The 60948-nt window shown below is 42.2% G+C and overlaps 1 protein-coding gene and 1 long non-coding RNA gene across 4 annotated transcripts; one reads left to right on the top strand and one right to left on the bottom strand.

Moving 5' to 3' along the window:
- Positions 1-1121: 1121 nt before the first annotated feature.
- On the bottom strand, positions 1122-38027 carry MAPKAPK5 (MAPK activated protein kinase 5). Of its 3 annotated transcripts, XM_013056546.2 has the most exons (15): positions 37896-37993; positions 31737-31874; positions 24670-24743; positions 23891-23966; positions 23231-23328; positions 21620-21728; positions 19758-19847; positions 18906-19001; positions 12033-12113; positions 8947-9134; positions 7037-7157; positions 3404-3534; positions 3018-3139; positions 1922-2026; positions 1122-1582 (listed from the first exon to the last, which is right to left on the bottom strand). In XM_013056546.2, the coding sequence occupies exons 5-15, from the start codon at positions 23314-23316 to the stop codon at positions 1488-1490; spliced, it is 1224 nt and encodes a 407-aa protein (XP_012912000.1). In that variant the 5' UTR covers positions 23317-23328; positions 23891-23966; positions 24670-24743; positions 31737-31874; positions 37896-37993; the 3' UTR covers positions 1122-1487. The 3 variants fall into 3 exon arrangements, with proteins under 3 accessions (XP_012912000.1, XP_004753320.1, XP_004753321.1); XM_004753263.3 differs by lacking the exon at positions 31737-31874 and having other exon boundaries at positions 37896-38027; XM_004753264.3 differs by lacking the exon at positions 31737-31874 and having other exon boundaries at positions 3024-3139; positions 37896-38027.
- Positions 38028-38670: 643 nt separating this feature from the next.
- Positions 38671-40383, top strand: LOC106005849. Its single transcript, XR_001179539.2, has 2 exons — positions 38671-38852; positions 39011-40383. It is a non-coding gene; the product is annotated as an uncharacterized LOC106005849 (long non-coding RNA).
- The last annotated feature ends 20565 nt before the right edge of the window (positions 40384-60948 follow it).

The raw sequence follows: 60948 nt of genomic DNA, 5'->3' as shown, positions 1-60948 counted from the left end.
CCTTCCCTCTGCTCATGCTCCCCACACCCTCAAGTAAATAAATAAAATTGTAAAAAAAAAAATACTGAATTCTCCTTACATGGTATCCATTCACAACAGTTATTCATCACCTAAGATTAGGGAGCCTTACCTCAAAAAATATCTATTACCCAATGTAGTAAGGTAATTCTTACAAAATACTTTGTGTTTTTATCCTACATTTCCGGTCAATCACATACATATGGGGCAAACGAACCAAAGGTCATCCTGAAGACATACTTAGCCGAGTGGAAGAGTTGCAAAAGTAAGTGAGCTCTGTGAGATCAATTTTGGTCGAAGAGAATGTGATGGGATGAAAGCGAAGAACTTGCCTACAGATCGTCTTCCTCTGCCCTAAAATGCAATCTGCCTGCTAGACCTTCTATTTACCAACACAGGCACCCACCAAAAACTGCTACAATAAACAAATAAATAAATAAAACAATAAAAGCATCCGGCCTTGCTTTCTGTTCAAACAGCTGATCTCTGAGCCAGAACTCCCCTTCCTGAAACTGAAAGTATGGAACAAATAAATATAGCCCGGGCGTGCCCACATGAAGCACAGGCCAAAGCTTTCGACAGTAAAATGGCACGTTTGAGAGAAAAAACCTGGTCTTAGCACTGGGGTATGGGGAGTAGACAGAAGCAGGTTTTTCTTCTCTTCTTAGTTCAGTTTAAATGGTATGTAACTTTCTCAGAAAAATCATCCAATAAAAAGAGCCAAGAGACCAGAGAAAAGGAAGAAAAAGCAACAGAGCTCGGTGAGGCCCGTGAGGAAGGGGAGACAACTGAGCGGGATCTCAGATGAACAGAAGGAAGCTCTGGTTCTGCGTGAAAAGAATAAACTCAAAATCCCGTTAAGATTTAAGAAGTACACCGATACCTTTTGAAAGATATAATAAAAAAGAAATGTTACCACTTTTCTTGAAATAATGAGGGACAAGAAAAATAAGGACTCTGCTTCCTGCCGCTTCCGTCATGGGAGTTGGTATCCTGTGGGTTCCAGCAGGCTGTCTACAGTATGAATCCATAAAAATTTTTCGGCACCAGAGATAATCTACCAATAGTGCAGAAAGCAAATACACAGGGCAAGTGAAACCAGATTCCATGGTACTTGATTCAGCTGTTTACTAAAAAGACAGGTCAGTATAGTCAGTCCTTTGTCTACCACCGGCAAATGGTTTTTGTACACTTTATTACAAATAAAATAATCTTGTTTGACGATACCACCTGTCATCTTACAAACATATGAGAAGCAGTCCTAGGGTAAGAGTATATCTCTAGGAACTGAACTTTTCTTAAAAACAAACAAATGAACTATACTATGAATAAGTCCTGTATCTAAATTTATACAGCGTCTTTAGATAATGTGGAAATGAAATTACGATTTATTAATTTACATAAAAATTACTTTATACATTAAAGAAGAATTTTTCAAATTGTTAAAAAAACAAAGTCTGAAGCTGTCATTATTGGGATTCGTGGGACATGGTTTGCTCTTCTATCACTTGCTTCACAATTTCTGCCAGTTTTAGTCGGTCTACTTTATCTGTGAATCCACGACCTGAAATGTAAAAAAGAAAAAAGTCAGTCTCCACATGTGTGGAGCTGAGATTCTTGACAGGGACCCAATAAGGTACCAATGTGATGCACGACAGGGGCTCTGCAGGGCTGAATCTGCAGCACACTGTTTATCTGAATTCTGTAAAACAAGTGAAAGGGCCAAACATCTAGATATGCCTATGCAGTTAATGTAGGACTAACCCCCATCCCACAATACCCCTCTCACTCTCTAGTCTCACTTCACCTCAAATCAGCCCCAGCTCAGCCCCCAAAGATCCTTGATGTTCTACACATAGTCACTTCTCTGCATCAATGAAGAAAGGAAGAAGGATTTTCCTACCATTCCAGCTGAAGCTTTGCAGAGTATCTCTTAGAAGTTTGCATTCCCGGTTATACTTCCAAGCCTCCTGCATTACTTCATTCAACTTTTCGTCTTCATTCTCTCCTATTGATAAAGATGAAGAAGTAGTTGTGTTTTCCAGTGGCATCATGGGATTTTAAGTGTCAGAGATGGAAGGACACAATCTACAACTTGTTGAGAAGTGATGACTAAAGGCGCAAACTTTTGACACTGTTGTTACTACCAGTCCCTACATTACATGTAGGCCACTTCTGGGCTTTGCATTCTTCTACTCTGACAGCCTCACACAAATCTTCTGATGTTCCCAGGGTCTTAGCACTAGGGTATGCGGAGTAGGCAGAATCAGACTCTGCTGCTGAGCAAAAACACATGGTTAATCTAAGAAACCAGGAGAAGAAGGGAGAACAAGGCTGAGTGGACCACCTTCTTTCTCCTAAGCTCTTTTCTTCCTTTGGAAGCTATCTAAGTACACTATGTGAATTCTCTGAAAACCCAAGGAATTTAGATAGTTTTCTGGGTGCCTACTTGAGGAATCTCATTCATCTGCCAAGAAGAGCCCATTATACCCCACTGAATGGAGAGACTACACTAAAAGAAAGCTCTCACTCAAAAGGAGGCATGTGCAAGTCACACCTGGCCACGATACAAGTAGCAGCAAGGGGCACTTTTGAACGGGAGGCACTCTCTTTATATTCATGAGTTAATGACAGCCTAGCCCTCTAAAGGCTCTAGAAATGTTTCCTGACCTTCACAAGCTGATCCAGACCCTGTCCACATTTTCTGTTCTTCATCTTCTGTCCTGTGCCCTCATTAACAAACCAAGAAAACACAAAACTGCATACTGCACCAGACACTGGTAATTAAACCTCAACTAGCAGTTTCACAGAAAACCAAAGGAGGGGCAGAACTTACCACCTTTCTGAGTTCCCACTGCCGTCTCTTTTTAGTGGACACGGAATAATTTATATAATGTACTTATTCTCTTAGAACACAAAGATGAGGAAGACAACCTCAAATTAACTGCTCCTTCTAGCATGCGCACCCACGTACGCGGAACATTCATAAATGGCGTGACCTTTACCAGCCTGGGGGAGAATACACTGAGCAATCACGTCTCGGAGCTTTTCCAAGGCAACGTTTGAATCCTCGGCTCCGTTCTCACGGTCGTGGATATAAACACCATCCTTTGGCTTGGTGCTTTAAAAGTTTGGAAGAGAGGGAATAACAAGGTGAAATGTCAAAAAACAACTCTCTAGGTTTGGTTAACTCTAAACATAAGGCAGCACATTTTTCGGATAAATAATTAACTACAGAGTGTCTCCAACTTCTGATGCTATTTAAAGGGCTTATCCTTTCCACCCTCATAAGAGGTAGCAAAAGGGCAAACCCCTGGCTGACCTTCCAGAACCCTGCACTCAGTCACACCAGCCATGAAGGAGAATCCACGGAATAATCAGTTACCCGAGTAATTTCCTCTTCCTCAGAATGGGGTTGTTCACAGAGTGAAGGGGTTTGAGGCTGACTTTCAGATCCTGGATTCTCATGTTGGCCAACTGTTCTGCGTGAGCCTGCTGGATTCCTGCAACCACCGCCTGAATGTAAACACTGTCATCAGTTTTCACGCTCACTTCAGGGCACCTAAAAAGCTAATCTAAGAAACTGTGAAGGAGAAGCTCTGAGAACTAAAAAGGCAATTTCACTGCTATGCTGGCAGTATACACATTTTGATAAGCCAGAGTTCTTCTCCATGGACTAGCAAGCCCAGGGAATACCAGGCAAACCAAGGGTCATACAACAGCTAGCCCTTCCTCCCGCCACCGGGACATTAATGCAAGTTAAGAAACAGTAACAGACTCCTGTTCACAGTCATTGGCAAGAGCAAGTGTAAAGAGCGGCATTCATGTACATCAGGGAAAGGGTGGTAAGCTGTGCCCAAGAAGCCTCCCACAGTAGCATTTACTCACTGCCCCCACAGTGTGGACAGTCACTTTAGCCCCGATGGCTCAGAACCCCAACCGCTTCATAAGATAAGCAAGTAGATCCTCAGGAACTCATCTACAAGTCAGTCAATTAATTTACAATGAGAGATAACTGTCATGGAGTCTAGAACTTTTGAAGCCTGTGTCTTTATGACCAGTTCAGGCTCTTACTATGAGCATACCAATTAAGGAAGGTAAATAATCAGCAGAAAGCTTTTTAAGAACAAGATGATTCCACGTTTATATTTTTTAAAAGGACAAATTGAGTAGATGTGTGTCTCCCCAGAAAAAGGTGAGGAAGGATACATTAAGCCAGAGATGACCTCATCTCTGAGGGATGAGATTGAGGCAGAGGAATGAAAAGGAATTTATGCTTTTTAAAAAGATACACCTCTGTATTACTTTAATTTCAACAATAAAATTTGACAATTTTAAAAAGTAGTTAGTTCCCTCTTAAGCATGCAATTAGAGCAGGTAGAGTTTGAACTCCTTTAAAGGAACTATCATAGCTGGCTCTGGCTATACTCTACTGGATCCTCACATCACCCCTATCAGCAATGGCCCAACTGAGAGATGAGAATAGCTCCGGTTTGTGAGCTAAGGCTCCATCTCCTAGGCAGGCTTAGATGGACACTATTTAACATCTGCATACGTGGCCATTTTTCTACATTTCACATTTAGTTTTCTACACTTCAACTCACATCAGGACCCCATAATCTTTTACAAATGGGAATATACTGTCATCTTGCAGATCCACTTTATAGGCCTAGGGGCCACTCTTGAAAGATTCTGCACATCCACATTTGGCTTCATTATATACTAATTCTACAGTAACTCCAGAAAGCAATCTTATTTCTTCAACTTCAGGATTTTGAGGAAAGCCACACTGTAACCCCCACGTGCTGAGCCAAGCAATCCCTTAGGATTTTGGATTGATCAAACCAATTCTGGGCTACTAGGCTTATTTATTTATTTATTTATTTACTTACTTACTTACCTTACTTATTTTATTTATTTATTTGACAGACAGAGATCACAAGTAGGCAGAGAGGCAGGCAGAGAGAGAGGGGGAAGCAGGCTCCCTGCTGAGCAGACAGCCCGATGCTCGATCCCAAGACCCTGAGATCATGACCTGAGCTGAAGGCAGAGGCTTAACCCATTAAGCCACCCAGGCGCCCTACTAGGCATATTTAAACCAGAAAGACAACCATACACAAATCAGAGATTGCACAGAACTCTGCCCTTTCCAGTTCTTTCTTTCCCATACTACAGCAAAACTAAGGGGGGTCTTAGGATTCTTTTTTCCTGGGCGTTTGGGTGGCTCAGTTGGTTAAGCGTCTGACTTTGGCTTAGATCATAATCTTAGGGTCCTAGGATTGAAACCCACGGCGGGCTCCCCACTCAGTGGGGAGTCTACTTGTCCTTCTCCCTCTCCCTCTGTCCCTCCCTGCCCCTTGGCTCCTGCTCTCTCTCTCAAATAAATAAATAAAATCTTTAGGAAAAAAATAATTCTTTTTTCCTATCCCCTTACTCTTTCTCATACTTCAATCCCCCTCCCTTCTAAGTGGGTAAGACATAGGCCTGTTTCTCTGCCTTTACCTCTCAACCACACTATGGTCCCACACAACACATGTCATTCATCCGTGTGTCCATCTAAGCAATATATAAAACCTGAAAGGGGCACCTGGGTGGCTCAGTGGGTAAAGCCTCTGCCTTTGGCTCAGGTCATGAGCCCAGGGTCCTGGGATCAAGCTCCATATCCGGCTCTCTGCTCAGCAGAGAGCCTGCTTCCTCCTCTCTCTCTGCCTACTTGTGATCTCTGTCATATAAATAAATAAAATCTTTAATAATAAATAAATAAATAAAGTCAAGAGACTTCCCTTGACTTAAATGAGCCTCGATCCTGATTTCCCTCTATTTTTCAATGAGATCACTAGATACCCATTATCCCCTTATTATCTAGTAAGTCACCCCAAATTGTAGAAATTTGTCTTCAAAAACACTGAGCCTATTCTCTTGTCTCTACTTCTCTGCTCCCAGAGCTGTCCCAGGCTTGCTGACTACTGCAGAAGTCTTGGGTCGGCAAATCTGCAAGTCTGGCTGACCATCCCTAAATACCTTCCCTGTGGCAAATCTCTTCCCCAAAACTGACAGTGGCCTCTCAGTTATGTGCTATTAAGACTTAAGTCCCGGGGCGCCTGGGTGGCTCTGTGGGTTAAGCCGCTGCCTTCGGCTCAGGTCATGATCTCAAGGTCCTGGGATCGAGTCCCACATCAGGCTCTCTGCTCAGCAGGGGGCCTGCTTCCCTTCCTCTCTCTCTGCCTGCTTCTCTGTCTACTTGTAATCTCTGTCTGTCAAATAAATAAATAAAATCTTAAAAAAAAAAAAAAAAAAAGACTTAAGTCCCTCTGTGTACTTTCAAAGCCTGGCCCTGCCACATAGATTTCACTGACTTCCCATTAATGAAGCCAGGTGGTTTGCCCCACAGATGCACTTCGGTCTGTACTTGTTTGCTTCTTCCAGAGCTCACTGTGGCTCCACGTGCTCCTGTGGCTCATCTGGCCACGTATGTTCTCTACTCAAATTTTTAAAGGCAGCTCATGCCTAAACTAATGTGAATAGGTTAAAAACTGCCATGCAGTAATTAATAAATATGAGGGGTTTTGCCTTCTCTTTAGGAACCCTTCCCTAATTCCAGCCCTTCAAAGATATTCTCTTCTTCTGAATTCTCAGAGCATTTGTAGAAAATGTAGCATGCAAACCTCTGATATCTGAAATGTTCCCTCCTTATTTCACATAAATTGGTCTTTCCAGTCTTGTTTAAGCCCGTTGGGGGAGAGGAGGTTGTCTCATAGAACTCTGTGCCCCCGCCAACCCCAAAGCACAAATATGGAGGATTTGAGTTTTCACTTAGTGTATATTTACCGGGCCTTGATCTGGTCTTTTACGCAAAGAAGCTTTTATTTCAGATCCTGATTTTCAGGAAAGCAGGGATGTCTCTCTGGGAAAGACTGAGCTCTCTGCATTGCTCTGCCTTTGACCCCGCCCTGAGCCTTGTCCCAGCATTCCTTCTCAACACAGCCTTTTTGGTGAACAAAGTAAGCACATTCGAAACCTTATCCATCATCAGTTGAGCAGACGGTAGCACATTATCCAAGGCCTCCGTCGAGTTGAGCCACGGGTGGTCCAATACTCCCTCAATGGTGAGTCTTTCCTCTGGTTTGACCTTCAAGAGCCTGTGGAGAAAAGGCCAACAGAGTTACTTTCAGAAGGCTAGGAAGTTCCTGGGTCTGGTTCTAACCAGTTCCAACTTTTGCCTTTCTACCAACTCCTACAAGCTTAGGGTTTCCATCTGTTGGCAGGGGTGGGGATCTAGTACCTGACCCCTAGTGGTGAAGGCACTGTGTCCTTTGGTAAGTCCTTTCTACACTAGGCAGAGTGAGATAAAAACTGTAGGGTAAGCTTAATCCAGTGATACTGCACACTGAGTTCTAGGTTTAATAAGCCTACATACAGCTTATACTTCCTGAGACTTGAATCTTCCACATCTATGTTTTTAGGACAGTGGGTTCCAGTTTCCTAAAGGGACTCAAAGTGCTCTTTTAGCTACAAAATTAGTTGAGGGGTCATGTGGTTGTGAAAGTCCAGGTTGCAACTTGTGATAAAACTGTTAGATGTCACCAAATGGCAGGACATGAACACTTTATTCCAGAAATATTCAAAAGCCAAAAATCTAAAGTCTCTGACAAGGGGATGGCATTTCCTTCTAAGCTGAATGTATTGCTCTGTACCATCTGCTTTTTGATCCTACTTCTTCACATCTTGTCCATTCATGCTGATGCAATTCTTGGCCCACCTCAGCATGTTCCCTGGGGTTTTTAGCCCCTCCTTCCAACTACACATCCTCACACAGTAAATGTCAGTCAGGACAACATGTATACTTGCTCTTTCAGGTTCTCTGCAACCTTCTAGATCATTCTGAACAAAGAGCTTCAGATTCTGAAGAAACAATTATTTAGAAAAGAATCCCAAAGCTGAAAGAAGATAATACTGCTCTAAGTACAGGAAATATATTCTATAGAACTGACAAAGAACCACTTTGAGGATATTGATGTTTTGGTTAAGTAGCTGAGAATACAGTGTGGAAACTGCATGGGAAGACAAGTGATGCTTTAAACATTGCTCCACCGTCCTAAAAACTTTTCCTTGTATATTTTAGAAACTAGTCTGTCTTTATATACACAGATTTTCAACCCATAGGACAAGCTCTCTATTGAAAGGGAGTAATCTCCATAGAGAAATGGTTATACTGTCAGGAGAAACCTCCCAGGCATTCCCCCTTTAATGCTTTTCTTTATCGTATTTCAAATGAAGAAAATGAAACCAAAAGAGGAAAAATTACTCAGTGAACACCCAGCAGTAGGAATACAAGAAGAATACCAAATCCCAGGCAGCTGAGCCTCCCACACAGGTGGGCAGGAAAAGAAAATATACATCAAATTTAGGTCTTACTTCTTACCTAGTCCTTCAGCTACAAAAGTACTCTGTCAACTCTCCCTTAACCACTCACTAGGACTGAATTTTCTAAATTTATCTTAGCAGTGGGGAGGCTAGAGGCCCACACAATCAGCCACCTCCTCCCCACAGCAGCTAAGGAATGAAAAGACAAAATGTCATTGTCATCTTAGCCCGAGTTCAGTTCCTGACGCCATGTCTGTTCCACATAACTGGCTAACATTCAGGAAGGGCACACCATGGGGCTTACCCTTTAAGATCCTAAATTAAAGCTCCAAGGGATCTGGATTCACAGCCTGGGGACAAATTCTAAGAATGCAACAAGAGGGAGCAAAGCTCCCATTTTCACCAAGGTGTGGACATGAAGAGCTCTCATCTCAGGCTCCAGGGATAAGATTTCTATGATGCACCCAGGGGAAGGAGCATGCCTGGGAAACCAATGACTTTTCCCTTGCGATCCACCACTTTGAGGCCTCCTTGGCCTCCCTACCCCTCAGCCTGGGTACTCACTTCCTCACAACATCTTTGGCCATCTCTGAAATCTGGCTCCACTCTTCTTCTGGGAACTCAAAACTGCCTGTCATGATCTTTCTCCGCATATCCTTTGGGATAGTCCGGCTGTGGTGTTTGGAGTAAAAAGGAGGGTATCCGCACAACATCACGTAGATAATCACCCCTAGGGACCACAAGTCACAGCTCTGAAAAGAAAATTAAAATAGTCACTTACAGCAGAGGCACAGCCCCAAAATAAAGGACCAGCCCAGAAACAGCCCCTTACACAGGCTGCTATCTCCAAAAATCAATTAACAACGAATAGAAAAGTTTCAAGTCTTAAGGGAACCAACCTTTCTCTCTACCATAGATACTCTAACCCATGTTTTTGCCTAATACTAATGGATATTTGTAGATGACGCAACCCATGCTACAGAATATAATTACAAAATTATAGAGGTGAGGTGCCTGGGTGGCTCAGCTGGTTAAGTGTCTGCCTTCGGTTCAGGTCATGATCCCAGGGTCCTGCTCAGCAGGGAGTCTGCTTATCTCTCTGTGCCCTCACCCAGCTCATGCTCCTTCTCAAGTAAATAAATGAAATCTTAAAAAATTATAAAGGTGAGGGCGCCTGGGTGGCTCAGTGGGTTAAGCTGCTGCCTTCGGCTCGGGTCATGATCTCAGGGTCCTGGGATCGAGTCCCGCGTCGGGCTCTCTGCTCAGCGGGGAGCCTGCTTCCTCCTCTCTCTCTCTCTGCCTGCCTCTCTGCCTACTTATGATCTGTCTCTGTCAAATAAATAAATAAAATCTTTAAAAAAAAAATTATAAAGGTGAAAGGAATCTTAAAAATAGTTCAAACTAGGGCAACTAGGTGGCTCAGTCAATTAAGAATCTGTCTTTGGTTCTGGTTATGAGCCCAGAGTCCTGGGATTGAGCCCTACATCAGGCTTCTTGCTCAGTGGGGAGCCTGTTTCTCCCTTTCCCTCTCCCTGTTGCTCTACTTACTTATGCTTGCTCACTCTCTAATAAATAAATAAATAAAATCTTTAAAAAAATAGTTCAAATCCCTCACTTTCCACATGAAGAAACTGATACTACTTTTTTTAAAATTAAGATTGATATAGTTATTTAATTTCTAAAAATTTAATTACATCCAATTACATATTTGTTAAAAAATTATTTGCAAATGTAGCATTCAGTTTTCATTTAGTTGCCAATATAAAGAGGACTATCTCTTAACTAACATATATACACATTCGAAAGTAATATGAGCTGTTTATTATTCCAACATGCTACTCATCTGCAGTGTGTAATTTTTATCAATGTTATGCTAATTCATGAGCACCATTAGGCTCACAAAATGGAATAGGAAAAGAAGACAAAAATACTACTGGAAAATATATAACATAAGAATCCATTGCATGCATGCTGAGCAAATTTTAGCAAGTAAATTAAATGTCATCTAAGTGCTTCTACCACTCACTTCCTGCACACATCAAGAAGCAGGAAGCAGGGGCACCTGGGTGGCTCAGTGGATTAAGCCTCTGCCTTCGGCTCAGGTCATAATCTCAGGGTCCTGGGATCGAGCCTCGCATCGGGCTCTCTGCTTAGCAGGGAGCCTGCTTTCCTCCTCTCTTTCTGCCTGCCTCTCTGACTACTTGTGATCTCTGTCTGTCAAATAAATAAAATCTTAAAAAAAAAAAAAAACAAAAGAAGAAGAAGCAGGAAGCAGTTTATGACTCTGATGCCGTAATCAGCACAGCCCTCAAACCTTTACTACATAAGGGTAGAGCTGACTATGGTTTTGGGTTTGCAGGGCAAGAAGGTGTGGAGCAGTGATTTCTTGGAAATTGACCAGAGTTACTGATGAAAGTAGATGTTTAGGGGTTTTGGTCACACTGTCCCAGGGACAGGGTGGAGCACAGGACCCTGAGTGGCAGAGGAGCCTGTGTGTTCTTTCTTATGTATGCTTGTGTGTATATGTGTGCACACACTATAGGAATATGTGGGGCCCTCTAAGTGTGGGACCCAAGAAGAGCCGATCTACTGCTTTTTACCACCCTCAGGTCCCTCTCTGTCACCTGTATTCAGCCATGAGTCCCCAAGAAGCATCTACTCAGCAACTCCAGGACCTGCTTTTAAGAGGCCCTAATCCTCTTGTGTTTTAGAACAGAGATACTTGATGTGTAGGCTACAGAATGAGAACTGTAGGACCAGGAACATTTGCTGTGTGCTGACACTGTTCTAAGTTGGCTATTTTATGGGAAGAATGGTACCATAAATGGCCATGGAATGATCAAGAAATGGCGTCCAACTCAAAAAACAAAACAAAACAAACACACACACACAAAAAAGATAACCATGTCTTTAGATGTGGTCAGTGAACTACAACTATCCAGGTAACCTACAGGTGATCATTGCCCTTGGTTCCTGCTGCAAAACCTCAACTGTTAAGAACCTTATTTCCGGGCGCCTGGGTGGCTCAGTGGGTTAAGCCGCTGCCTTCGGCTCAGGTCATGATCTCAGGGTCCTGGGATCGAGGCCCACATCGGGCTCTCTGCTCAGCAGGGAGCCTGCTTCCCTCTCTCTCTCTCTGCCTGCCTCTCCATCTACTTGTGATTTCTCTCTGTCAAATAAATAAATAAAATCTTTAAAAAAAAAAAAAAAAAAAAAAAAAGAACCTTATTTCCTACTTCATCAGACAAAAAACCTGAATTCCAAGGAATTTTCTGAATGGTTGGCTGCTGTCGGCCTTTTGGGCAAGAATATTAAGGGATAAGAATTCCCTTAGAAGTCCAAAGAATTGGGGTGCCTGGTTGGCTCAGTGGGTTGTGCCTCTGCCTTCGGCTCCGGTCATGATCTCAGGGTCCTGGGATTGAGTCCCACATCAGGGTCTCTGCTCGGCGGGAGTCTGTTTCCCCCCCTCTCTCTCTGTGGACCTCTCTGCCTACTTGTGATCTCTGTCTCTCTGTCAAATAAATAAATAAAATATTTAAATTAAAAAAAAAAAAAGAATTCCAAAGAATTCATTCTCCGAGAACCACAAACACTTCACAGGAGAAGAGGGGCTATACCTGAAGGGCGCAGGAAAGTATCTCCTCCCTTACCTTGTTGTAAGTGTAGGGCGTTGGCGAGGTAGGTATGATGCCAGATTTCTCCTTCTGGTGCCTTCTCTGTGCCTCCAGTACCTGTCAGAGTCAGACAAAAGGGGACAATTTACTGAAGACCACGCCAATGACCTATAACTTGAGAAAGAATGTTGAAAAAGAATGCTGAAAGAGAGAAGAAACTGGCAATTTTGACAATTTAAAAAAAAAAAAGACCCTCCAGAAAATACAAACTTTCAAAAACCTCTTAAAACCAGCAATTTATCAGTTTTTGCCCAGGTCAAGGACATGAAGATCAAGTCCTTGGAAGAGATTTAACTCTTCTTCCTGCCCATCAAGGCATCCAAGGTCATGGACTTTTTCCTGGAAATACAGACATCCCTTACGCCTGTATAAAAGCAGACCAGTGCTGGCCAGTGGATCAGGTTCAAGGACTATAACAGTCACATTGTTCTGGGTAATAAGTGTTCAAGGAGGTGACCACTGCCATTCATGGGGCCATGATCCTGGCCAAGTTCTCCATTGTCCTCTGACTGAGAACCCTAGGGGAACAATACTGGTGTACCCCACAGACTCCTTGCAACTGCAAGGATGCTGCAACTCTGCACTGGTCTGCTTTCTCCTCTCACCCAGACCCATGCTATGGTCTTAGCCCCATGCCCACAAAGCTGCTGATGGCAGATGTTGACAACTGCCACACCTCAGCCATGGGCTGCAATGTCACCTGGGGGCAGTTTTGCCATCTCCAAGACCTACAACTGCCTTACCCCAACACTCTGGAAAGAGACTGTGTTCACCAAGTCTCCCTGTCAGGAATTCACTGACCATCTTGTAAAGACCCACATCAGAGTCTCCATGCGGAGGACCCAGGCTCCAACTATGGCCACCACATAGTGTTTTTATACAAGAAGAGTAAAGCGAATTAATAAACCTGAAAAAGAAAATACCATTTATAATAGGACCATAGAATAAATCTAACAAAGATGGGAAACACCTGTACACTGAAAACCACACAAATATTGCTGAGAAAAACTACAGGCAAAAATGAATGGAGAAATATAGCTTGCTCATGGGCTAGAAGGCTCAGTATTGTCCAGATGTCAGTGTCCCCATATTGAACCATAACTCTAAAACAACCCCAGTCAAAATCCCAACAGACTCCTTTGTAGAAATTAACAGCTGATTACAAAGTTTTAAGGGGGTGTCTGAGTGGCTCAGTTGGTTAAGCATCTGCCTGCAGCTTAGGTCATGATCTCATGATCCTGGGACTGAGCCCCACATTGGGCTTGCTGCTCAGCACAAAGCCTGCTTCTCCCTCTCCTCCCCACCTGTATTCTCTGTCACTCTCTGTCTCTCTCTCTAATAATTAAAATCTTAAAAAAAAAAAAAGTCTGTACAGAAATGCAAAGAAATTATAATAGCCAAAATAACTATGAAAAAGAACTAAGTTAAAAGGCTAACTCTACCTTATCTCAATAGTTATTATAAAGTCACAGTAATCAAGACAGTACAGTACTGGTGTAAAGACAGACAAAGAGATCACTAGAACAGAACAGATAATCCAGAATTAACACACATTCTATTGATCTTTGACAAGACTCAAAAGCAATGCAATGGAGAAAAGACAGCCTTTTCAACAAATGGTACTGGAACTGGATATCCGAATGCTAAAAAAAAGAACTTAGATCCATACTCCTATATAAAAATTAAATCAGTGGGGCACCTGGGTGGCTCAGTGGGTTAGGCCTCTGCCTTCGGCTCCAGTCATGAACCCAGTGTCCCAGAGTCCGCACTGGGCTCTGTGCTCAGCGGGGGGCCTGCTTCTTCCTCTCTCTCTGCCTGCCCTTCTGCCTACTTGTGATCTCTCTGTCTCTGTGTCAAATAAATAAATAAAATCTTTTTAAAAAATTAAATAAAAATGGATCATGCATATACATGTAAAACCTAAATCTATAAAACTTGTACGAGGAAATCTTGGTGATCTTGGGTGAGACAAAGATTTTTTACATAGGAAACCAAAAGCTGAGTCCATAAAGTACTTTTATAAATTGATAAATTGGGGGCGCCTGGGTGGCTCAGTGGGTTAAGCCTCTGCCTTCAGCTCAGGTCATGATCCCAGGGTCCTGGGATCGAGCCCCGCATTGGGCTCTCTGCTAGGCAGGGAGCCTGCTTCCCCCTCTCTCTCTGCCTGCCTTTCTGCCTACTTGTGATCTCTGTCTCTTAAATAAATAAATAAAATCTTAAAAAAAAAAATTGATAAATTGTGGGGCGCTGGGGTGGCTCAGTCAGTTAAGCGTCTGCCTTTAGCTCAGGCCATGATTCCTGTGATCGAGTCCCACATCAGTCTCCTTGCTCAGTGGGGAGCCTGCTTTTCCCTCTGCCTGCTGCTCCCCCTGCTCACGCTTGCTCTCTCTCTCTCTCTGACAAATAAATAAATAAAATCTTTAAAAATAAAAATCTTTTAAAAAATCAACTAATTCACCATATTAACAAAATAAAGAAGAAAAATATATTATCAGCCCAACAGATGCAGAAAAAGCACTGGACAGAATTTAACACATTCCCTTTCAGTAAACTAGAAATAGACAGAAACTTCTGAAAAAGGGCATCTACAAATATGTAACAGTTAATATGGTTAATGGTAAAAGATTGAGTATTTTTTTCTAAGATCAGGAATGAGGCAAGGATGTCTGCTCTAATCCCTCATATTCAGCTAGTGGTCCCAGCCAGTACATAAGACAAGGAAAAGAAATAAAAAGCAAACATACTGGAAGAAGCAAAGTAAAACTGTCATTATTCACAGACAACATGACTTTATATACATAGAAAATTTTAACAAATCTACAAAAATATCTATAATTGATAAGTGATTTTATTAAGATAAAAGGAAATAAAAGTCATTTGTACTTCTTTAAACAATCAACAACTGGAAAATGAAATCGTTAAAAATATAATTTCCAACAGCATCCAATAATATGAAATATAGGAATAAACTTAAGAAAGTATGTATAAAACCTATACACTAAGAAATATAAACATTTCTGAAAAAAATTAAAGACCTAATAGAGAGATCTACCATGTTCACTGATTGAAAGCCTTAATAATGTTAAGACGTCAACTCTCTCCAAATTCATCAGCAGATTAAATACAATTCAGATCACAATCCCAGGAGAATTTTTCTGATACAGAGAAGTGAATTCTAAAATTTATAGAAAAGTACAAAGGGTTCAGAATAATCAAAACAATTTTGAAAAAGAAAAAAATTGAAGGACTTCTTACACTATCTGATATCTAAGGTCAAGACTTGATAGAAAGCTACAGTAATCCCACATGATACAGCTGTAAGAATAGGCCAATAAGCAGAATAGAATAGACTAATGCCTATATGGTCAATTGATTTTTTTTTTTTAAGATTTTATTTTATTTATTTGACAGAGAGAGATCACAAGTAGGCAGAGAGGCAGGCAGAGAGAGAGAGAGAGGAAGAAGCAGGCTTCTTGCTGAGCAGAGAGCCCGACGCGGGACTCGATCCCAGGACCCTGAGATCATGACCTGAGCTGAAGGCAGCGGCTTAACCCACTGGGCCACCCAGGCACCCAATTGATTTTTTTTTTTTTTAAGATTTTTATTTACTGGGGGGGTGCCTGTGGACCCTGGGATCATGACCTGAGCCGAAGGCAGAGGCTTTAACCCACTGAGCCACCCAGGCGCCCCTCAACTGGTTTCTGACAAAACTTCAGGATAATTCAGTCAACAAAACTGTAAGGTAATTCAATGATACAAGGTTATTCTTTTCAACAAATGATGTGGAAAATTGACATCTGTAAGGAAAAGAAATCTTGACCCTTATTTTATACACACACACACACACACACACACACCACCCCTCAAATGAATTACACTCCAAAAGGTAAAGGCTAAAACTATAGGGGTACCTGGGTGGCTCAACTGATTAAGCAGGTTAAGCATCCTGATCTCAGCTCAGGGTCATGAGTTCAAGCCCTATGTTGGGCTCTGTGCCCAGCATGGACCTACTTAAAAAAGGCTTGTCGGGGGAGATGCACCTGGGTGGCTCAGTTGTTTAAGTATCCAACTCTTGATTTTGCTCAGGTCACAGTCTCAGGGTCACAGGATCAACCTCTAACTCAGGCTCCATGTTCAGTGGGGAGTCTGCTTCTCTGCCTCTCCCCCTGCTTACTCACACTCTCTCTAAAATAAATAAATAGGGGCACCTGGGCGGCTCAGTGGGTTAAGCCTTTAGCTCAGGTCATGATCTCAGGGTCCTGGGATCAAGCCCTACATCAGGCTCCTTGTCAGCAGGGAGCCTGCTTCCCCCTCTCTCTCTGCCTGCCTCTCTGCCTACTTGTGATCTCTCTCTCTCTATCAAATAAATAAATAAAACCTTTAAAAAAAAAAAGTAAAATAAATAAATCTAATTTTTTAAAAAAAGTGAAAACAATAACCTTTAATAAGGAGCCATGAGAAAAATCTTCATGTACATGGGTATGGAAAGACCTCTTAAGAACAAAATCACCAACCATTTAAAAAAGAAAAAAAATGGGTGAGGGGTGCCTGGGTGGCTCAGTTGGTTAAGTGTCCAACTCTTATTTTCAGCTCAGGTCATGATTTCAGGGTTATGAGATCAAGCCCTATGTCAGGCTCCATGCTGGACACGGAGCCTGCTTGGGATTCTCCCTCTCCCTCTCATCCTCTCCTCTTTCCCTCTCTCTCTCTCTCTCCCCGTCCCTCTCAAAAAAAAAAAAAAAGGATGAATTGGATTTGATCAAAATAAAAAACCAGGGTGCCTGGCTGCCTCTGTCAATGGAGCACAAGACTCTTGATCTCCGATTGCGAGTTCAAGCCCCATGCTGGGGGTGGAGATTACTTAAATAGATAAATAAACTTTAACAAAAATCTAAAATTTTTAAAATAAAAAAACTGCTGCTATTCTGCAAAGCAAGCCACAGTCTGAGAGAAATATTCATAATATGTATGTGGTGAGCAGAATAATGGCTTCCTAAAGATGTCCATGTTCTAATCCCTGGAATCTATGAATATGTTACCCTACACAGCAAAAGGGACTTTGCAGATTTTATTAAATGGAGGCTCTTGAGATGGGGAAATATCCTGATTATCTGGGTGCATCTAATGTAAACACAGTTATGAAAGGGAAGCAAGAGGGTCAGAGTCAGAGAGACCAGGAGATGCTATATAACTGTCTTTGAAAATGGAGAAAGATGGGACACCTGTGTGGCTGTCAGTTAAGCATCTGTCTTTGGCTCTCACTCCCTCTCCCTCTCAACAACAACAACAAAAAAAGGATGAATTGGATTTGATCAAAATCCAATTTTGATTTGCCGCTCTGCCTGCTGTTCCCCGTTTGTGCTCTCTCCCTGACAAATAAATAAATAAAATCTTCCAAGAAAATAAGGAAATGGAGAAGGAGGCCACCAACCAAAGAATGCAACTGCCTCGTGAAGCTGGAAAAGGCAAGAGAATGGATTCTCCCCCAGAGATTTCAGAAAAACACAGTCCTGACAAGACCTTGAACCGTTTGACTTCTAACCTCTGAAACTGTGAGGAAATAAATGTGTTCCTTAAGGCACTAAGTTTGTGGCAATTCATCACAATAGCAATAAAAAGTAATACATAAACACAACAAAGAACTTGTATCTAGAAAATAATAACTTCTTATACCTCACAATTATAAAATCAAAAATGGGCATGTAGAATTTATATCCATACTTCATGGGTTATTGTAGAAAATGTTGTACCCATATTTCACAGTAAAATATCTAATAAACACATGAAAAAATACAGAACAGTAACCATTAAGAAAATGTTATAATTAAATCCATAATGAAATAATACCAGACTTACCAGAAGGACTAAGAACATGAGCTGATGAACATAGTAAGAACATACTAACGAACATGAGCTGACAGTAAGAACATGAAGAAACTGGAACTCTTATATATTACTGGGGAATAGGTAAAATGGTACAACCGTTTTGGAAAAGATGTTCCCCAAAACTTGTAAATGAATGTTCCTAGCAGCTTTATTCATAACAGCCAAAACCAGAAAACCCAAAATTGCCATCAGTCAATGAATGGATAAACAAACATGGTTTAGTCCTCTATAAAAGAACACTACTTAACAACAAAAAAGAACTAACTGGTGATATATGCAGCAACATGGATGAATTTCAAACACATGCTGAGCAAAAGAAGTAAAACACAATAGGTAAGGGCGCCTGCGTGGCTCAGTGGGTTAAGCCTCTGCCTTCGGCTCAGGTCATGATCCCAGGGTCCAGGATTGAGTCCCACATCGGGCTCTCTGCTCAGCACGGAGCCTGCTTTCCCCTCTCTCTCTGCCTGCCTCTGCCTGCTTGTGATCTCTGTCTCTCTGTCGAATAAATAAATAAAATCTCTAAAAACAAAAAAAACAAAATATAATAGGTACATGAGTTCCATTCATATGAATTTCTACAACAGGCAAAACTAACCCATAAGGACAGAAAGCAGATCAGTGGTCACCTGGGGCAGACTGACTACAAAGATACACAAGAGCTCCTGACATGACGGAAATGTTTCGTACCTTGATCATGGTGGTAACCATGCAAGAGTATCTGTTTGTCAAAAGTCATCAAACTACACTTAAAGTAGGAGTATTTTATTGTACACAAATTTTACCTTGTTTTTAAAAGAAGCTGATTTTATAATAAATGCCTGCACCTAATTAAGCAGACTGTTGGTTTCTGAAACTAAGCCCTCCCCTTCCCACTGGTAATACATGCCCGCTTGTGCTGTCAAAGAGGACATGCCTACACACAGCCCAGTGATATAAGCTGTGGCAAAAAGAGCAAATGCTTACCTGAGGTGCAACATAATAAGGGGTGAATTGGGGTGTCATCAAGTCACCTTGGTCAATTTTGGCAAATCCAAAGTCACACAACTTCACTGGGGCATCCTGAAATAAAATACACGGGAGTCATTTCTCCAGAGTCCTCAGTAAACACCAGCGGAAAATCCAGGTGGAAGACAGGTTACCTTGAGCTCGCTCTCACGAGTTTCTGGCTGACACTCAAGCCTATGAATAGCATGTCCTCACACCTGAAGAAATGATTCATCCTGAGGAATTTTTCTTACTATCACAGAGGTAAAGAATTTCTCCCCGCTCACAGCTGGCCTTGTTTCATGACTGGTATACGCAGTACTAAAATCAAGATCTTAGCCAACTGTCCCCTGACTCTATCTACTGGCCCATCGTCTCCCATCCAGGGTGCGATTTCACTTTTAGCATCAGCTTCAAGACTCCCAGAGCAACTTATTTGTTGGAACATGATACACGGGGCAGGGGGTGAGACTGGAGAGAAAAAAACACCTTATCAGCATTAACAAACAGCAAATACAACTGTTACATTTCAAGGTAATATTTAACATCTTACAGACTCCTGCCCCTCTCCAAAGCACCTGAAAATCATATCTAAAACCTAAAGTCTTACAAATGCATATCAGTACCATCCAACATCAATGCCAGGGGTATAGCAGAATGTCTCTGAGCTTCTAGCAAGGAAATGAGTGGGGAAAGTAAGCTGTTGGAAGCACTTTGGCTTCAAGCCTCTTCACCATGGATTCAGAGAACTCTGAATCTACACCTACCCACCCATTCCCAAACCGTGTTGAGAGTGGCAGCACTAAAATGCAGAAAAATAAGTCATCTCACCAACGAGTTATCCTTGAAGAGCAGATTTTCAGGCTTGAGGTCTCTGTGAGCAATGTTTAACAAGTGACAGTGCCGTAGAGCCAAAGCTATCTGGAAAAGGACATAATGGAGCAACCACATCTTAGAAAAGATAGCTCTTTAATACCCCTGGCTTAGAGAACTCAAGATATTAAAAAAAAAAATCCTTAATTAAGTCCATTCAGACTGTGGTTGGTTTTCAATTTTACAGCAGAAATGAAGTAAGACTTTGGGTACCAAGAAATAGAAATGAATTCAGCTTAGTTTAGCTGCAACCTGTATTTCATTAAACAAAATAAGTAAATAAATAAAACAGTAAAACACTTCTTTGTCCAAGTAAACTGATGCTTAAATCCTGTACAAAATGGGAATTCACACTTAGCAGAGTAAACTCTATGCTGGGCAGTCTTCAGCAGGCCTGGGCTCCCCCAGTGAGGCAGTGGGCACTAACTCCTGGCTCCGGAGAGAACCGCACTGTCCGGGGGGTTCAACTCCAGGCTCTGCCTTCAAGAAAAATGGAAAGCCACTAACTGCATATTTTCCCACCTGATGGTCCAGTTTGCTCATCTCTTTTGCTGAAATGAAATTCACCTGTTTAGGTGGGTTGGAAGGGTTTTTGTTTTATACGAGATTCTCAGAGTATATCCTAATATTTGAAACTTTGAAAAATACAAGATGTAACTGTTAAAATTAAATAGAACAAATTCTACCTGTTCTTCAACTCTCAGTATGGAATTGTCTTGGCATTCCAAATATCAGCTCCTTCCTACCAGAAAGGAGTTGTCAAAAAATGTCTGAGGCTCCTGCACAGTGCCAGGGCTCACAGCCAGTGGGCTACCCGAAGGACAAGTCCTCCACTAACACCACAAGGGGCTCCTGCCCACTGAGCAGACTTTAATAGGAATTCTTGCTTTAAGGGAGAGAAAATTGCTTGAGGCTCATGGAAAATTTGGAAGAATTTTGTATTTAGAACAAATTGAGCTCTGATTTCTTCTTTTTGCCTTGCTTGCTTAGCCTGAAGATAACCCTTGTGCAGTCAGCTTTTCACCTCCTCAAGAGGTTATTTCCAGTTAGATTCCTAGTACCATTTGTGACATAAATCAATTTTCTAGCAATAAAATGTGATGTCAAAATAGAAAGACTATAATCAGGAATAACCCAGAATTACAAAGACCTTAGAATTCTATTAAAATCTGATAAGGTAACTCATAAGCAAAAAAAAATCTTATATACAGTTGTCCCAGAAGATATTTTTATCCCAATCTTTCAGGTGTTATCAATAGCAATTTATCTCAAAGTCCAACAGTGCTTGGACACTATGTACTCAAAGATATCTACAGTCTACACAGGAATTAAAAGATTACCTTCCTTTAAGAGTTTATTTAAGTTTTTTAATAGGCAAGCAATTGACAACCACTTAATAATACAGCCCCCCCCCCACCAAAGCATATAAGGGGTCACATTTCTCCTGTCAAAGCATCTTTTCTGATTACATAACAAAGCAGGCAATGAGAGATCAAATAGAGCTTTTCTTCAAGCTTTCTTTTATCCCCCCCAATGAAATTGTGCTTGTTTTTTTTTTTTTTTTTTTTTTTTTTTAAAGATTTTTTTTTATTTTTATTTATTTGACAGAACACAAGTAGGCAGAGAGGCAGGCAGAGAGAGAGGAGGAAGCAGGCTCCCTGCTGAGCAGAGAGCCCGATGCGGGACTCGATCCCAGGACCCTGAGATCATGACCTGAGCCGAAGGCAGCGGCTTAACCCACTGAGCCACCCAGGCGCCCTGAAATTGTGCTTGTTAACCAACGCTGTTGGCAGTTTGATTGGTACCCGGGGTTAACTTGCCTGCTTTGTTACTTGGCTGGCTTGCTTCTCTGTAAAGTGCCGGTGCTGGCTGATTCTGTGAAATAGCTCTCCCCCTTCCATCATCTCCATTACAATTAAGAGTCGAGCCCTGTTTGAAAGCATTTGATTTTGTTAAGTTAAAAAAAAAAAAAAAAAAAAACCTGAAACATCAAATAGCTAACCTAAAGATACCTCATCTACAAAGTGTGCAACTACTTTCTAAGTCTAGCCCTACCATGCCCCTTGGAGTTGGAACTCTTTGATAAGTAATAAGGAATATCCTTCATCTAAAATTTTCTAGGAAGCTAAAATGAGAGTAAAATCATTAAGTTCTGAAGACAATGATCCTTTTGAAGATACTGTACTTAACTTGTTATTACTAGATATTAAGGCGAGGGGGGAGTGATCCTTTAAGTGACATGTTTTTATATCATATTTAGGGCACCTAGATGGAAAGTGTATTGAAAATAGAATATGACTTTGTGTAGGACATGAATTTCAACTTGGCTGGTATTGGGCTACCCTGGTTATTCACTCATTCTGTGTCTGTGTCTGTTTCTGTCTATGTGTGTCTCTCTACACTCCTTCTCCCCACAATGCTAGTTTTCCATGTGACCCACAGCATACCCAGCAAGACAGCTGCTGGACAGGGTTACACAGGTACTAAAGAAAAGCAAAAATTCTCATGTTGTGAAAAAAAAAAAAATCGGAACTCTGGTTACCATTCATTCTTTGATATAAATGCTTCCAGCTTCTATCCAAATGCTTTCACCAACAGAGCACAGTTGTGAGACATGGTCATAATTTCCCATTTGTTTTTACAAATCCATCTTCTTTCTCCACCTAGAAGACTCCTACCCACCCCCTTCAAGTCCTAGCCACGACATAAGCACTCTGTGAGACACCTCCCCTGCCCAGCCTATAGTCAGCAGCTCTCTTCTCCTTTATAAGCTCAAAATATGTTATGGAGGCCTCTTCTTGGTGCCTATCACATTGCTATGATGATAGGTTTACATCTCAGTCCCCAGTAGAAATCATACCTTATTTAACTTTGAATTCCCTGGAAGACACTTAGAATGCCACCCAGTGGGCTTGCCAAACATTTGGCAGCTAAAAGAATAATGTTGATTTCTGCCTTTAAAAGGATGTCAGACTAAGCAATAAGGGCTTGTTGCCATAGCAACTCTAAGCCAGTGCCTAGTATAATCTGGTCCCCTTTCACTAATTTGAAATAGAATCTGTTTTAATTCCACACTACATACTTTTTTTTTTTTTAAGAGGAAGTAATCACAATAATCAGGGGGTACCAGAGAGTGGTGGGGCAGAGATGAAACAAGACTGGCAATGAGTTGGTAACTGCTGAAGCTGGGTGACCGCTACCTGGGGATTCATTATACAATTCTGTCTGCTTTTACAAATGTTTGAAGATTTCCAAAATAAAAAGAAGAGAAGAGAGAAAGAGGGAGGGAAGCAGGCAGGCAGGGAGGGAAGGAGGGAGGGAGAGAAAGGGAAAGGCAGAAAAAAACCGCACAAAAGAGAAGAAAACCCCACTATACCTTGGCCTATGTGTAAAGAGGAGGACATGTGGTGATCACCTCCATGCGGTCTTACCTGGGGCTGGACTCATGAGGAAACTGTACACTGTTAGCAAACACTTCAATAATTTGAACTATATTTGGGTGTGTGGCACACATCATGTGCAGACGTACCTTAAAGAGAGCAGAGGAAACATACACCTCACCAACAGATTTACTTTCTGCTACCCCATTCATTAGCAAATGAAAATCTGGCGACTAACTTATTTTGTTTCAGAAATTATTCATCTATCTCTAAGCAAAAGAATACATCTTCCACTGCACATATTACTAGTATGTCTTCACCAGACTCAGATGACTTAAAACAAATGTATATTTTTTAGAACTAGAAACACATCCTCACAGCCCTCCTGCAGCACACTTGCAAGACACTAGTCGCCATTCTCTACTCTTCAAGGATTTTGTCCAATAAGTACAAGCTGAGGTAAACCTGAATACTTCAGGGTATAAGAACCACATTAATTGAAAAAGAACAAGAGGTGGTTCAAAGAAATTAAGACTGACAGCCTCTGGGACCACTTTGTAATGATAACAGGAACAGGAAAAAGGGGTATTTGTGGATATAAAATTCTTTGTGCATCTCTGTATTCCCTCCAGGAAGCTGCCTTACTTGTAAAAAGAATACTTCATAGGCATTTGAAATATTTAGGCAAACCAAGGCAATAAAGGGTCATACCTCATTTCTAGCTTTTGGACGATCAAAAAGAATTTTCAGTGCAAACCGTTCTTGAGTAGATTTCTTTACACAGACTCTAGATTTAGAGGAAAAAAATTCAATCAGAAATCATCTGTTATACTGAAAACTAATTTAACAAGTTTGTTCTTTTAGAATTGTACTTTTAATCAAGAATATATCTGGGTGCATTTCCAAACTTGCCCCGAGGGCTAGCAGGTGGAGAGGCAGAAAAGCCATTTCACCCTCCTGGCACAGGCCTCAGCTCCTGAGCCATGTGGAAGCAAACTGAGGACGGCCAAGGAAGGAATGGCCAAGGATGGCCTCTGCCAGCTAAAGGAAACTCTCATGGTAGCTCCATAGTTTCAATATCCTTTTCTTTCTTTTTGAGAGAGAGAGAGAGAGAGAAAATAGGGATTGAGGCAGAGGAAGAAGGAGAGAATCTTAAGCAGCCTCCACACCTAGGGTCACCCCAACACAGGGCTCGATCTCACAACCCTGAGATCATGACCTGAGCGAAAATCAAGAGTCAAACACTTAGCCAACTGAGTCACCCAGGTGCCCCAGTCTCATACCATAAATGATTCTATGTTACAGATCATGTGTATCAGTCATTTGAATATATTTCGAAATGGATGAGGAAAAATCTTACATAAATACATCCACTTGTTAAATTAAAGCTATTTCACAAATCTGGCACACCTGATGCTTCTAAAGTATGATATATGTCAAAAGGCCCTTTGCAGAGTAATTCTCCCATAGTTTGCACGTGGGTCTCTTACCTAACTGGACCACTAATTCCAGCTCCCAGCTTCTGAGTCCAATTGATATTGTATTCCTCTAAAATGGAGGTTTCCTATTAAAATAGAAAAGGAAGAGGCAGACAATGATTCTCCAGTTAAAAAGCTGAATAACTGAGCAGGGTGGAACAGGTAACCTTATCACTCAGGATCTCATTTTCTTTCTTTCTTTTTTTTTTTTTTTTTAAGATTTATTTATTTGACAGAAAGAGATCACAACAAGGCAGAGAGGCAGGCGGAGAGGGAGGAGGAAGCCAGCTCCCCACTGAGTAGAGAGCCCGATGCGGGGCTCAATCCCAGGATCCTGAGATCATGACCTGAGCCAAAGGCAGAGACTTAACCCACTGAGCCACCCAGGCACCCCAATATCTCATTTTCTAAGAGAAACTAATAAGCAGTGCTTTGCATTCTTTTGGCTTTATAGTTAGGTATTTCTTCTAAATGACTAAGTCAGGAACTGTTTTCCAGCAAAAGAGAAAGCAAACACTTTTGGGTAAGAAGAAATTCTTCAGCTCACCCACAAGATACTCAGTGTTTTTCAGGGGCTGGGGAGTGTGAGAGGAAGATATTCTTTCAAAATGCTTCACTGCTGAATACTCAATTGCTAAAATGAAATGGTCAGTGAATTTTCTTACGTTCCAGAAAGACTGCTCTGATACAGGCTTCTATGATATAGTAGCCTATATCCTTGAAGAAGTTAATCAAATTGTTGAAATAACTAAATAAATTGAGACTTTTAAAAGTTCAAATAAGGTAGTAGTGACTATAATAGTAAATTTATCTAATTTTTAACAGCTTCGTCTTCAGTACAAAAGTACTGTCATATTCACTGTGTAACTACTTTTTTCCTACTACTACTACTACTTTTTTCAGTTGTTTTATTTAGTTTTAATAGCTTTCAATAGTTCCCGATGCAGCCTCTATGATTTAGTGAAAGTTTTTATGGAATTCCTGTCTAATTACTATATGTTGAGCTTCCACTTACATAGGCTTTCAGGCATGAAAGACATATATTTAAGTTATGGCAGGCTAAAATTCATTTTTCAGGGTTCCACAGGAAGAAAAGGAAACCAACAGAGACCTTGAGAAATTAGTCTGTTAACTCATGAGATTTTCAAACTGTTTTGTTGCAATGAGAATCTAATAGAATCCCAATTCCCAGTATACAGGAACAGGCTATCTGTCCATATAACACACACTCGTTGAGCAGTTGGTGTGTGTGCCAGACACGAGGCTAAGTTCAGAGATAGAAAAACTGAGCTTCTGCCCAATTAATATGCAAGTCTACAAAATAAGCTTACAGGGGCACCTGGGTGGCTCAGTGGCTTAAGCCTCTACCTTCTGCTCAGGTCATGATCTCAGGGTCCTGGGATCGAGCCCCGCATCGGGCTCTCTGCTCAGCAGGGAGCCTGCTTCCCCCCCTCTCTCTGCCTGCCTCTCTGCCTGCTTGCGATCTCTCTCTGTCAAATAAATAAATAAAATATTGAAAAAAAATAAACTTACAATAGTCATCTCCACTTTTCTGCTGTCCAGTTCTTGATAAAGGTTCTCATCATATAATAAGTGCTCAATAACTGTGTAATATGAGACTAGAAAGGTAAACTAAAGCTGGATTATAGAAGGATATTGATTTGAAAAAGATCAGTTAGATCATTACACAACTTTGGTTCTAAAAAGCTTCGGGCTTAAGGAGCTTGTCAAGGTGACACAGTGAGTTACAGGGACTAATAAGACTAGAGTCTATAGCTTTGGCATCTTCCCTAGCTTCATTCCAGCTATCAAAGTTAACTTCCTTACACTGAAGATTAGGGACAGATCTTGCCCAATCAGGGAGGTCCCCGGCTCTGTTCCCAGTCACCACCTCCTAAAAGAATTCAAACCTACCCATTTAACTTGCCTATCTCCTTCGTGTTTCTAGCACATGGCCTTTAGAAATGTTTGAGAAGACAGGGAGGAATACAGGATTGGGAAGGAGGGAGTTGAGAGCATAGTCTAAGCTTCATGGTGGAATAAAACCATTTGCTATACCCCTCCTTTTCCTCAACTCTAATGAAAACATACACTCAGAGGAAATTCATGGAAAAGAGATTTGTTCCATGGAATTATTGGACTGTTCAAAGGACTGTTCATTCGCCCAGTTGCTAAGAAATAACATTAGACCAAATTCTTCAACTGTGCTGGTGCTTATTCCGATGGTACTCTGCCTGATACACAGCCAAAACTGTTCAACTTGTAGAGGCTCTGATGAGGCTCTGACAGGAGGTTTAGCACTTGACATTACAGAAAGTAAGAGAGGCACTACCAGGCCTCTCTACAGCCCTGATTTCTGAACTCTGTTTTCCTGGTACCTCTTGTCCTCTTTGGGAGGTTTCATTCCTGCACCTCTGTGCACGGTGCCATAAACACTAACCAGTCTAAGCCCTCAAGAAGCCTGGCTGGGGAAGAGAAACAACACTCTCTCATCTGTCAACTCTTATATGTGTAGATGGCCTATTTTCTCACATATTTTAATGACAAGGAGAATATAGTAAGGCATGGGTCAGTTAAAACCCTTCACTGAAGTAAATTATGGACTACTTCAAAGGCATCAATGACAAACACCCTGATTGAATTCTGCTAAAGAAATATATATACTGCCTTAAGTTAATAAGGATATAGATACATAGAATAAAGTAATTCTTCAGAATCCTTCTAGACCAAGGGTCAGGAAACCACAATCCACAGGCAAATCTATCCCTTGTTTATTTTTGTAAATAAGAAACAAAATATATTTGTGATAGATATAAAAATAATGATATAGTAAAAATGTTAACATTTACTGGATTAAAAAAAGAAGATACAGCCATAGCTGTCTATAAAAGATATACTTTGGAATCAGAGAAGCAAACAAGTTAAAAATAAAAGGATTTAAATTATTATGCTGAGTAGACCGGGTATCCACATACAAGCAAAAGAACAAAGCTGGAAATTTAACCCCATATACAAAAGCTCAAAATGGATCAAAGACCTTAATATAAGACCTAAAACAATAAAACTGTTAGGAAAAAACATATGACACGAGTTTTGTAACATTGTATTTGGCAATGATTTCTTGGATAAGACAGGTAAGATTTCTTGGATAAGAACAGGCAACAAAAGGAAAACTAGACAAGATGAACATGAAAACGTAAAAATTTTGTGCATCATAAAACACTATTAACAGAGTAAAAAAGGCAACCCACATAGTGGAAGAAAATATCGCAGCTCAAGTACCTGATAAGGGATTAATATCCAGAATATACAAGAATTCCTAAAACTCAAAAACAACCTGTTTCAAAAAATGGGCTGAAAACTTGAGTAGACATTTTCCCAGATACACAGATGGCCAATAAACACAGGAAAAGGTGCTCAGCATCACTAATCATGAAGAAATACAAATACAAACTCCAATGAGATAAAACTTCACACCCGTTAGGATAGCTACTATCAAAAAACAAAGAAACAGTGGTGCCTGAGTGGCTCTGTTGGCTAAGTGTCAGACTCTTGATCTCAGCACAGGTCTTAATCTCAGGGTTTTGAGTTCAAGCTCCATGGTGAGTGTGGAGACTACTTAAAAAACAAACAAAATAACAAGTGTTGGTGAAGATATGGAGAGATTGGAACCCTTGTGCACTGCTGGTGGGAATGTACAATGGTACATTACCAATGTCATGAGAAACAGAATGGCAGTTCCTCAAAAAAAAAAATTAAAAACAGAATTACCATGTGATCCAGCAATTCCACTTCTGGGTATATACCCCAAAGAACTTAAAAAAGGGTCTTCAAGAGATATTTGTATATCCATGCTCATAACAACTATTCATAATAGCTAAAACATGGAAAGAACCTAAATGTCCATATACATATGATGGAATATCACTCCGCCTTAAAAAGTAAGGAAATTCACAAATATGCTACAATATGGATGCACCATGAGAATATTATGCTAAGTGAAATAAGCCAGTCACAAAAAGACAAATACTGTATAATTCCATTTTTCTGAGGTGCTTAGAGTAGTCAATATTATAGAGATGGAAAGTAGAATGGTGGTTGGTAGATGCTGGGGGAAGGAGGCAGAGGAGTTACTATTTAATAAGTACAGAGTTTCAGCTTTACAAGATCAAGAGAATTATACAGATGGATGGTGGTGATGGTCGCACATTATATATATATATATATATATATATATATATATATATATATATATATAATGCCAGTGAAGCGTACATTTAAAAATAGTTAAGATGATAAATTTTATGTTATGAGTGATTTTATTACAATTTTTAAAAAAGATTTTATTTATTTATTTGACAGAGAGAGAGAGAGCACGCACAAGCAGGGGGAACAGCAGGCAGAGGGAGAAGCAAGTCCCCGCTGAGCAAGGAGTCCGATGTAGGACTCAACCCCAGATCCCTGGGATCATGACCTGAGCTGAAGGCAGATGCTTAACTGACTGCCAGGCACCCCTTTTTACAACTTTTTAATGGAGAATAAAGTAAAAGGATGGAAAAAGATATACCATGAGTAACCATAAGAGAACTGAAGTAGCTATACAGACAATAAACAAAATAGACCTTAAAACAAAAGAGGTTAATAAAAAGGCACTTTTTATAAGGATGAAAAGATCAATTCAACAGGAAGATAAGATGATTATAAACATTTATGCAACCACCTAACAACAGAGTCCAAAAATATATGAAGCAAAAATTGAGAGAATATAGGAGGAAAATAGACAATTCAAAAATCAGTAACAGAAAACCATCAAGATGGAGAGGATAACACTGTCAACCAATTTGACCTGACATCTATAGAACACTGCATCCAACAACAGGAAAATATACGTTCTTCCCAAGCACATATGGAATATTCTTCAGGATAAAGCATATGCTGAACCATAGTCTCAGTAAATTTTTACAAACTTAAAACATATAAAGTTCTTCAACCATAACAGAATTAAGCCATAAATCAATTAAGCTAGAAATCAACAAAAATTTTAAAATTACATAATACTACTAAATAATCAATGGGTCAAAAAAGAAACAGAAATTAGGAAATATTTTGCTCTTGGGGCACCTGGGTGGCTCAGTCATCGAGCGTCTGGCTTCAGCCCAGGTCATGATCCCATGACCCTGAGATGGAGCCCCATGTCGAAAGGAGCCTGCTTCTCCCTCTCCCACTCCTCCTGCTTGTGTTTCCTCTCTAGTTGTCTCTCTCTGTCAAATAAAAAAATAAAATCTTTAAAAAAGAAGTTTTGATCTGAATGAAAATAAAAACACAATACAGTAGTCACCCCTTATCTGTGGGGTTTCATTCCAAGACTCCAGGGAATGCCTGAAATCAAAGCTGGTGCCAAATCCCATATATAAATTATGTTTTTCCTATCATACATATCTATGATAGAGTTTAATAATTTAGTTTATATAACTTAACATTATAAATTACAATTTATAAATTAGGCATGGTATGAGGCTAACAATAATTAATAATAAAATAGAACAACTGTAACAATCATCTGTAATAAAATTTATGTAAATGTGATCTCTCTCACACACACAAATATCTTTTTGTACTACACTCACTCTTCCTCTTCTTGTGATGGTGTGAAATAATAAAGTGCCTATGTGATCAGATGAAGTTCGGTGAATGACATATGCGACAAGGCATTAGAGTACTAATGACCTTCTGATGGCTCAGAAGAAGAACTGTCTGCTTCCAGACTATGGCTGACCATGGGTAACTAAAACCATGGAAAGCAAAACCATGGCTCTGAGGGGATTATATGCTAAACTTTATGATGTGCAGGTAAAGTGGTATTTAATGTAAATTTACATCTCTAAATCCCTAAATTAAAAAGATTACAAATCAATAACCTAAGCTTCCACCTTGAAAAACCAGAGAAAAAGAAATACACTCAAAGCAAACAGAAATAATAAAAACTAGGGTAGAAATTAAAACAGAAGACTGAAAATTCAAAACCAAAAGTTGACTCTTCAAGATGACAAAATTAACAAACCTTCAGCTAGACTGAAGAGAGAAAAAAACACAAGTTGTTAATATTAGAAATGAAAGAGGGGGCATCACAATTGACTTTATAGGAATCAAAGCATTATAAAGGATCACCATTAACAATTTTATGCCAAGAAACTAGACCACTAGATGAAATGGACAAATTCTAGAAAGACATAAATTACTAAAACTCACTCAGAAAGAAATAGAAAATCTGAATACATCTGTAACAAGAAACTGAATTAATAACAACAATAAAAATCTTCCCACAAAGCAAAGACTTGACCCACAGTTTTGGTGGTAAATTCTACCAAATTATTTAAAGTGCAGTTTCTCATCTCAGCATCACTGACATTTTGAAGCAGGTACTTCTTTGTTGTTAGATTGTCCTGTGCATTATTAAGATGTTCAGGAGCATTCCTGGCCTCTACCTGCTAGATGCCAGAAGCATCCCCCACCTGCACTGAATAATCATAATGTCTCCAGACACTACCAAATGTCTTATGAGGGACAAAAATTGCCCCCTATTGAGAACGATTGATTTGATGAAGTAATACCAAACCTCCACACAAATTCTTCCAGAAAATAAAGAAGGGTATACTTCCCAACTCATTCTGAGTCACGTATTACCCTCATACCAAAGCTAGACAGAGGCATCAGAAGAAAACTAGAAACCTGTATCTCTCATGAATACAGATACAAAAATCCTCGGCAAAATTATTAGCGAACTGAATACAGAAACATATAAGAATAATTTTACATCAGCCTAAGTAGGGTTTACACCAAGAATGAAAGATTGGTTTAATATCTGAAAATCGGTTAATGTTACTATATACCACATTAAGAGTAAAGAACAAAAACTGTATGATCAACTCAACAGGTGAAGAAAAAGCATTTAACGAAAATTCAATACCTATTCCTGGTAAAAAAAAATAAATAAAATAAATAAAAAAAATAAAACTCTAGCAAACAAGAACAGAAGGAAACTCCTCAATTGGACAAAGGACATCTACAAAACCACTTACTCAGTGATAAGGCTTTAATGCTTTCCCCCTGAGATCAGGAACAAGGCAAGATGTCCATTTTTGCCACTTTCATTCAACTTTGTACCTGAGGTTCTACCCATGGCATAAGGCAAGAAAACAAAATTAAGAGCATACATCCTGTAAAGGAAGAAGTAAAATGGTATTTATTTGCTGTGAAAACATGATTTTTATATGTAGAAAATCCTAAAGAACCTACAAAACAACAAAAACAAAATCTAGAACTTAGCGACTGTGATAAGGATGCAAAACACATTATCAAAATATATAAATGAACTATATTTTTATACACTAGTGACATACAATCCAAATGAAATTAAACAACTCTAAATAGCATCACAAAGAACAAAATATTAGGCATAAATTTATTAAAAAGTGTAAGATCCATACACTGAAAACTACAAACACATTGCTAAGAGAAACAGGAGAAGCCCTAATGAAATGGAGAGCTATACCATGTTCACAGATTAGAAGACAATATTGTTAAGATGGCAACTATCCCAAACTGACCTACAGATTCAATGGAACCTGTCAAAATCCCAGCACTCTTTTTTGTAGAAACAGACAAGATGATTCTAAAATTTGTCTGGAAATACAAAGAACCTGAAGAGGCAACTTAATTTTGAAAAAGAGAAACCAAGTTTGTTCTCATACTATCCAATTTTGGAAATTTTACTATAAAGCTTCAGTAATCAAATTAAGTATGCTACTAGCATAAGGATAGTCCTATCGATCAAGAACAGAACAGAGAATCCAGAAATAAACTCACACACTGATGATAAACTGATTCTTAAAAAAGGTAATACATAGTAACTGTATAGGCAAATGACAGTGTTTTGAACAAACTGTCCTGGAACAACTGGATATCCATATTAAAGACAAACAAACAAAACTTTAGACCTATATGTAACACCACACATAACAGTTAATTCCAAGTGGATATTAGACCTAAATAAACAACTAAAAACTGCAAAATTTCTAGAAGAAAATGTAATTGAAAAGTCTTGTAAACTGAGGCTAGGCAAAGATTTCTTAGCTATGACACCATAAGCACAATCCATAAAAAAAAGAAAAAAAGAAAAAAAAAAGATAAACTGGACTTCATCAAAATTAAAACCATTAAAAGTGAAAAGATAAGCCATAGACTGGGAAAGATATTTGCAGATCATATATCTGATAAATCACTTTTATTCAGAGTTTAGAGAGAACTCTTCTAACTCAATAAAAGCAGCTCAATTTAAAAAATGAGTAGGGGTGCCTGCATGGCTCAGTGGGTTAAGCCTCTGCCTTCGGCTCAGGTCATGATCTCAGGGTCCTCGGATCAAGCCCCGCATCGGGCTCTCTGCTCAGCGGGGAGCCTGCTTCCCCTCTCTGCTTACTTGTGATCTCTCTCTGTCAAATAAATAAATAAAATCTTTAAAAAAAAAAATGAGTAAAAGATTTTAATACAATTAAATACCAAGAAAAAAAATACGTGAATGCCAAACATATGAAAAGATGTTCAATAGCATTAGAATTAGTTTTTACTCAGAGCATGTAAAGAACTCTTACAACTCACTAATAAGACAAATAACCCAATTTAAATATGGGCAAATAATTTGAATAGACATTTCACCAGAAAAGATACACACGGGGCGCCTGGGTGGCTCAGAGGGTTAAGCCTCTGCCTTTGGCTCAGGTTATGATCTCAGGGTCCTGGGATCGAGCCCCCCCTCCGGCTCTCTGCTCAGAGGGGAGCCTGCTTCCCCCCCTCTCTCTGCCTGCCTCTCTGCCTACTTGTGATCTCTGTCAAATAAATAAATAAAATCTTAAAAAAAAAAAAAGAAAAAAGAAAAGAAAAGATACATAAATGGCAAACAAGCACATGAAAAGCTGACCAGCAATATTAGTCATTAGTGTCAGGCAAACGTGATACCACTACACTACAGAAACAATCATTAGTGAAATGCACATTAAAACCACAATCAGAACAACTACACAACCACTAGGATGGCTAAAATGGAAAGACTAATAATACCAAATATTTGTCAGAAGGGAAACAAAAATCAAAACAAAGACAAAAAAAACCAAAAAACAAAAAAGGCCCCTCAAACACTACTGGTAGGAATGAATAATGGTAAAGCTACTCTGGAAAAGTTTTGCAGTTTCTTAAAAAGTTAAGCATAAACTTATTATACCACCCAGTAATTCCATACCTCAGTATTTACCCAGAAGAAATTAAAACAAGGGGCGCCTGGATGGCTCATTGGGTTAAGCCTCTGCTTTTGGCTCAGGTCACGATCTCAGGGTTCTGGGATTGAGCCCTGCATCAGGCTCTCTGCTCAGCAGGGAGCCTGCTTCCCCCTCTGCCTACTTGTGATCTCTCTCTCTCTTTCTATCAAATAAATAAAATCTTTTAAAAACATAATTAAAACAAATATTTACACAAAAATTTGTATGGGCAAGTTTATCATTTTGTTCATATTAGCTAAAACTGGAAACTAGAATCTAAATGTCTTATCAACTGGGGATGAATAAATAATAAAGATTACACAACAATAAAAAAAAAAACCAAACCTCCTAATATATGCACTAAAAAGTATTGTAAGTAAAAGAAGCCAAATACATAAGACTATGTATTCTACAGTTCCATTAACTTGGAATTCCTAGAGACAAAACTAGTGGCAGAAAGTGTATCAGTGGTTGTCAGGAGTGGGGAGTGGGAGTAGAGGCTGACTACAAAGAGGCAAAAGGAACTTTCTAGGGGGATAGAAATATTTTTATTTCTTTTAAAGATTTGATCCATTTATTTGAGAGAGGAGAATGCAGGGTTGGCACGGGGTGGGGAGAGGTCTGGGGTGAGGAGGGGAGAGGCAGAGAGAGAGAGGGAGAGAATCCCAAGCAGGTTCTACACCCAGCACGGAGACCAAGGCAGGGCTTGATCTCATAAGCAAGATCATAACCTGAGTCAAAACCGAGTCAGACACCCAACACACTGAACCACACAGTTGCCCTGGGATGGAAATATTCTAAAACTGGATTGAGATGATTGTGATGATAGTTGCACAACTCTGTAAACTTACTAAAAAGTCTTCAACTACACACTTACATTGAGTGAATTTTAGGGTATATAAATTATACTGCAATTTTTTAAATATTTTTTAAAACTAAGGAAATGAATTTTCACTAAATTCATCAAATATTAATAACTCTGCCATATACGGGGTGCCTGGATGGCTTAGTTGGTTAAGCGTCTGCCTTTGGCTCAGGTCATGACCCCGGGGTCCTAGGATCCTGTCTGGCATCAGACTCCCTGGCCAGCGGGAAGCCTGCTTCTCTCTTTCCCACTCAACTTGCTTGTGTTCCCTCTCTCACTGTGTTTCTGTTGAATAAATAAATAAAATCTTTAAAAAAAAAAAAAAAAGAAGAAGAACTCTGCCATATACCAGAGAAGGCAAATATATAAGCGATCCCTAATTCCAAAATGCTTTCTCCAGGTTTAGCTAAGTGCCTTAAGAATAGTGAGGTCACGGGGCTAGAGGAGAAGAGACAGAAATGAGAAGCCAGAGCCTAAGGTTGTTGCCTTGGCCATATCCTAATTATTCTGAAGAGAAATAGGATGAGATGTTAATCAGACTGCTCTTACGTAGTCAGGCAGCAAAAGTTTTTTTGTTTTCGTTTTTGTTTTTTAAGATTTTATTTATTTGTCAGAGAGAGAAAGAGAGACGGAGCAAGCATGGGGAGCCACAGGCAGAGAGAGAAGCAGACTCCCTGCTGAGCAAGGAGCCCATCCCAGGACCAAGGGATCATGACCGGTGCCAAAGGCAGACGCTTAACCAACCAAACCACACAGGTATTCTAGGAAGCAGAAGTTTAAATGATCTGATTAGCCCAGGAAAACAGCTTTTCCAGCTAACTACACTGGTCTGACTTCACCACTGAGGGAGTCTCAAGAAAGCAAAACAATGAATATAATACAATGCCACAGAGAAGTTCTATTTGATGTGATGCTGGCATGCGTGCAAGGGAGTATATCCTAGTCAGTACTGGTTGTCAGATCCGATATTTTCAACTCCACTTATTTATGTTGCTTGGACACACTCAAACTAGTAGGCAGACTCACCAATGACTGTCAAGTACATGAAGAAAAGCTAAAAAAATTTAAGAAAGTCAGATTGGTCAATAGTGATCAAGTGAAGAAATTAAGACTTTCTTAAAATACTCTTTAGTTGCTATGAGCTAATATTCATTAAGTTCCTACTAAATGTTAGGGATTATTGTAAGCACATTTAGATATATTTGTTCATTAAATACTCAAAAAACCCTATGAGCTGTGGAGTGTTTTATCTCCTTTCTATGAGTGGGGAAACTAAGGGACAGGAAAGTGAAGTGACTTACTCAAGGACACAGCTAATGAATGGCAAGGCTGAGATTTTAGCCCTTGAGTTTACCTAGAGAAACAGTGGTAACCACTATATAACATTGCTACATTGCCTCCCCATTTATATATTTATCCATTGCAACTGTGTCCCTCTTCTGTTCAAAATTCCCTAGTGTTCCTCTGTACTCAAGGTCGAAGCCAAAGTCCCTACAATGGTCTACAAGCCCCTATGTTCTCTAGCTTTCCATCATCTCCCTAAAACATAATCACTGACCTACTGCGTTCACTTTGCTGTTCCTGGATCACGCAAGACTTCTACCTACCTCAGAGCCTTTGTATCTGCTGTTCCTACTGCCTGTCATACTATTCTCTGAGAGAGTGGAAGATTGCTTCCTTGTTCCCTTCAGACCTCTACACAAATGTGACCTCCTCAGAGAGGCCTTCCCTGATTACTCTTCCTAAAATAATACCCCCCACCCTTCTCATAATTATAAGCACTTCGCAATGTTTATTACCTAACTCCACCATCTAGAATATAAGCTCCATGAGAGCAGGGCCATCTGGGAGTGTGGCTTTGCACCACCAGTGCCTAAGACAGCACTTGGCAAAAAACAGACAATACCTGAATTTAAAAATCTGCCATATGTTTTGAGTCACAACCCAATCATATAACTTAGGTAACAATTCATGACCCTGTACCAATAAAATCCAAACCAAAAGAAAAAAATGCAGTCTTTTAGAACCTTTATTTCTATTACTTAAGATTTGATCTTCCTTAATGTGTATGTGTATATTTCCATGCCTTCTTTAAAAGGTGAAGTTCCTCTGGAAAGACAGATGACTTCTATAACTTTGCTAAACAAAAAATTATTACAAGTGTGACTTTTTAACTGTGTATCAAAGGGGGAAAATAAACCTAAGTTGCCAATGGATGCCTGTCCTTCAAGGGAAAATGAAATTCTTAAATACACTTATTTAATACTGCAAAATAAGTAAATGATACATATTGAACTTCGGGCTCAATTTACACAAGATTCTAATTTCCTAGAGACAGCTAGATGACTTTCTGACTATTAATACCTCAAAGTTAGCCTATTAAAAAAAAAAAGAGTAAAAAGCACATTTTTAAAAACTTCTCACTTTATTTGGGTCATTTTAGAACACACATATTTGCTTTGCTGTGGTTGTTAACAGAGCAGTAAGTCACAGAACACCATGAGCTCTTCCTCAATAAATTAAATGCTCCCTAGGAGGAGAGGAAAAAGGAAAAGGTGAGGGAACATACGCAAAAGTAAACACAGTATGTGCCAAAAGACAGATTTTTGTAAGAAGGCGAGCCACCCCTTCTGAAACTCCAAGTTTTGAGGAGGCTGGTTTCAAACAAATGGAGAGCGATGGGTAAAGTCCAACTCTCCAAATACTGTTGTAGATCATCCGGAAACAAATACTGGAGGCACTTGGAGAGTGATCGAAAGTGGAGTAGTAGGGCCCTCTCCTTCCCACTCATAACAAGTATCTCCACTCCACTCACCTCGCGATTTAGAGGAGTACAAATCACATCCCTACTTTAATCAGGGAAGTCAGAGGGAGTCGGACATCCCTCCCTATATATACACAAACCATTCGCCCCAGGGCTGTAAAACGCAGTCCACGGAATCTGGAAAGACAGAAACCCGGAGTCGCTGGCATCTCTTACTCCAAGTTCTCTCCGCTTTCTGAGGCTGAGCCGAGAGGAATGCCACAGGGACAAAGCGGGGAGGAAGGGGGCATCTCCCCCTTACCTTGATGGCTTTCTCCATGTCGCTCTCCTCGGACATGCTCCGTGGCGCCTCTACGGCCGGGAGCGGCGGAGACTGCGCACCGTAGTCCCACCGTAGCCGAGGGAGCACTGGGCTCGGCGTTCGGGCCCCCGGGCCTCGGGGAGACGGGCAGCAGCCGCCCCCAGGGACCGGCGGGGATGAGGGCCCCGGCGCCGGTTCCGCTTCGGTGGGCGGCTCTAGGCTGGCGGCGGCGGCCCCCGGGGACAAGCCTTTGTGCTGGGCCCCGCGCGGCCGCCTCCCGGCTTCATCCCCGGCCGGGGAGGCAAGCTCCCGGGGCAGGGCGAGGCGGGGAGGGTCCCCGTCCGGGGCGCGTAGTAGAGGCCTCGCGGGGCCGCCGATTAGGCCTGGGCTCGCCAGGTCCTAATGAGGAACCTGCGCCTCCGTCTCCGCCGCCGGCACCGCTGCGAAGCCGAAGCCGAGGCCGCCGCCGCCGCCGCTGCTGCTCCCGATGCCGCTTCAGCGCCACACATCGCCGGGACACCCGCGCCGGGCAGCCCTGCCGGCCGGCCGCCCGCCTGCCGGCTCTGTGTCCCGCCTGAGCTACGGGCCGCCCCTCCTGCCGCCCGACTCCTTCCCCCACGGCTGCACGCGCTGCTCGCCGCCGTCCGCGGGGGTTTCCGAGCGCCCCCAAATCACGAGGTTGATTTGCAGGCGTCTGCCAGGGCCCCCTCAAGCTGCGCCATACTCAAGACAGGCCCCGGGGCCCTCCGCAGCGCTGGCGTCGCGCTGATGGCGTAAGACGGCGGCGGAGCCACTGGAGAAGGCAGCCTGACTGGAGTGGCGTTCGCGCTGCTGAAGCCTCTCCCCGGCGGAGCAAGAGGTTTGTTCCGCCGCAAACAGACTTCGCGAAGGAGCCGGGGCGGGATGTTTCAACTCCGGATGAAGAAGAGGAGACGGAGGTCCTGGACGCGTCCAGCGGTAAGAGAACAGAACTGTGTATAATAATAGCAGTCATCGTTATATGTTCGGAGGGCTAATTTTACGTGAGGCTCTCTTAGCCCACCAGGTTCTTTCTGCTTGACAAAGGAGGCATTTGGTGCTGCGAGGTAAGTATGTTCTTATCCCCGCGTTTACAGGTTACATAGCTGAGAAGTGGTCAAGTCCGGATTGGAAGCCACGTTTGTGCCCCTTCCACTACACCAGCCACCTGTCCCAGGACCTTGTACGCGCTGTTGGCAGATCGCCTCTTGGTGGGTCTTCATTCGTTCAGTTACGTACTGAGCACCACCGTGTACCAGCCCTGCCCAGCACTTGGGAAACAACCGAAACAAGAGTCGGTACCTCCTCAGTGCATCTTACTTTCAGGAAAGCCAAGCAGCAAATAAGCAGAGGGAGACACAGAGTTTGTAGATACTGAGAAGAAAGTGAACAGGATGCTGAGGTAAGAGGATAACTGGAGGTGGGGACTTTTCCTGGTTGATGATAGGGGAAGGGTTCCTAGGAGGTAACATTTAAGCTGAGACCCCTGAGAAACGAGAAGGAGCTGACCGCTGGAAATCTGAGGAGGAGAGTTCTGGGCGGGTGGAACAGCAGGTGCAAAAATCTTAAAAGTGCAAATAAGCTGAATATGTTCAAGGACCAGCAGAATGTTCACCGTAGCTGGAGCAGAGCAAGTGACCAAGAATGAGGTTGGAGAGGTGGGCAGGAGCTGTATCATACACCCTAGGGTCATGGTAATGACTTTAGATTTTATTCTATGTCACTGGAAGGTTTTTAACCAAAGAGTGATGCGGTCGAAGTTAGTTATGTTTTGAAAGATCATTCTGCTAGATAGAGAAATATGGGCAAGCAAGAGTGGAGACATGGAGAGCTGTTGAGAGGCTATTGGCATAATCCAGATGAGCGATTATTTTGATGCTTGAACTCAGGCAGTGGCAGCAAAGATGGGGTGGACGGATTTATGGTATGTTTTGGGATCGAGTGGACAGTATTTCCTGAAGGATTCGATATGGAAGGTAAGAATAAGAAATGAAACAAGAGTAACTTATCCTGAGTCTGGCTTCAGCAACTGGAAGGGTGATGGTGCTGGTGAAGGTGGGGAATCCACAGTCTTTTGCTTTCGAGGATAATTTGAGGATTTTGTGTGATATAGCAGAGGATAACTCAAGTAATTGGATATATGTTGTGGTGCGGATGTGATCGTCCTCTTTGTTGGCCGTACGCCTCCTGTGCATTTCTCAGCCCCCTTTAAGTAGCAGCCAGTGCTGTGTTCTTCCCAATGAAAAGTGAACAGGAGAGATGTGCACCATTGTCGGGCTGGGTCCGGAAAATTGGTCAACAGGTGCTCTTACTTACTCTGCCAGCTAGACGATGATGAGAAGGTTCTGGACAAGGCAAGGCTTCAAGATGGAAGATTCCTGAGTAGAGGAGAACCTCTCCTCCTTTGACTTACATATCCACCCAGGACTGTTATATGGGAAAAAAATAAACCTTTATTGTTTGGATCTTTTATGTATTTGAGTCTTTTTGTAATAGCAGCTTTACCTGTGCTAACTAATATAAATAAAAGCAGTGGTCCAGTAGCGAACTTTGGGAGGACATTTCTAGATGAATTGACATTATCCATAATGGGAAATAAAAGGTGCTTGGATTTATCCATTTGTTGCTTCCGTAATAATTTATCAGGTGCCTTGCTGTGTCAGGCACTGTGTTACATATAGAAATCCAGAGATGAAGAGCTCATACACTGAATCTGGCAGCTCAACTCATTGACGATTACTCTACGTGTTCTTCAACCACATTCCAAATACCATTTTAGGGGCACCAGGGTGGCTCAGTCGGTTTCAGTTCAGGTCATGATCTCAGGGTCATGCGATGGAACCCCATGTTAGGCTTTGGGCTCAGCGCAGAGTCTGATTGAGATTCTCTCTACCTCTAGCTCACACTGTCTATCTCTCAAATAAATAAAAATAAAATCTAAAAAAACAAAATTTTTTATCAGAAAGACATGTCTAATTCTTATCCCCAATCTAAGTCAGATTTTCTTATTGTCTCATAACTTACTTTCTTGTACTTACCACAGTTTTTATTTATGTGTTTATTTGTTTTATTCTTATAGTATTTTTTTCCCCAACTAGGCTGTAAATGATCTCAAGAGAAAGAATCTTACCTGTACTATTGACCACATCCTCAAAACTTAATCCATTGCAGGTGTTTAATAAATATTTGCTAAAGGAATCAGTGAATGGAGAAAGCAGAGCCCAGAGGAAGAAGTTTCCCCCATTTTTTGCTGGGGAGGTGGCTGTGGTAGGCAACTTCTAATGTAGCCATCAATAATGCCCACCTCTAGGTATTCATGATCTTGTGTAATCCCCTCACCCTGCTTATGGGCTGATCTGGGGACTTGCTGCTGCTGCTTTTTTTTTTTTTTAAGATCATACTGCTCTTTTTTTTTTTTTAAAGTTTTTTGTTTGTTTGTTTGTTTTTTAAAGAGAGAGAGCATGAGAGGGGAGAGGGTGAGAGGGAGAAGCAAACTCCCCGTGGACCCAGGAGCCAGACGTGGGACTCGATCCCGGCACTCCAGAATCACAAGCTGAAGGCAGTCACTTAACCCACTGAGACACCCAGGCGCCCTGGGGACTTGCTTCTTTTTTTTTTTTTTTTTTTTTTTTTAAAGATTTTATTTATTTATTTGACAGAGAGAGATCACAAGTAGGCAGAGAGGCAGGCAGAGAGAGAGAGAGAGAGAGGAGGAAGCAGGCTCCCTGCCGAGCAGAGAGCCCGATGCGGGACTCGATCCCAGGACCCTGAGATCATGACCTGAGCCGAAGGCAGCGGCTTAACCCACTGAGCCACCCAGGCGCCCCTGGGGACTTGCTTCTAATGATGAGATGTCCTGCCCCAGATTACATTACAGATAAACTTTATCTTCCATCTTGGGCACCCTCTTTTACTCTCTTCCTCATTTGCTCTGAAAGAAGCCAGCTCAAATGTGAGGTTCTTTATTAGTTTCCTGGGGGCTGCCATAATAAATTACCATAAACTGGGTGATTTAAAATAACAGGAATTTTATTTTCTCACTGTTCTGGAAGCCAAAAGTCTGAATTCTATGTGTTAGCAGAGCTGTGCTCCCTGTGAAGTCTCTAGGGGAGAATCCTTCCTTACCTCTTTAAGCTTCTGGTGGCTTGCAGCAGTCCTCAGCATTCCTTGGGCAAAAGGAGTGCCTTAGGGCACCTGGGTGGCTCAGTGGGTTAAGCCGCTGCCTTAGGCTCAGGTCATGATCTCAGAGTCCTGGGATCGAGTCCCGCATCGGGCTCTCTGCTCAGCGGAGATCCTGCTTCCCCCTCTCTCTCTCTGCCTGCCTCTCCATCTACTTGTGATTTCTCTCTGTCAAATAAATAAATAAAATCTTTAAAAAAAAAAAAAAAAAAAAGGAGTGCCTTACTCCAGTCTCTGTCTTCACATGGCCTTCTTCTCTGTGGCCTCTTCTCTTCTCTTATGAAAACACTATCATTGCATTTAGGGCCTGCCCTAATCCAGTATGATTTTTTTTTTAAGATTTTATTTATTCATTTGGCAGAGAGAGAGAGCGATCACAAGTAGGCAGAGAGGCAGGCAGAGAGAGAGAAGGGGGAAGCAGGCTCCCCGCTGAGCAGAGAGCCCCATGCAGGGCTTGATCCCAGGACCCTGAGATCACGACCTGAGGCTTAACCCACTGAGCCACCCAGGTGCCCCTGATTTTGTCTTAATTACATCTGCAAAGATGCTGTTTCTAAATAAGGCTACATTCTGAGGTTCCATGTGGACATAAATTTGGAGGGGAGGATACAAATCAGCCTACTATAGTTGCCTAGTAGAGGGACCCACATGTCAAGGAACTACTGTCTCTTGCCAACTGACAATGAGAACCTGAGACCTGCCAAAGACCAAATAAATGACCTTAGAATGGATCATCCCCCAGTTGAGCCTTGAGGTGATTACAGACTTCTGTGCCAGGAGGAGGCACCTAGCTAAATTGTGCCCAAATTCCTGACCCACAGAAACTGAGATAACAAATGTTGTTTTTAGGACATCGAATTTCGGAGTAATTTGTCATGCAGCATAGATAACTAATACAGATTTTGGTGCCTGGAAGTGGGATGCTGCCATAACAACTACCTAAAATGTGGGAGTGGCTCAGAACCAGGCAGTGATGGGGCACCTAGGTGGCTCAGTGGGTTAAGCCTCTGCCTTCGGCTCAGGTCATGGTCTCAGGGTCCTGGGATCAAGACCCACATTGGGATCTCTGCTCAGCAGAGAACCTGCTCCCCCCAACCTCTGTCTGCCTCTCTGCCTACTTGTGATCTCTCTTTATCTCTCTCAAATAAAGTCTTTTAAAAAAAGAAAGAACCAGGCAGTGAACAGAGGCTGGAATGATTTTTAGGAGTGCATTAAAGAAAGCCTATCTTGAAGAAACTTATTAGAAATGTAGGCTTTGGGGGCACCTGAGTGCCTGGGTCGGTTAAGTGTCTGCCTTTGGCTTGTATCATGATCCCAGAGTCCTGGGATGGAGCCCTGCTCAGTGGAGAGCTTTCTTCTCCCTCTGCCCCTCACCCTGAGTGCTCTCTCAAATACATAAAATAATTTTTAAAAATCTGGACATTGAAGATACTGTCAGTGAGGGCTCAAAAGGAAGTAAGGAACGTGTTACTGAAAACTGGAGGAAAGGGGATCCTGGATATGAAGTAACACAAGGTTTAGAATCAGTGCCTTCAGCCATTTTGTGGAAAGGGAGAATGTTCCCAATGAAGTGGGTGATCTAATATGGCAGTTTCTAAGCAGAAGGTACTGCCTGGTTTTTATGAAACAGGAAAGAACCAGGACTTGATAGTTTTGAGATTTTAGTCTCTCTAGATGGCAGCCAGTGCTAAAATTCAGCAGTGGCTTTCAAGCAAGGATCAAACCCAGATTACTGCAAGGAAATCTGTCTGTCTTAGGGCTGCTGTTAGAAAATACCTGGCCCCCAAAATTCATGTCCCTGCACCCAAAATACATTCATTCTATTTCAACAGGCTCAAAAGTTAACTCTCCTACCTCAGCTCCAATGTCCAAAGAACCTAAATATCATCTAAATCACATGTGGGTGACACTAGGTATAATTCATCTTGAAACAAAATTCCTCTGTGAAATCAGATAAGTTACGTGATTCCAAAATACAGTGGTAAGACATGTGCAGGCTAGCCATTCCCATTCCAAAACGGAGAAATCAGAAGAAGGAAAGGGGTGATGGGTGCCAAGCAAGTCCAAAACCTAGTAAGGCAAATACCATTATATTTTTATTTTAAGGCTAGAGAATAATCCTCTCTGGTTTGAGACTCTGCCCTCTGGACCCATTGGGGTTGCAGTCCTACCCCTGCAGCTTTGCTAGACGAGGTCCCACTCACATGGCTCTGCTAGGTGGCACAGTCCTGCCCCCAGGTCTCAGATGAATCCTCTCTGGCCTGTCAAAACCAAGGCATTGGCCCTGATGATTCTGAATTGCCTTTGGGGTCATCTTTCTCTTTTCTTGAAGAATAGTGCACATTCACAGCCACTTAACTTTGTTGCCCTGTTTTATAGAATCTAAGAAGTCCAGAAGCCTTTCTTCATATCTTCCTGTCTTGGTTCCCTTCAGTTCAAACAAGCATTGTTTCTGCTCCTATAATCTCTATCATGTTAGTCTCTACTAACAAGTTTAGATGTATAATGTGTTATCTGTACTCATGATAGTGTCTATCATGTGATCGTCCAACCACATCCTTCGGTGTTCTCTTTCAAACACAGTTTCTAATTTTTTGGAATATGGACAGGCTGAGGATTTTCTAAATCTTTAGGTTCTAGTTCTTTTTGGTTTAACAATTCTTTCTTAGGCTCATCTCTTTCCTTTCACATTTTATTAGTAGGAGGAGGAATCAAGCTGCTGTTCAAACACATCTTAGAAATCTCTGTTGAGTATCCAGTTTCATTGCTCTCAAGTTCTGCCTTCAAAAGCACTAGGACACAGTTCAACCAAGTTCTTTTCCATCTTGCAATAAGGATTACCCTTTCTCCATTGTCCAACAACATGCTCCCCATTTTCCTCTAAGGCCTCACCAAAATGGACTTTCCCATCCACATTTCTAGCACACACCTCTTGACTCTTCCAGCCTCTCCCCATTACCCAGTTCTAAAGTCACTTCCACATTTTTAGGTATTTGTCACAGCAACACCCTCACTACTCAGTACTAAAATCTGTCTTCATCAGCTTGGGCTACTATAACAAAATACCATAGACCGAGCATCTTAAAAATAGACATTTATTCCTTACAGTTCTGGAGGCTGGGAAACCCAAGATCAAGATGTGGGCAGATTTGACTCCTGGCAAGACCCTGTTCCAGGCTTGCGGATGACCACCTTCTTGATGTGTCCCTCACATGGTGGAGAGAAAGCCTCCTCGAGTCTCTTTTCTTGTAAGGACACTAATCCCATCATCCTCATGACCTCCTCCAAACATAATGACGACCCAAAGGCCCTACCTCCAAATAACATCACGGTAGGGGTTGGAGCATCAACATATGAATTTGGTGGGGACCATAACATGACCTAAAGGTAAAGTAGAAGGTGTGACTATATAATAGTTTGTGAAGACTTCAGACAATTAAAGGTGGTACCTCAGAAGCCTGTTCAGTCATGGAAAGGGTCCTCTAGAGACACTCAGGGTGCTTCTCCCAGATCCTGTCAAACAAACATAAGGCCTCTAGGATGCTTGAGGTCATTGTTCCGCAGCAATCACAGCAGAAACTGAAGGTAGAGGAGGACTTTGTTCAGGGAGATTTGTGGATGTGGCTTTGATTTAATGGTGTGAACATCCATTAAGATTCCAGGAAGCCCAGGAGTTCTTGAAAGAGTCATATTTGGACTCTTGGACTGAAGGAGAAAGAGACAGCATAGGCTGAAAAGAGGCCTTCAGACCTCCAGGATTCTGGCAGGAAGCCAACTGAGGTGCTCAGCTGCACATATGTGCTACTTTTTATGAAATAGGATGACTCAGAGTGGAGCCAAGAGCCATGGATAATCATTCTCAGGCTCTGAGAACTCCTGAGGGAGTTGCCAACATTCGCCCAGCTGTGGGACTTACTGTGGGCCAGTGACTCCTTTGTGCCTCTCAGAAGAATGTCCATCACTGTTGTCCTCGGCTGGTCACACTGTAGTATGCTGGGGAGACAAATAATTTGCCTCCTTATTTTCATAAGTCTACAGATTGAAAAAATCTATACGTTGAGGAAATGTACTTAAGGAACTATACTTAAGGGATTAATTTACACCTAGACTTGATTTATTTTTGAGATTCTGGACTTCCTGCTGATGCTATAGTGGCATGAGGTTTTTGAGGCCCTTCAGAGGGAGATTTTTCATTTTTTGCATATGCAAAAGACATGAATCACTGGCTCCCAGAGGACAGGTTGTAGAGAGGGTAGCCTCTGGGGTGGTGCCTTGTGATACCTTTGTGTAGTTCCGCGCCCCCCCCCCCCCCCACTTGAAGGTGGTCTGGACTCGGTGATTTGCTTTTAATTAACAGAATATAGCAAAGTGATGGAATATCCCTTCTAGGATTAGTTTACAAACACACTGTGATGTGTGTCTTGGGCTCCCTCTCTCTTTTTTGCTCATTAGCTCTGAAGGAAGTCAGCTGCCATGTTGTGGGCTGTCTTAGAGAGGAGTGCACATGGCAAAGAACTTGTCTCCAGCCAGCAGCCCACAAGGCCCTGAGCCCCACCAAGAGCCATGTAAGTGAGCTGGGAAGTGGATCCTCCACCGTTTGAGCCATAGGATGACGGCAGCTCCAGCCAACACCTTGATCGTTGTGGGTTTTAAGCTGCCACATTTGTAGTCATCTGTTCCATAGCAATAGGTAACTGATACAGGTGGTTAAAAAGAGGAAGAGGCATGCAGGTGAGAGGTCACAGTGACCTGGACTGAGATGATAGCAGCAGACCTCAGGGAGAAGGGAACAGATCCGAGATGTATTTTGCACATGGATTCGGCAGGAGTTGGTGATGGACTGGATGTGGAGGAGGCGGGGTAAGGCAGTGGCGAGGGTCATGCCTCAGTTATCCCAGGGCACGAGCTTCCAGTGGCGAGGGGTGACTTCCTAAGAGCAAACTCCCTGGGAGTAAAGAAGTACTTGTAAGGGCTCAATTAGTGAAATGTAAGGGTAGGTGGATGAGAACCTGCAGTCAAATGACACCACATGTCATTTTCTCTGATGCATGAGTGCTCTTCATCAGTTTCAGAAGAGTGACCCTGGTAGGTTAGGGTTGGTGAGAATGTGAGGAACCTGGAACCCTCATAAATTCTCATATATGTTTTATACTGGTTAGTGTGTAGATGATTTACAGCTGTGGGAAACAGTTCGGCAGCTTCTCTGAAAGCTAACCATAGAGTTCCCATATGTTCCAGCAATTCTATCCTAGATATATACCCCCAAAGAACCAAAAATAGGTATTCAAGCAAATACTTGTAAACAAATGTTCATAGCAGCACCATTCACAACAGCTGGAGATGGAAACATCCCAGATATCTATCAACACGTGAGCAGATTAACAAAATGTGGTATATCCACATGATGGAATATTATTTAGTCATAAAAAGGAAAGAAGCACTGATTCCTGCTACTAAACCTCAAAGACTTGATGCAGAACAAGAGAAGCCAGAACAAAAGGTCACATATTGTATGATTTCATTCATATGACATTTCCAGAACAGGCAAACCCATAGAGACAAAAACCAGACCAGTGGTTGCCAAGGCCTGGGTGGAGAAGGGAATTGGGAGGAACCATTTCATTGATACAGAATTCCCTTTTAGGGTTATGAAAATGTTTTGAAATTAGATAGAGGTGGTGGTTGTATAGCGTTGAGAATGTGCTGAGTGCCACTGAATTGTACAGTTTAAAATAGTGGTCAATTTTATGTTCTGTGAATTTGACCTTAATTAAAAAAAAAAACATTATTCTCAAAAGGATCTTTCCTTTTTAAACTGAATTATTTCATAACACAGTTAAAAGGCCAGTTAAAGTATTAACAGACCCCGGCTACTAGATGAATTTTCTAAGTGCTTGGAACAAGGGTGGTGAACTTGTGAGTCTGACGTGTTTAGTCAGTGACTTATTGGATAATCTGCTTGAGTAATTGCCAGGGAAGTATGTTCACTTTCTTTTCCTTTGGTGGCTTGGTATAGCTCTCATTCCAAGTGGGGTCTTTGAAGATTTGAGATAAGGAAGCAGTTGAAAACCATATAGCCTTTCTCCCCGGCCCCCATGTTTTCCCTCTAGTTGGAGTTTCTTTTCCAATTTCAGAAGCATTGTGTATGTCATCAGTTTTTAAGAGCTGAACAAGTATAGGGATGCCTGGGAGGCTCAGTTGGTTAAATATCTGCCTTCAGCTCAGCTCGTGATCCCAGGGTCCTGGGCTCAAGCCCCATGTTCGGCCGCAGGGAGGCTGCTTCTCCCTTTCTCTCTCTCTTTCAATCTCTCTCTCTCTCTCTCTCTCTCCAGCGCCCTGTCTGCTTGTGCTCTCTCTGTCAAATAAATAAATAAAATCTTAAAAAAAAAAAAAAAGAGTTGAGCAGTATAGCAGTTAATGCAAACAGTGGAAATCTATGAACTCACTACCAGAGGCAGCCTTTGTTAACTCTTTCCTACTGCCCTTCTCTGAAACCAGGTTTGCATTTACCTGCCCCTAGCATAGCACCTGTAATGGCAGCTAGCTTTTGTGGAAACACAACTTACCTCCTTTCCAGAAACTCTGCAGAAACCCAAGCTTTATTCTGTGGTAGGAACCAACACCTCTAAGATAACCTTCACCTACCTTATCTCATTTAACCTCCTAGCAGCCCTGGGAGGTGGGTGCAGACAGATAGATGACTGTCGTCATGCCTGTTTTATAGATGAGGAAGTAAGACTAATCGAGATTAACTAAGCTTAACTAATCTTCAGTAATTGATCTAAAAATATTTATTGCCAACCTACTGTGTGCCCAGCAATGAGCTGGATCACCCAGCTAAGTGGCAGCTCAGCCTGGAACCGAGAACAGACCTGATTCTGGTGCCATAGCCCCATTTCCAACCCAAGCACCATCAGTATAGCTGAGGCAAGGGTTACTGCGATGTGCTCCTTACTGCGCCTTGCCCAGAAGCCTTCCCACCTACTCAAGACAAGAAGAAATTGGTCTGAAGGCCTAGCAACACCTCTTCTAGCACAGAACTTCCAAAACCTTAAGGTGCAGACAGACCCCACGGGGATCTTATCCAAATGCATGCTTGGGTTCACTCTGCCTGAGCTGGGGCCTGAGAGTCTGTATTTCTCGCAAGTACCCAGGTGATGTCAGTGCTGCTAATTTATGACCCATTCTTTGCCTAGCAGCGTTCCAGTGCTCCCTTAGCCACCGTCTTCAACCTTGAGAGGCCGTTTTCCATGCCTCCATGTGTCAGGCCCATGTTCCTGAGTTCAGAATAATGCAGTCTTTGAGTGGCACCCCAGTTCAGTTTTGTAAGCTATCACTTCAGGCATTGTAACACATATTCACTGAGCATCTACTCTAGGGATACAAGTTGGTCTCTACCATCAGAGAATTCAGGGTCTAAAGAAGGAAACAGGGGGCACCTGGGTGGCTTAGTCTGTTAAGCCTCTGCCTTCGGCTCAGGTCATGATCCCTGGGTCCTGGGATCGAGCCCCACATCAGGCTCCCTGCTTGGCGGGAAGCCTGCTTCTCCCTCCCCCTCTGCCTGCCTGTCTGCCCACTTGTGCTTTTTCTCTCGCTGTCAAATAAATAGATGAAGTCTTTAAAAAAATAATGAAGGAAGCAGATCAAGTAAAAGATAATATAGGCAACACGTGGAAGTCTGGGCTAAGTGCAAAGTGCGCTTGGGCTGGAGGAAATACCAGGTCCTGAAGGAAGTGAGTTGAGTACCATTCCAGAGAAGACATGGGTTGGGGACTAGCGCTGATGATTTAAGACATTGCAGTGAGAGTGAAGGGACCAGCAGCATGTTTGCCAGGCAAGGCAAATGAAGGAGAAGCTCCAGGACTCAGTGCTCAAGAGTTGTGGGGTTATCAGATCCAAGGATAGCTGGTTCTCTAGTGCAGTCAAGTTCTGTTCCAGCTTGGACAAGTCGTACAATTCCTCCGAGCAGTTAGAGCCTGGTGAAAGCTCACCATCAGAACAGAAATGCTTTGCTCAATTTTACAGAAATAACGTGCCCAGAGGCACACTAATCATCACACCCCTCTCCAGGTGACTTGAAAGTTCCAGTGATAAACTGGAAATCAGCAGGAGAAACCGACTGAACACTGGTTTTCCATTGTGGTGATGTCTTCCTTTTTTTAACTGTGATTTTTCAAAATTAAATTCTCCCTATTGTGTTTGCTGGTTATAAAAGTTATATTACCTGAATATCCATTAGTAGGGGCTCGTTCAATAGCTTATAAACACTTATGCATTAAATAACAGGGCATCCATTGGACAAGAGGCCTATTATATGCACTGAAATGAAAGATGCTCATAGTAGAAAAAGTGAAAAGCAGTAAGATACTAAGCATTCGAGATAAAGGCAATGCTTCTCGTAAGTAATAATGAAGGATTGTATAAAAGTCTTATTATTGACACACACACAAAGGTTTATTATTGACACACACACAGTTTTCTATACTTCAGATGTTTTTATATGCACTTGTAAATGTGTATTTGCCTTGAGATAGGGATGTGCAGACCAGCAGGAAGTACAATTATTTGTGGCAGGTGGTTGATTTATCGGTTACCACTATTCTCCAGGAAAGGTCCTTGATTTGCTGAACAAGTTTGGAGGTGAGTGAGGGGGAGCAGAGTGTGCCCAGCTGGTCCTCTGTGTGGTGGAAAAGGATGAGTCAGGAAAATGCTGGGAGAGAAGAAGAGGAGGGGCCATGGAGAGTGAAGAACAAGAGAAAAGGAAACCCCTGGGCTAGGGGAAAGGGAGAGGATGTGTATTGGGGTAGGAAAGGACTGGACTGATAGTTTGAACCCCGTGTGACGTGTCACTTCCCCTTGTTCCTCTAAAAAGCTTCAGTAAGTTTTGCTTTCAGGCATATATTTGCTTTGGAGCAGATGTACACAGTTCTGAGTCCTGTTTCAAGATTAACACTGGGTGATACCAGAAGCTGCCCAGCAGGGCCCAGTCACATCTGAGTTTGTTATGTGATTTTTTTTTCCCCCTACAAAAATGGAAGTCTAACCCAAGAGAAATGAAAATATGTCTACCCAAACACTTGTGCGTGAGTGTTCCCAGCAGCATGATTCATAATAGCCAAAAAGTGGAAACAGAAGATGAATGGACAGACAAAATGTGACCTGTCCCTATGCTGAAATATTGGGCCATACAAAGGCAAGAAGTGCTGATGCACGCTACACTGTGCATGAATCTTGAAAACATTCCACTACCTGAAGGAAGCCAGACAGAAGAGGCCACATACTGTACGACTCTATTTATATGAAATGTCCAGGCAGGCAGATCTCTAGACACAAGGTAAATTAGTGATTGCCAGGGAGGAGGGGAATTGGGGGAATGAGGAGGAGGCAGTTGGGAGATGAAAGCCAAAGAAAGCCAATGGGTTGCTTTTTTGGATGATGAAAATGTTCTACAGTTGGCTGTGAAGATATGAACATACTAAAAATTTGAATTATGTGATTTAAAAAGTTGAATTGTATGTATGACCTACAGCAATCAAATTGTTCAAGTAAGGGATGGAGGGAGGGAAGGAAAGATGGGAGGAAGGAAGGAACCAAAGGGGAGCCAACCTTCCGTTCTTGTGATGAACCAGTGTCTGTCCAACTTCAGTAGACATACCAACCACTAGGACCTTGTTAAAATGATTCCTAGGTGTGGGGGTGGAACCTGGGGTTTTGCATTGCTTCGAAGCTGCCTGGTGATGCAATTGCTTTCACGTGGTCCTAGGTGGCTCTGGTGAGCGAGTGTAGACACCTCCACGGTGCCTGTCACTCAACAGCCCCCGCCTAGGTGATGGGCCTAACTACAAGCGAGTGCCCTATGATCTCATCCTCCAGCCACAGTTGACTGGCTCAGGAATAGGCATCTGACCCAAGCCGGGCCAACAGGAAGCTCCTGGCAATTGAGACTTAAACATTAAGCCAGTCACAGGTTGTAGTGTCCGGGCTGAGGCAGTCATTGTCTGTCCCATGAATATTGAAGTGGTGAAAGCCCTTCTGCAGAGCAAGGAGAAGGCTGTGGAGAGAAGCAGAAAGGAACAGTATTCCCAGCTTACTGCACTTCTTGTCCCACAGCCTTCTCCAAACATCTCCCTTTTGCTTAGAGTGGCACCTCGTCCCTCCAAATGCCATCAAATGGCCACTGTTTGGGTTTTTTTTTTTTTTAAAGATTTTATTTATTTATTTGACAGAGAGAGATCACAAGTAGGCAGAGAGGCAGGCAGAGAGAGAGAGAGGAGGAAGCAGGCTCCCTGCCGAGCAGAGAGCCCGATGCGGGACTCGATCCCGGGATGAGAGATCATGACCTGAGCCGAAGGCAGCGGCTCAACCCACTGAGCCACCCAGGTGCCCCGGGTTTTTTTTTTTAATGGACATTTAAGTTGTTTGATTTTCCTGCTGTAGAAATAGCAATGACATGCTTTTCATACTTGTCCAGTTGTTTTATTGGGTACATTTTTAGCAGTGGATTCCTACTGGAGAAGTCGTACTAGGTTATATTCTCCCATAGCAGGAGAGCACACGCTGGTGGTGGTGGTGTTTGTTATTTCACCTAAACTTCTGTTCTTCAAATATATCACAATAAGATCTTACAGTCTGTGAATGGAAAATTTAAGCATTTGCTGAACTTGACTTGGCTCCAGTCCTTCAGCTTCTCAGAGTTGGAAGGAACCCTAGCAATCCTGTCCTGCATTTCCTCAGCACCCCTGCTTTGGAACACTTCCCTTGACCCAGTCTGAACCATCTCACACACAGCCTTTTCTGCCACTGGCTTCCCTCACTATTTGCCAGTGGCCCAGGTCTCTCCTTTGGGAGCCACAGAAACACCATCGCTTTCCTGGGACAGATTTTCATATGTCTCACTTGGTAGCCTTGTTACTTACTGTGATAAAAAAACAAAAACAAAAACATGTAAGGTAAAATTTACCATCATAACCATTTCTAAGTGTATAGTTGAGGGGATCTAAGTATATTCGCATTGGTGTACAATCAGTCTCCACAGCTTTCTCATCCCACAAAACTGCAACTCTGTGCTTATTAAACAACAGCTTCACTTGGTAGCCTCTTGAAGCCCAAATGGAAAAGTGGATTTGGAAAAGGCACACTTACTAAAGAATTGTAATACCTCACTTGACAGTCGTGATTTCCACTTTCCCGCTGAGAAACAAGACACAGAGGTTACTCAAATATACAGGTATATGACACTTCCATGTAGCCTAAAAATAAACTGTCAGACTCTCCATTTTTATCACCACCATCATCATCATCGTCATCATCTACCATCACCAGATAATGTACAGAAGTGACTTCCTTTCTACCACCCTGGCAACGGGATTAAAGAGAGGAGTCCCCTCCCTTTCCCTCTCCCCCTGCTGCTCCCCGCTTGTTCTCTCCCTCTTTCTCTGTAAAATAAATAAGTAAAATCTTAAAAAAAAAAAAAAAAGGAAAGGAAAGAAAGTAAGGAAAAAAGAAAAAAGGAAGCAAACACCAATCTTTCTGAAGGAATTTCTGGTCCTTCCCTCTGAAGGAATTTGCGGTCCCCAAACCAGCGGTAGCAGCAGCATCTGGCACTTAGTAGGTACCCCTTAAATATTTTTTCTTGGGGCCACAAGATTGGGAGTCGGATTTATATTTCACTGATTTTTTTCTTACCATGTGTATTTCCTTTTGAAAAAAGGTTCATAAAATCAGTATGAATCAATATTAATAAATATCAGTCCCCTTTTATCCTTCACAAAATTGCTGAATGAGAGCTGGAAGTGACTATAGGGGTTACGCAGCTTGCCGGAGTTACCCCAGACAGCTCTGTGACTCTGGCTGCTGCTTTATTTTTTTTATTCGAGGGGAAATTCATAACCTAACATTGGCCATTTAAGGTAAACAATTCTTTGTCATTTGTAACATTCACAGTGATATGCAACTAGGTTTTTAAACATTACAGTTCCAAAACATTTTCATCATCCCAAAAGGAAACCCCACACCCATTAAGTAGTCACTCCCCAACCTCCAGCCTCTGTAACCACCAGTCTACTCTCCATCTCTATGGACTTGTCTATTCTGGACTTTTCATATACACGGAATCCTACACTATGTGGCCTTCTGTGTCTGGCTTCTTTCTCTCAGCCTCATATCTTTGCGGTTCGTCCATGTTGCATCATGTGTCAGTGCTTCCACCTCTTTTCATGGTTGAATATATTCCATTATGTGAATAGACCACATTCTGTTTATCCCTTTATCTGGTGATGGACATTTGGATTGTTTTCCACCCTTTGGCTACTACCAGTAGTACTGCTATGAACATTCGTGTAAAAGTTTTTGCTGGAGTCTCTCTGTTCAGTCATTTGGGGTATGTGACCCTGGCCTCTTGAGTCCCTCATTGCATTGCCTGCCAGACGTAACTAATGGACACTGTGTCCTAACTCGGTCTTTTTTTTTTTTTTTTTTTTAAGATTTTATTTACTGGGCGCCTGGGTGGCTCAGTGGGTTAAGCCGCTGCCTTCGGCTCAGGTCATGATCTCAGGGTCCTGGGATCGAGTCCCGCATCGGGCTCTCTGCTCAGCAGGGAGCCTGCTTCCTCCTCTCTCTCTGCCTGCCTCTCTGCCTACTTGTAATCTCTCTCTGTCGAATAAATAAATAAAAATCTTTAAAATAAAAAAAAAAGATTTTATTTACTTATTTGATAGAGATCACAAGTAGGCAAAGAGGCAGGCAGAGAGAGAGAAGGAAGCAGGCTCCCCGCCGAGCAGAGAGCCCAATGCGGGGCTCTATCCCAGCACCCTGGGATCATGACCTGAGCTGAAGGCAGAGGCTTTAACCCACTGAGCCACCCAGGCGCCTAACACGGTCTTTGAAAGACCCCCACCGAGTAGGTCTATCAGCTCTTGGAGAAGATGGCGCTGTAGTTGTACCTATTGCCCACGAGGTGGCGGTGACACTTAAAACAAATTTTTAAAAAACTTCCTGGCCAAGCCAGTTCTCCAGGCTACCAGGAAGTTTCCTTGTGTCCTTTATTCAACCAGAAGCCAAACGTTTCCTCTTGGATACTCAGCAAGACCAAAGGCAGAAACAGCAGCTTTACACCCAATACTCCTGTGACTGACCCATATACAAATACCCAGAGAGATTAGGTTGTTCATAACCTGAGAACTTTGTTTTTCGTCAGACAGCTACTTAGGGGATCTAATTGGTTCCTGTCCCTGAAAACACGAAGAGATTAGTAAGTGTCTAGGATGTCTAAGTCTCAACATTATATAATTTAGTTTTGAAATCTAGGTAAGATTTGGCAGGATGAGGTCCAGAGACGACAATCAAGAAAGAATTCTTTGAAGCAAAATGGGGTTTTCTTAAAGCACCGGGACAGGACCCCTGGACCGAAAGTGCTGCTGCCCCAGGATTGTGAGGAGTGACTGATGCTTTACTTGGGATTTGAGGGAGGTGAGGAAAAGGGAGATTTTCAAAAGAACTTGCATATGCTTAAGAGGATTTACAAGACACTGGAGACATCACCATTGTCAAGTTAAGGTGGTTTTACCCTCCAGCAAGGCATTAACATTAAGACAATTATGAGCTTCCTGGAGGAATGTTATACTCTGCCTCCCTCAAACATTTGTCAATGGACTGCAGATTATAAGGGCAGGGAGAGCAGCAGGAGAGGGAGAAGCAAGCTCCCCACCAAGCACAGAGCTCAATCCCAGCACCCTGGGATCATAACCTGAGCCCAAGGCAGACACTTAACCGACTGAGCTACCCAGGTGCCCCAAAGGCATTTAATCTTATCTACATTTCCTTCTGGAAGTTAAGTTATTGATAAGAAGGATTTTTTTGTTTTTATAACTTTTTTTATTTATTTGAGGCAGGCAGAGGGGGAGCGGGAAGCAGGCTCCCCACAGAGCGGAGAGCCCCATGCTTGGCTCTATTGTTGGGTCCCCAATGTTGTGTCCCCCAATAATGAGTCAGTGATTAAAGGAGTGAGACTGATCAAAGTGAAGGTCAAGCAAAGCTTTATTTCACACCAAGCATAGAGAATCAAACCAGCCGGCCAGGGCCACGCCTCTCACAGACTAACTTTTATAGAGCAAAGGCCATGTGGTTGAGCCTGGCCACACACAGGTGGCCAATGACATTGCAACACACAGAGAAAACTGCAGTCATGCTAGGTCACACACGGGTGGCCAATTGTACTACAGTTCCCCCCATAGTAGCTATTTGAATTAGCCTATCTCCTTAGTCAGAATGGGTGCCCAAAAGGCACCCCAAGGGCGGGGCCATTCTCCTTGGTAGCTAGGGAGACAGTATGCGAGCTCTACGGATTGGATGTCTCCATCCCTGCATTCGGGCTGTTATCTCTACCTGACCTGACCCACCCTTGTATTTGGGCTTTTTTACCTGGGACTGGTTTCCAGGACTTGCTTTTAAATAAGTTCCCCTGGGGGGACAGGGTCAGGGTAAGTTTTACTGCATAAACAACAAAATGGCTGTTGAACCGAGGTGGGGCCCCTCTGGCTGAATAGGCCCTTACACTATTCTAGGACCCCAAGATTATGACCGGAGCCGAAGGCAGAGGCTCAACCCACTGAGCCACCCAGGCGCCCCAAGAAGGCTTTTTTCTTATAAATCACTTAAGATCTTGTAAGCCGAGGGAGACTCATGTCTTACGGACTATAATCTCTATAAATTAACCCTTTGTTTTTCCTTCCCTTAGCTTTAGAACAGCCAGGATTGCCTAAGAAATGTCAACTCATGTTCCACCCAAAGTGGGGGAGAGGGTTATGGGATTTTAGCTCATGTTTTTCCTTAGCTTGCCTTTTGCTCCCTCGTCATTATAGACGTCTTCTTAGCTAGCATTTCCTTGTTTTTCATTGGTTTAAAGAGTAGATGTTCTTAAATTTACAGTTAAATTTGATTCACAGGACCCCAGGAGCAAGAAACCTTACAGTTCTCTTTTTTTTTTCAACACATTCCTAAACGGGTTCTGGGCAAAATTGTTTTTGCCACACATGTGGACTGGGAACAAAATCAAGGAGTATGAGTCAGAACTCAGTGAGAGACACCAAAATAGCTAAGTAAATATTAGCTTTCCTTTCATCATTCCTAATACATTATTCCTTCTAAGCACTAAAACCAAACATTAAGTATTTAGTCCATGGAGGGTGATGTAAGCCCCCCACAGTATAATCCCACAATCTGGGGTCGTCTGTCATCCCATTGTGATGCTTCACTTGATGCACTCACTTGTTTCATTATCGCCACGGCTGAATACACGGTGGGGACAGGTCATGTGCCCAGCTCCCTCACTGCAGAAGCAGAGCCTAGCATGGAACCTGGCCTAGGAGATGTGTTACTGAAGACTTACTAGAACGAGGAATAGATGAATGAATGGGAAAAAATAAACCCAGCATTCTTTGTGAAAATGTTGCTGTAAGGAGATCCCCAACTCAAGGCTCCTTGATGAGGTTCTAGAACATAGGTGAGGTTTGGTGGGGTGAGGTCTGGATCCGATGACCAAGAAAGAATTCTTGAGACATCTTTGGTGCAAAATGGTGGTTTATTAAAGCACGGGGACAGGACCGGTGGGCAGGAAGAGCTGCTGCTCCGGGGATGTGAGGAGTTGTCTACTATATACTTGTAAATTGGGGAGGGGATTAGGGATGATGTAAGTCTCTAAGGAATTTTGGAAGCAAGGTTTCTAGGACCTTGAGGGGCTAGCTATTGTCTGGGGGAAAATTTATTCATTAACAAAACCTTCTCGTGAGACCCTTTAGATGTATGTCAGTGGGCCATATGCTTGGGAATGGTTGTTGACACTATCTTGGAGGTTTAGACATAAAGTTTCCAAAGGAATTGTTCAATTAGACTTACAGGAGCCTGGTTGGGGGTAGGGGGTCAGTCAGGCTAGGATTGTCCTTTGCCCTTAGCAAAGCCTTAAGGTGGGGATAGTTGAGTCCCTAGAGGAGAGTCACTCTGCCTGTTTTAAGGGCTTGTGAGTAGGTAAGGAAATTTAATAATTTTTCTTCTGCCTCTGTTTTCCACATCACTCCTCATGTACCTCCACCCATACTGGCTTGGGCGGGTCTTAAATCTTATAGGTAGAAAAGAAGTAGTGAAACAAAGGTTAGGAATTGTTTAATCCGAACTGCTGGAGGGACTTTCTTGGAACCGTGGGAACAAGTAATCCTGCTTCCCAAAGTAAGCTTTACCCAACAGTGGTGCTATAGGGATGATTTCAGTTGGATGGTAGGCAAGCTTTTGTTTTGATGATTGTGTATTTGTAAATTATCTAAAAATTGCAAATGTGGCGCCCGACACTAGCAATGTATATCTCTTCCGCATCATGCTAAAACACAGTTTAACAGGCCTACACAGCGATCTCATTCTCTAGGACAGAAGTCAGCAAACTATGGCTGTTGGGTCCATGGTCAAAGGAGCAAGACTGATACAAAGTGAAGGTCAAGCAAAGCTTTATTTCGCACCAAGCATGGAGAATCAAACTGACCGGCCAGGGCCGTCTCTTGCAAAGAGGCGACCCCTCCCAGCCTCACAGACTAACTTTTATAGAGTAAAGGCCATGTGGTCGAGCCTGGCCACACACCGGTGGCCAATTGAATTACAATTCACCCTATAGTAGTTATTTGAACTAGCCTATCACTTTGGTCAGAATTGGCACCCAAAAGGCAGAGCCCACATTCTTGGGAGGTTAGGGAGGTGCTTTCCTGATTGGATGTCTCCAGCTGGCTTGGCTCAGCCTTGTATTCTGGGCTCTGTTACCTCCCCCTGACCTGACATGTCCTGGTATATGGGCTTTGTTATCAGTGGCTGGTTAGTCATATTTTTCTGGTTTCCCAGACTTGTTTATAAGTAAGTTCCTCTTGGGGGGGCAGGGTCAATCTAAGTTTACTGCATAAACAACAAAATAGCTCGCTCTGGCTAAGCAGGGCCTTACATTCCCCCCTTTTCTTTGGAGATTAGTCAAATCCTTGACTTTTAGCCTAGTTCTATGTTCTTCTGTTGTAAGGGGTTATATTGAGCATGTACGACTAACATTTTTATCGCTCTAATTTTCTTTTGTACAAATGACATTAGGGCGTTTATAATGCAGGGTCCAAAAAGTAACATTAGTAATTATAAAACCAGGAGGCCTGCAATTGCTGATTTTAGGGAAGTCGTCCACGGAGACCAGTTGAACAAACTTTTATAGCATCCCTGTTGTGCACAATAGTACTCTGGTGGGCCCCCAGGCCTTTCCCCCCACTGCATTGGGGAGGCCCAGTGTTAGGGCACATGTAAAACTGTAAGGCATCTAAACAGGGGTTAATGGGTACCAATTTGCATAAAGTTACATTAAATTGCACAGTCAGCTGATGAGTTAGCCATTTACCACTTTGTATAAACCTAATTCCGTTCGTTTAATTTCCCACCTATACTTTTCTGTCTTATGAGGTGACTTAGAAGCTCTTACAAAAACAGGTAACAATAGGAGCAACAATGAACTCATAGTCTTTGGAGTCTTAGCTTTAGTCCATGGTCAGCGGGGTCCATCAGCAGCAGCTTCCATCTGTAGGGGGTGTCCTCATCCTCAGCTCTTTGAGGTGACCCACATGAATCCAGGCCCGGATGCCTTCTACTTTCACTGCTGTGGGGGTGGTCAGGATGACAGTAAAGGTTCCTTCCAGCGAAGCTCCAGGTTTCCCACTTGGTGGTAGCGTATCCAAACCAAGTCCCCAGATTGATAAGGATGTGGTTCCAGCTCTGTCTCTGTCTCAGTGTGGGCAGTTCAGATCCCTGTGTGGGCTAGACAGACTGTAATGCCTGCAGTGACTGGAGTACAGACTGACCAATCATTTTTGCTAGGGCAACCTCTTGTAGCCGAGGGCAGAGCGGGGTAGGGGTGGGGGTCTCCCGAACATTATTTCAAATGGGGTCACCTTGTTTAAGCAGGGTGTACCTCATGCCCTGAGGAAGGCGAAAGGAAGGTGATCCACCCATCCACCACCAGTCTCCAGAATTAGCTTTGTCAGGGTCTCTTTAAGAGTCCAGTTCATCCTCTCTACTTGCCCAGAACTCTGGGGCTGGTAGGCACAATGTAGTTTTCAGTTAGTGTCCATGGCCTTGGCCAATGCCTATGAGATTGAACTCACAAATGCAGGGCCATTGTTTGACCCAGAGGTAACCCAAACCTCTAGTAGTTTTTTGGCTACCACTTCTGCCGTTTCATGTTTGGCAGAAAAAGTCTCCACCCAGCCTTAAAAGGTATCCACAAAAACTAACATATACTTGTGTCCATATTTCCCCAGTTTCATCTCTGTAAAATCCATTTCCCAATAAATTCCTGGTTCCTTACCTCTTTTTCTCTTCCCTCTTCCCATTCTAGTTCTTCCCACATTTACCACCTGACATTGAGCACATCTATCAACGACACCCTGAGCCATAGGCCATAATTTAGAAACCTGAAACTGCTTGCCCATAAGCTCCTTAAGCTTGCATGTCCCCAAATGAGTGCCCTGATGTATTTGGCTTACTAATTTCTTCCTAGTCTTCAAGGTAACTTTTGTGTTCTAGTCTCAGCCCAGTCCCCTTCATAGTCTAGTTTAACCCATTTTTGTAAATACTTTAAATCTTCTTCTGAAGTTTGCCTCAAGTTGTCTAGCTTAGGTAAACAAACATATAAAGACAACCAAATCTAGAATTTAACATCCATAAAGGCGTGTTATTAAAATAATTTTTCTCTCTAAAATAACCCTCATTTCCAGAGATAGCCAAATTAGGACTAATTTATTTGAAAAACAAGTCCGGTTTTAACCAACTTGGCCTAATTATTTACATAAGT

Source organism: Mustela putorius, unplaced genomic scaffold, assembly GCF_011764305.1.
Source record: "Mustela putorius furo isolate JIRA1106 unplaced genomic scaffold, ASM1176430v1.1 tig00537248_pilon_pilon_pilon, whole genome shotgun sequence".
In the NCBI taxonomy this organism is placed as follows: domain Eukaryota; kingdom Metazoa; phylum Chordata; class Mammalia; order Carnivora; family Mustelidae; genus Mustela; species Mustela putorius.
The sequence above is the reverse complement of the archived record's forward strand: the minus strand, read 5'-3'. Positions and strand labels throughout refer to the sequence as shown.

Bases quoted from the DNA above. Each gene is read 5' to 3' on its own strand.
- MAPKAPK5 (XM_004753263.3), bottom strand. From the start codon at position 37,931: ATGTCCGAGGAGAGCGACATGGAGAAAGCCATCAAG. The intron at 9,135-12,032 runs GTAAGGGAGGAG...TTTTCTTTTCAG, and splicing joins CGCCCTACACTTACAACAAG to AGCTGTGACTTGTGGTCCCT. The intron at 3,140-3,403 runs GTAACTGATTAT...AAACTTTTAAAG, and splicing joins AGGAAGAGGAAATTACTCGG to CACCAAGCCAAAGGATGGTG.